This window comes from Cannabis sativa, chromosome 4 (assembly GCF_029168945.1).
Source record: "Cannabis sativa cultivar Pink pepper isolate KNU-18-1 chromosome 4, ASM2916894v1, whole genome shotgun sequence".
NCBI lineage: Eukaryota > Viridiplantae > Streptophyta > Magnoliopsida > Rosales > Cannabaceae > Cannabis > Cannabis sativa.
In genome coordinates this window covers 27242687-27314775 of record NC_083604.1, presented here as the reverse complement: position 1 = coordinate 27314775, position 72089 = coordinate 27242687, and the positions used below count along the sequence as shown (strand labels likewise).

General features: G+C 33.3%; 1 protein-coding gene across 1 annotated transcript; it reads left to right on the top strand.

The window, feature by feature from the left end:
• Window positions 1–48109: 48109 nt before the first annotated feature.
• Window positions 48110–50266, top strand: LOC115714286 (uncharacterized). Its single transcript, XM_030642932.2, has 2 exons — window positions 48110–48959; window positions 49456–50266. Exons 1-2 carry the CDS (start codon window positions 48427–48429, stop codon window positions 49889–49891), a joined length of 969 nt encoding a protein of 322 aa, XP_030498792.2. The 5' UTR covers window positions 48110–48426; the 3' UTR covers window positions 49892–50266.
• Window positions 50267–72089: the final 21823 nt, after the last annotated feature.

The following is a 72089-nucleotide window of genomic DNA, read 5'->3' as shown; positions in this document are numbered from 1 at the left end:
GTGATAGAGTACCCACACATAGAAAGTCAAGTACTCAATCATAGTGCGAAAGATGGTGGTCAACCAAATCGAAGGAGAGAAGGAGATCCAGGGTCAAATCTTGTTATTAGTCTACAACAAAAAGAAACAAGGGTTAGAGATCTGAGTGGAAGGAGTCATATTATTCTGCTGCCATCAATGTAAGGTTCTCTAAACTTTATATGTGTTTATTTCATCGTATTAGAGAATTCATATTTAGGGTGTTAATCAACATACATGTTAGTAAATCTAAATCTTGATAAAATAAGTTCCAACAAGAATTACCCAAATATTTATTATAAATTTTTCATTTATATGTTTCTTTACTCAAAAAAATAATAAATAAATAAAAAATGAGGGTTTCTATAAATATTTTATATCGTCAATGGGAGTTTGTCGTTCCTAAATCCTTAGCCACCAAAGGTTGTCTTTTTCTCTAGCCAGGCCCGCTAGCCCACCCTGGGCTTAGGCGTGGCTTAGTCAGGCTCTGTGGTTTTTCTACAGTGATTAGGTTATTGCAATTATATTTTTACTATTTTGATTAGTCTTGTCTCTGCAATATGGTTTTGAGTATCTTTTGTTTATGTTACGGTGTTTAGTCTTGTCTCAATGACATAGTTTTGTTTTGTTTTGTTTCGTTGTTGGTTCGTCATTTTTGTTCTTCGGCAGCTCACCATCAAATCAGTGTTAATTGTTGGGAATAATAACTTCTATGTGACTGGAGGAATTATTAGTGGTGCAGTTGTTGGAATATGTTTTACCAGGATCTAGATTTACTACTCCTGTATGTTATTTAACATCCTAAATATGAATTTCTAAAACAATGTATATGAACACATATAAAGTTACAGAAAACCTTACAGTGGGTGCAGCAGAATATTAATGGCTCCTTCCACTCAGATCTCTAACCCTTGTATCCTGTCTGTAGCAGAGTATCACAAAGATCTAAGCCCGAATGTCCTTCTCCTGATTCTGGATTCTTCACAGCCTTACACACTATAATTGACATACCACTTGATGTGTATGGCCACTCACTCTATCACTCAAGGTATGAAAAATATGAAGAAGGAAGAGAGAATGGTGTTTCGAAAATAGAAGTAAGGATGGCTCACGAAAATTTTAACTGAAGGTGAATTTTCATCATCTTTTTAAGTGTGAGCCATCACTATCTATTTATAGGCTACCACCTAGGTTTAGGTTAGGATTTATTAGGCATTTAAATAATAGAAAAATTAAGTGAAAATTACCATAGAAGTGGCCGACCATAGTAATGGGCCCCACTTTGGAATTTTTACCATTTTACAACAATCTTTTCTTATTTTCTCAAAAATACCATTTTTCCAATTCTAAAAACTTAAATGCTAAAATTATTTATTTAATAATTAAAATTAATTAACAAATAAATTTTTCATTTTATATATTTATTAATTAGACTTAATAAAGTCTCTTGATTAATAAATAAGACCTAGAATCTATTTTCTTCACAATTAAGCCCTTGCTAAGTGAAAATTCATAAACTAGACATAGTCTAATTTTAAAATTATAATTAATTAATTAAAATCAATTATCTAAGTCTTACAAGCAGTATGGTCTCAACTAGTATGGGGACCATGGGCCTATACAACCGAGCTTCCAATAAGCGGAACTAGAATTTTCCAAGTAAATTTCCTAACTTACTAATTCCTTATTGCATCCACCATAGAACTTGGAATTTCACTCTCAGTCATATAGGACGCTCTATATGTTCCACGATATAGATACGCTATAAACATTTTGTTGGGTTTTATGCCCTAAATAAAACTCCATTTCAATGTAATTTATTTTATTCGACATCAATAAAGAAACAGAAGTATTTTTCATTCATTTGTGTATGTTTTGGTTCACTTTATCAATTGCTTGTCTATTTGATTTATAAATTCATCTTAAACCCTTTTCACATACTTGATCCTGTTTATTGTGTTGTCACCACATTGGAAAGTAAACATGACTATGTGAATAAAGTTTCCTAGATTTATCAGACACAGGGTTTTACTGATATGATAATCTACAACAAGAGTTTACTTGCATTTGGAGAAATGCTATGTTCTTTCCAGAACATTGGTTAAAGTAAAGCTCAGGTTGGATGCATGGAGTATGCATCGGAAGGGACCGATATTGAACTTTGACTTAGATTTAATTAAACTTACCGTAAAATCTATTCAAGTCAATATCGCCAAGTTGATCCTAGATCAAATGTTCTTGATCCTGTTATGATTAGGCTCAATCTTGAAAGGCTATTCGTGTTCTTTGATTTGTTAGTTAAGCCTACTTTTAGGTCAGGGTGATACGTACATTTTGGGAACACGGTAGTGCAATTGAGTGGGAGCGCTAACATAAACATGGAATCTATAGCTTCTATCTGGCGAATAGTAAGCAAAGGATGATCTCCTTTGAGCTTGACCAAACGAACATAAATGGTGGAGTACTCATTTCACATAAGCTGAAATATCATTTATACGGTGTCAAGTGTTTTAAGGATAAAATACATAGTAGGGTGTTACGGTAATCTAATCCCTTTACAGTGTAGATCATTCATATAGAGGATCATTGATCACATTAGGATTATAACAATGGATAACTAATGATGCGTCTATATGGTGGAACATATAGAGCATTCTATATACTGAGAGTGCAATTCTAAGTTCTATGCGTGGATTCAACGAAGAATTAATAAGTTAGTGACTTTTAGTGCTAAATTCTTGATCTACTTATTGGAAGCTCGGTTATATAGACCCATGGTCCTCGCACTAGTTGAGATAATATTGTTTGTAAGACTCATGTAATTAGTTTTGATTAATCAATTATAATTCTCAAATTAGACTATGTCTATTTGTGAAATTTTCACTAAGTAAGGGCGAAATTGTAAGGAAAGAGTTGTTAGGGGCATATTTGTTAATTATGATACTTTGTATGGTTCAATTAATAAATATGATAAATGACAATATTATTTAATAATTATTTATAGTTATTAAATAATTAGAATTGGCATTTAAATGGTTGAATTAGAAAATTGGCGTTTTTGAGAAAATCAGATACAAAAGTGTTAAAACTGCAAAATTGCAAAAAGCAAGGCCCAAACCCAATAAGCCATGGCCGACCACTTTTGTAGGTAATTTAAACTGATATTTTCATTATTTTAATGCCAAATAATTCAAACCTAACCCTAGTGGAATGCTATAAATAGGTAGTGAAGGCTTCAGGAAAATTACATTTCTGATTCAGAAAACCTGAGCCTTTCTCTCTCTACCCCTGCCGCCACCCTCTCTCTCTCTTCTTCCTTGATAATTTCGAAACCCCTTAGTGATTAGAGTAGTGCCCACACACAGCAAGCAATACCTCAATCATAGTGATGAAGATCGTGAAGAAAGATCATCAGCAAAGGAGTTTCAGCATCAAAGATTCACAGAAAGAGATCCAGGTTCAGATCTTGATAATACTCTGCGACAGAAAGGATACAAGAGTTAGATATCTGAACAGAAGGAGTCATTTAATTCCGCTGCACCCAATGTAAGGTTTCCTAAACTTTATACGTGTTTATTTCATCGTTTTAGAAAGTTCATATTTAGGGTGTTAATCAACATACTTGTGAGTAGATCTAAGATCCTGGTAAAATAAGTTCCAACAACTGGCCCCAGAGCCATGGGAATTTATTTGCTTGCAAGAAATTTGGACTTTAAAACGATTGTTTGATGTTTTGGATGGTATCATGTTGTATTGAGTGTTATTTGATGATTGATTGATGTTTGTGAATTTTCGTGAAAAATAATTGAATATCTGTTTCTGGAATTATTTTTATTGGATAGCATGGAAAAAATTAAGCAAGTTACTTTTGTACAGAACTCAATTTCGATTTAATTTGAATAAGTTATGATTTTTTGAAGTTTCGAAAAAATCGGGGTTGAGCTGAATCCCACCTGCGCGCGCGGAAATCATGCGTGACACGCATTCCGCCGAGCAAACTCGGCCCAGTACCCCCAGCACGCGCGCGGACAGGTATGCACAACATCCCGTCCGTACAGCTTGCAATTTTTTCGTTTTTGTTCATTTTTTCATGCTTTTTCATGGAATTAACTTCCGATTTTTTGTGTAGTTCTGTATTTATATATTTACTATTCCTAATTCAACTCTAATTGTCATAATGAATTAATTTAATATTTTTTTAAATTTAATTCATGATATTAGTGTAATTTGAATTTGAAATAGTCAATATCTATCTTTTTTGCTTAATTATCTATCTTATTTTTAAATTTGATTATATCTTATCTTATTTTTAAATTTAAGGTGAGATTTTTTTTTTTTAAAATTAATTTTTTTTTTAAATAATTTGACCTTATTTAAATTAAAAATAAGATAACTATAATCATGTAATTTTAAATAGATGTAAGATATTTTGCTAACTTTTAAATTTTGTTATTTTATTTATTTAAATTACATTTAAAATCTGAAAAAGATATTCATTTATCTTTTTTTAATTTTTTATTTATAAAATAAAATTTAATTTTTAAAAGTAGCTAGAAATTTTGAAATGATATTTAGGTTGGTTGAAACCTAATTTTTCAAAATTGTAGGTTTAATTTTAAATTTAATTTTTTTTTTAATTTCAAAATTTTTCAAATTTTTTTTAAAATTTTCGAAAATATTTTTTTAATTAATTATTTTTCGAAATTATTTAATTTAAAATTAAATAAATCCTACATCCAACTATCCAGCTAACCTTGTTGCAGGAGTATGTGTTTTAGCTTGTTTGTAAGTTTTTAAAACCTATTATTGCTTGATTGCAAATAGCCATGGTTAACTTGTTGACAGATCCAATGATCTGATTTTAACTCATGGCTCCCTTGGTTAAGTTAATAATTTGTAACAGGTACATTTACAATCTTCTTTCATCTTTGTGTGACCTAGAAACATGATAGGACCCATCCAAAGTGTGCCTGTGTGAGCCTATGTGTTTAATTTCATTATAGATGCATATAGGTTGTTGTTGCTAAATAAAATGTCATAATTCTTGATAGATTTTATTTAGGCCCATTTAGTTTTTGGGCCTATTCAATTAATAACAGCTGTTCATTTTAAATTCCTCTCTTTTGGGCCTTGTCTGAGAGTTGGGAGCCATAGTAGTGGGTACGACATACTGAACCCAGCACCCCCTCACATGAACCACCCCAATTTTGAAGGCCCATTTGCCTGATTTGAATAACTGTACTAGGTTAATTACATTAGTTTAACCTAATAAAATTGATTAGCAACATAATTAATTTCATTTATATTGAAATTAATTTAAGAAAACCATAGTTTAAAGAATTTTATATTCTAAGCTAAACTATATGTATTTTCTTGTATTTAATTAAATATAGAATTATAACCATCTAGATTCTTTCTGAAGCTTAATTTAAATTTTTCATTAAATATTCCTATTTAAGTTGATATTTAGTTATCTACAACTAACCAACTTAAGTCTGAATATCTTTTGGATTTAAAATTTTAAAATTAAGCTGAGGAATTTTAGGCATTAGTTATTAAGATTCTTTAGATATTTTTTTTAAGTTAATATCTTTTCGAATATTAACTTAAAATAAAATATTTTAGATATTTTTTAAGTTAATATCTTTTCGAATATTAACTTAAAATGAAATATTTTAGATATTTTTTTAAGTTAATATCTTTTCGAATATTAACTTAAAATGGAATATTTTCAAATTAAGTGGTTACAACTTAATTTTAATTTAATTAAATCTGATTTGAAAGATATTTAAGTTGATTTTTTAAGATTCTTCTAAAACAACTTAAACAAGATATTTTCAAATCTGTTCCATTTATCATTCGAATTTATTTTCGAATTTAGATAATACTTGAAATTTAATTAAAGTTGATTTTTTTATTTAACCAACTTTGATTTGTAATTTTTCATTATTATATTATGGAACTTGTTCGATATTTATTCGAATTTATTTTTCGAATTTAATGATAATTGAAAATTAATTAAAGTTGATTTTTTAATTAAACCAACTTTAATTTGTAATTTTTCATTATTATAATATTGAATAAAATGATTATACAAAATACATATTTTTTTTAAATAATGAGCTTTTAATCAAGAGACATTCGATCTCCATTGTTGGTTTTACACTGCGTTTGTTTTAGTGAGTAATCCTCCCTAATGGAGGAACGTTCATTAGCAATTTCGCATCGTTTAATCTCGAAAGATAAGTAGTTTGTAAGTGTTTTGTATGGTATAGATCACCCTAATGGTGGCGACCATACTTGACTTGCAAATTATGAAACAATGGTGGAAGCTCATAAGATAGAATTGCCTTGACTCTCGCCTAAACGGGACAACGCTGAATTCCAATCTTGATCGAATAAAAGGTTGCTAGAATGGTTATCATTTTAGATGAGCTGACAACTCTATTCAATGGATGATGCTTTGACTCTCGCCTAAACGGGACACTGTATCAGTTTGTTGAAAAACCTTGGAAAATAAACTATGTTAGATTTAGTATTTCTATAACATATGTGATTATTTGTTATTTTCTGAACTGTGTATGAATTTGTGAACCAAAACCTTACTTCTGTTTTATTGATGTGTTGTAGTGTCATTATGAATAACCCTCACCCCGATCCTCTCCTAGTTAATATCTTAGCAAAAGAACTCTATAATGTGAAAATGCATCCTGGTAGTTGCATAAACTAGCACCTGTTGATGATGAATATGAAGTTCCAAAAGGTAAATCTACTAGGAATTGATTTATCAAGAGGACAATGGGTCCAACTCATCCTTAATAGTCTTCCTCCGGAGTATAATGAATTTTTTATCTCTTACATGATCAACAATTCCAACTCCTCCGACATGGATAAGCTCGAAGCAGAATTATGAGCCCATGAACGGAATCTGATTGCAATAGGTCCCCCTGGGTTTGCAATTCATAATCAGAGGAAAAGGACTAGGTATGAAGGATCTAGCAAAGCTGCTTCTTCAAGTACAATTATCAGACATAATCTTCTATGTTCGAATTGTAATGAAAAGGGACATCATGAAGAACGATGTCCCAGGCTTCTAAACAATTCAAACGAAGGTAATGCTTTTGTCTTTGAATCATGTGTTTTAGAGAACGACAAATCCGTCTGGATTGTTGATTCTGGGTCTACTAACCATGTATGTTCTTCACTGCAGTTGCTTGAAACTTGGGAAAATCTTCTTCCAGGAGAGTTAAAGCTTAAAGTTGGCAATGGCGAATTAGTATCGGTCAAAGCTAGAGGAAAAGCCCGCATCAAGTTTCAACAAAGATTTTCAATTTTAGAAAATGTTTTCTTTATTCCAAACTTTAGTAGAAACTTGATTAGTGTCTCATGTTTGCAAACAGAATCTTATATATTGAATTTTTCGAGTACAAATTGTTCAATTTCTCGTAATGGATTTCAAATATGTGTTGCTACCATGGAACAAGGGCTTTATGTTTTAAGACCGAATACTCAAATCTCACTAAATAGTGAACTTTTCAATGTAGCTAAACCTAGAAACCTCAAAAGAAAAGAGATTGATAATGATGATCAAACTTATCTATGGCATTTACGTTTAGGTCATATAGGCTTTGATAGACTCAATAGGCTAACCAAAGGCAGTCCATTGAAAAATGTCGTCTTAGGTGAACTGCCAGTATGCGAGTCCTGCCTAGAAGGAAAAATGACTAAATGTTCTTTCTCTGCAAAGGGAGAGCTTGCCAAAATCCCTCTAGGGTTAGTGTACTCCGATGTCTGCAGACCTTTGAATGTCAAAGCCCGAGGTGGTTATGAGTATTTTGTCACTTTCATTGACGATTTCTCTAGATACAGTTTTCTTTACCTAATGCAAAAGAAATCTGAAACGTTTGAAAAGTTTCAGGAGTTTCATGCTTTGGCCCGAAACCAATTAGGTAAATCATTAAAGATCTTGCGAACTAATAGGGGTGGAGAATATATGGATATGCAGTTAAAATATCATTTAATTGAACTTGGAATTGAATCCCAATACACTGCCCCAAGCACTCCACAACAAAATGAAGTTGTAGAAAGAAGAAATCGCACTCTTTTGGAAATGGTTAGGTCTATGCTGAGTTATTCAACTCTGTCTACGTCCTTATGGGGATATGATATACAGATGGCAAATGACATTTTAAATGTTGTTCCATCTAAAGCAGTCCCTAAGACACCCGTCGAACTTTGGAATGGTCGTACACCTAGTTTACGCCATTACAGAATTTGGGGGTGCCCTGCTCATGTCTTAAGTAAGAAAGAAAGCAAACTTGAATCACGTACCGAAGTATGCATGTTTGTCGAAAATTCTAAAGAGACTAGGGGTGGACTATTTTATAGTCACAAGGATAACAAAGTGTTTGTTTCTACAAATGCTACTTTCCTTGAAGAGAACTATATTAAAGACTACAAACCGAAAAGTAAAGTTGTTCTAGAGGAATTGCTATCAGATATAAGTCCTTCCAATGTTCCGTCCTCTTCCACTCGTGAAGAAGACAATCCCACTCCCTCAGTTGAACAAACTGAGAAATCTACTACTAAAGTTTCTGTTCAGAAGATCACCGCACCTCGTCTTAGTGGGAGAGTTTCAACAAAACCAGCTCGTTATGGCTTGGATGGTGAAATCAATATGGTCGTAGGTGACGGTATTGAAGACGATCCATTAACCTATAAACAGGCAATGGCTAGTCCGCAACGGAAACGATGGTCGGCCGGCATGGATTCAGAAATGGATTCCATGAAAAAGAACAGAGTCTGGGAATATGTAGACTCACCTGACGACTATCATCCGATAGGATGCAAGTGGGTTTACAAGAAGAAAAGAGGAGCTGGAGGCGAAGTCGAAACTTTTAAAGCTAGACTTGTAGCCAAGGGTTATACCCAAAGAGAAGGCGTGGACTATGAGGAAACTTTTAGTCCTGTTGCCATGCTCAAATCCATCCGAATTCTTCTCTCCATAGCTGCTGCTTTCGATTATGAAATCTGGCAAATGGATGTCAAGACTGCCTTCCTTAATGGGGTACTTGAAGAAACCATCTATATGGAGCAACCAAAAGGTTATGTTCTTCCTGGGCAGGAAAAGAAAGTTTGCAAATTAAATAGGTCTATCTATGGACTTAAGCAAGCTTCTCGCTCATGGAACAAAAGGTTTGATGAAATTATCAAGACATACGGCTTTCATCAGAATGAAGATGAACCTTGTGTTTGCCAACTCAAGGAAGACCAAGTAGTAGTATTCCTGGTCCTTTATGTTAATGACATTTTGATTATTGGAAACAATGTCAAGAAAATGACTCACATCAAGGAATGGATTAACACTCAATTCGATATGAAAGATTTGGATGAAGCAGCCTATGTTCTTGGTATTCAGATTATCAGAAACCGGAAGAACAGATCTCTCGCTCTCTCTCAAACAACCTACATAGACAAAGTCTTAGAGAGATTCTCCATGAACAACACCAATGGGGCAAACATGCCTTCTAGATATGGTATTCGTCTATCTAAGGAACAGTCTCCGACTGATCCTCAAGAGATAGAGGACATGGCGAAAATTCTCTATGCCTCTGCAGTTGGAAGTCTAATGTATGCAATGCTATGCACTAGACCTGACATCTGCTATGCAGTTGGAATCGTGAGCAGGTATCAGTCTAATCCAGGACATGAACATTGGAATGCAGTTAAGTATATTCTGAAATACTTAAAGAGTACAAGGAATCTTGTGTTAGTCTACAAGGGTGGTGCTTTAAATCCCATAGGCTACACTGATTCAGATTTCCAAGCAAGTCTTGAAGACAGGAAATCTACATCTGGGATGGTGTTTACTCTTGGGGGTGGAGCAGTGGTTTGGATAAGTGCAAAACAAACCGCGATATCGGACTCGACTATGGAAGCTGAATACATAGCTGCAGCCGAAGCTGCTAAAGAACTTGTCTGGCTAAGAAAGTTCTTCACCAGTATAGGTGTCATTCCTGGAATGGAAAAGCCTCTGGTCTTACTTTGTGATAACAATGGAGCAATAGCAAACAGTAAAGAACCTCGAAGCCACAAGAGAAGAAAACACATTGAAAGGAAGTATTATATTATCAGAGAATACGTGGCAAGAGGGGATGTACTACTTGAGAAAGTTGACACAGAGGACAAACTAGCTGATCCATTTACCAAAGTCTTGGCCATGACAACATTAGAAAAGCACCGTCAGAATTTAGGATTAATTGATATGTACTAATTAGTTTTATATTAGTGCAAGTGGGAGTTTGTTGGGTTTTATGCCCTAAATAAATCTCTGTTTTAATGTAATCTATTCTATTCAACATCAATAAAGAAACAGAAGTATTTTTCATTCATTTGTGTATGTTTTGGTTCACTTTATCAATTGGTTGTCTATTTGATTTATAAATTTATCTTAAACCCTCTTCACATACTTGATCCTGTTTATTGTGTTGTCATCACATTGGAAAGTAAACATGACTATGTGAATAAAGTTTCCTAGATTTATCAAACACAGGGTTTTACTGATATAATAATCTACAACAAGAGTTTACTTGCATTTGGAGAAATGCTATGTTCTTTCCAGAACATTGGTTAAAGTAAAGCTCAGGTTGGATGCATGGAGTATGCATCGGAAGGGACCGATATTGAACTTTGACTTAGATTTAATTAAACTTACCGTAAAATCTATTCAAGTCAATATCGCCAAGTTGATCCTAGATCAAATGTTCTTAATCCTGTTATGATTAGGCTCAATCTTGAAAGGCTATTCGTGTTCTTTGATTTGTTAGTTAAGCCTACTTTTAGGTCAGGGTGATACGTACATTTTGGGAACACGGTAGTGCAATTGAGTGGGAGCGCTAACATAAACATGGAATCTATAGCTTCTATCTGGCGAATAGTAAGCAAAGGATGATCTCCTTCGAGCTTGACCAAACGAACATAAATGGTTGAGTACTCATTTCACATAAGCTGAAATATCATTTATACGGGGTCAAGTGTTTTAAGGATAAAATACATAGTAGGGTGTTACGGTAATCTAATCCCTTTACAGTGTAGATCATTCATATAGAGGATCATTGATCACATTAGGATTATAACAATGGATAACTAATGATGCGTCTATATGGTGGAACATATAGAGCATTCTATATACTGAGAGTGCAATTCTAAGTTCTATGCGTGGATTCAACGAAGAATTAATAAGTTAGTAAATTTTAGTGCTAAATTCTTGATCTACTTATTGGAAGCTCGGTTATATAGACCCATGGTCCTCGCACTAGTTGAGATAATATTGTTTGTAAGACTCATGTAATTGGTTTTGATTAATCAATTATAATTCTCAAATTAGACTATGTCTATTTGTGAAATTTTCACTGAGTAAGGGCGAAATTGTAAAGAAAGAGTTGTTAGGTGCATATTTGTTAATTATGATACTTTGTATGGTTCAATTAATAAATATGATAAATGACAATATTATTTAATAATTATTTATAGTTATTATATAATTAGAATTGGCATTTAAATGGTTGAATTAGAAAATTGGCGTTTTTGAGAAAATCAGATACAAAAGTGTTAAAACTACAAAATTGTAAAAAGCAAGGCCCAAACCCAATAAGCCATGGCCGGCCACTTTTGTAGGTAATTTAAACTGATATTTTCATTATTTTAATGCCAAATAATTCAAACCTAACCCTACTGGAATGCTATAAATAGGTAGTGAAGGCTTCAGGAAAATTACACTTCTGATTCAGAAAACTTGAGCCTTTCTCTCTCTACCTTGGCCGCCACCCTCTCTCTCTCTTTTTCCTTGATAATTTCAAAACCCCTTAGTGATTAGAGTAGTGCCCACACACAGCAAGCAATACCTTAATCATAGTGAGGAAGATCGTGAAGAAAGATCATCAGCAAAGGAGTTTCAGCATCAAAGATTCAGAGAAAGAGATCCAGGTTAAGATCTTGATAATACTCTGTGACAGAAAGGATACAAGGGTTAGATATCTGAACGGAAGGAGTCATTTAATTCCGCTGCACCCAATGTAAGGTTTCCTAAACTTTATACGTGTTTATTTCATCGTTTTAGAAAGTTCATATTTAGGGTGTTAATCAACATACTTGTTAGTAGATCTAAGATCCTGGTAAAATAATTTCCAACACATTTAACCATCGTTCTAATCTCAATAATCAAAGATCCTCTATAGATGATTTACACCGAGTAGGGATAAATTTACCGTTTCACCCCTCAATGTATTTTATCCTTAAAACACTTAGCTTCCTATAAATGATATTTCAGTGAACTAATATATAATCATTGAAACAAGAGCTCTTCCATTTACCTCTATTAAGCCAAGCTCGAAGGAAATCATCGTTTCACTTCTATGTCCTGATATAAGCTATAGATTTCATATCTATGTTTAGCGCTCCCACTCAATTGCACTATCATGTTCCCAAAATGTACGTATTGTTGGGTTTTGTGCCCTAAATAAAACTCATTTCAATAGAATCAGATTTACTAGTTAATAAATATCAGAAATAACATTTTATGTTGCATGGTTCACATGATTTATTTCATGATTATATTGTTTAATGTATAAATTCTATTAAGTCCAGAACATATGTATTTGTTAATGATTATAGTGTTGTCAGCACAATGGAATATAATCTTGATTATGTGTTCGAAAGTTTAATTCCCTGATTTGTCAGTTCACTGGATTTAGACTGGCATGATAATCAGCGATAGGTATGCTTACACCTTGGATAAGTTTTATGTCCTTTCCAGGGCATTGGCAAAGTATACCAGTATCAGATGTATGGAGTATACATTGGAAGAGACCGATATTGAAATTTAATTAGATATGATAAATTTACCGTATTATCTATTCAATTCAATATCACCTAGTTGATCCTAGATCAAATGATCTTAATCCTATTATGGTTAGGTTCGATCTCAAGAGTATTATACATGTTCTTTGATTTGTTAGTTAAGCCTACTTTTGGGTCAGGATGATACGTACATTTTGGGAACATGATAGTGCAATTGAGTGGGAGTGCTAATCATAGATAGGAATCTATAACTTCTATAGGTATTTAGAAGTAAACGATGATTTCCTTCGAGCTTGCTAAATAGAGATAAAATGATAGAATGTTCATTTTAGTGACTATATTAGTTCACTAAAATATCATTTATAGGTGCAAGTGTTTTAAGGATAAAACACATTGAAAGGGTGTAACGGTAATTTTATCCCTATAAAATGTAGATCATCTATAGAGGATCATTGATTATTGAGATTATAACAATGGATAATTTATAGCGTATCTATATCGTGGAACATATATAGCGTTCTATATGACTGAGAGTGCAATTTCAAGTTCTATGCGTGGATGCAACTAGGAATTAATAAGTCAGTGGATTTACTTGGTAACTTCCTTGTCTGCTTATTGGAAGCTTGGTTATATAGGCCCATGGTCCCCATACTAGTTGAGACCATACTGCTTGTAACACTCAGATAATTGATTTTAATTAATCAATTATAATTCTAAAATTAGACTATGTCTAGTTTATGAATTTTTACTAAGAGCAAAATTGTGAAGAAAAGATTTTCTAGGTCTTATTTGTTAATTAAGAGACTTTATAAGTCTAATTAATAAATATATTAAAGGACAATATTATTTGATAATTAATTTTTAGTTATTAAATAATTAGAATTGGCATTTAAGTGGTTAAATTGGAAATTTGGCGTTTTTGAGAAAATGGAATGGAAAAATGACAAAATGGTCAAATTACAAAGTGGGGCCCAATCCACATCCTATGGCCGGCCACTTAGTGTGAATTTTACTATTTATTTTTTTATTATTTTAACGCCAAATAATTCTAACCTAAACCTAGGTGGCTACCTATAAATAGATAGTGATGGTTCACACTTAACAGTTTGATAAAATTTCACTTTCAGAAATTTTCCTAAGCCTTCTTTCTCTATAGGCCGAAACCACCTTCCCTCTCTTTTCTTCTTCTAAATTTTCGAACCTTGAGTGATAGAGTGAGTGCCCACACACATCAAGTGGTATCTCAATCATAGTGTGTAAGACTGTGAAGAATCCAATCAACAAGAAGGAGAATCAGACTCAAGAAGGAGAGAAAGAGATCCAGGTTCAGATCTTGATAATGCTCTGCTACAGAAAGGAATCAAGGGCTAGAGATCTAAACGGAAGGAGTCATTATATTCCGCTGCACCCAATGTAAGGTTTTCTTAAACTCTTATGTGTTTATTTCATTGTTTTAGAATTCATATTAGGATATTAATGAAACATACTTGGTAGTAAATCTAGATCCTGGTAAAATATTTCCATCAACTGGCCTCAGAGCCATGGTAATGATTTACTTTCATGAAATATGAATTAAAGCGATGATGTGTGTTGATTTGGATAGTTTCATGTTGGTTTATGTGCTTATTTGATGAATGTATGTGTTGTACGAAATTTTTTCAATTAAAATATTTTTTCTGTTTCTGAAAATATTTTATTTGGATTCCTTGTGAAAAATTAAGCAATTTTTTTTTTACGGAACTCGATTTCGATAAAAATTGTAAAAGATATGAAAGTTTGAAATTCGTGGTTGAATGGGTGTCAAAGCTTGGTGCACACACGCACCAGAGGCTTCAGAATACCTCATTCGCGCGCGTCCTTCAAACAAAATTTTGTCTGAATCCTCGCTCACGCTCGGACACCAGCGCCCAGGACCCTACAATCCCGCCCGTGAGCACCCTGTAAACGTCGAGTTTCCACGGCTGCCCTTCCTTCGTGCGCGCGCGTCTGGCTCATTTGCAGCCTCCAGGGGCTGAAGCTGCAGCCTGTCCTGGGCACAATGATTTTTTCACCCAATTTCTGAATTTTGTGGGATTTTTCCCCAAAATTTGATTTTTCCAATTTTCAAACCCTAATATCTAAATAAAATATTATTTTTAAATATATTTAAACTTAAATTTCATTTTTTTTAATTAATAATATTTATTTTCTTAATAGATTATTATTAATTTTGATATTTTGAGGTTTAAATTTAAAAATTGATTATTTTATTTTTTAAATTATGGTCAGATTTAAAAATTTGTTAATTTTTTTAATATTTATATACTATTTAATTATAAGATCAGATATTTTGATATTTAACATATTTTAAATTAAAAGATAACTTTATCTTTTTTATTTGAAATATTATATTAAAATTATCTTATATGACAAATTAAATAATTAATAAATTTGAAATTAACTTAGATATTTTTATAGATATTCTAACCATAATATTTTCAAATTCAAAAAATTTGTTATTTTGTTAAATATTTAATTATTTATAAATTATAAGTTTAAAAATGATATTTTACTATTTTATTTCATTTTACTTATTAGAAATTTATAAAATATATTTTAAATATTTAAATAACTTAGATATTTTTGTAGAAATTTGAATATTTCTTAATTTAAGATATTTTGACATATAATTAGGATAATTATTATTTATTTATTATTTTATTCTTAAAATAATAATTATCTAACTACACCTATTTTAAAATTGGTTTATTTTATTATTTTAATTTTATTAAATTATAAGATTAGAAGATGATATTGAAGATATTTTTTTTCTTTCAAATCATTTATCTTCTTTGATATTTAATTTAATAAAAATAATTCAAATAAACATAGATATTTTAAATTAGTTTTCAATTTTAAATTTTAAATTTTGAGATTTTTAAGGGTTATTTTAACAAGCCTAAATTTTTCAAAATTTAGTTGGTTAGTTTAAAATAATAATTTAATTGTATTAATATCTTATATCACATTTGTTACATGGAAAATGTTTGTTTATTTATATTGTTTTATTCAAAACTTTTTTTTAACAAACCTATTATTTATTTGATCTAAATTGCTATGATTAACTTGTTGACAGATCTAATGATCTGATTATAATCATAGTCCAATTGTAAATAAATCTTATAAATAATTTGTAACAGGTAAATTTGTACTTATTTCATCTGTGTAAACCTAGTAACATGATAGGGCCCATCCAAATCATTTGACCTGTGTGAGCCTATATGTTTGGTATTGGGCTTAGATGCATATAGGAAGACCATTTAAGTTTTACTAAGTAAATAGACTAGGTTGCTAAAATAAATTTTGACATAAGTAAATTTATTTAGGCCCAATTAGAATTGGGCTTATTCAATGAAGAACAATTGTTTACTTAAAGGTTAAATTCCTCTCCTTTGGGCCTTGTGTGAGAGTTAGAGGCCAATAGCAGCGGGTACGACATACTGAACCGAGCCCTCCCTCACATGAACAATCCCGATTGTGAATGCCCCTTTGCCTTATTTAAATAATTGTATTAAGTTAATTATATTAGTCTAACCTAATTAAAATTGAATTAGCAACAAAATTAACTTTTAAAATATATAAATTTTATTTTTCATTTCATATTTTAAAGTTAATTTTAGAAAAACACTTAGCTAATGATATATATTCTAGATAGTTATTTCTAGTACTAGTTATTTTTTTTTCTAATATTTAATTAGTAAAATATTTTAAGTTGAAAATTAATTATTTATTTTAATTAATTTTGGACCAACTTAATTATAGAATATTTTTCCTAGAATTAAATTAGAATTAATAATTAAGTTTCTTTTATACTTGATTATTTAATTCTTATATTTAATACATTTAATTAAATTTAAATTAAATATTTACGTTGATTTTATTCTTAATACTTAAATATTATTATTTTCATGACATTTAATTAAATAAAAAATTATTTTAAGTTGGATTTTTTTTTTAATTTCGAAACAGCTTAAATTTGAATAATTTTCAATATATATTTTATTTTTATTTTATTAATCATTTTTATATATAAAATTTCGAAATTGAATTTCTTTTAAATGTAGAAAATTTCGAATTTTATTTGAAAAATAATTTAAAGTTGAAAATTATTTATTTTAATTTTGGACCAACTTAAATTAATGATTTTTTTTATTTAATGATTAGTTAAAATAAATGAAATAAAATATATTATAATTAGAAAATGAATTAATTAGTCAATGAAAGTCTAGATAGATATTATCTGTTTTGCTTGAACTATTTTTCTAGTGTATTTAATTAAATAGAAAATTAATATTTAAGTTGATTTTCATCTCGATACTTAAATATTTGAAATTTTCTTAATATTTAATTAAATAGGAAAATTATATTTTTTTGTTGAAAATTAATTTTATTAATTAATTTTGGACCAACATAAAATTAGAATAATTTTTCAGGGTTTATTTTATTTTATTTTATTTTAAAGCATTATTTTTCGAAAATTGTATTTTTATATACTTTAATTTTTCGAAATACAATATGTATTTATAGAAAATTAAATTTTGAGTTGTAAATTAATGTAAATTAATTTTGATACAACTTAAATTGATTAATTTTCTAAATATTTATTGAGAAATTATTACTAAGATGGAAATAATTTATTTTATTTTTCATATCCATCCAAGTATAATTTTATAAATATTAAATTAAAATTTATATTTAGAATTTTATTCTAATTGGAAATTTTAAATAAATAAATATATATTTAAAATAAATTGATTAAAATAAATATTAGAAGAAAATAAATTTTAAATAATGAGCTTTATTATTATTAGGACATTCGATCTCCATTGTTGGTTCTACATAGTTATTGTTTTAGCGAGTAATCCTCCTTAATGGAGGAACGTTCATTAGCAATTTAACGCCGTAGAATCTCGAAAGATAAGTACTATTTGTAAGTGTTTATTTTAGTATGGATCACCCTAATGGTGGCGACTTTAATAAGGCTTACAAAAGTATGAAACAATGGTGGAAGCTCATAAGATAGAATGACCTTGACTCTCGCCTAAACGGGACAACGCCGGATTCTAATTTTGATCGAATAAAAGGTTGCTAGAATGTTTATCATTTTAGATGAGCTGAAAACTCTATTCAATGGATGGTATCTTTGACTCTTGCCTAAACGGGACACTGATATCAGTTTGTTGAAGACCTTGAAAATTATTTAGGATTGTATGTTTTAGTATTTTCGCTTGTCATTCCTACTTGCTATATGTTTAATAATTTTTGAATTGTGTGTGAATTTATATTGAACCATGTTTTTTTGTTATTAGTTGTTGTTGACTTCGCTTTTAGCCAACGACAATGAGTCTTTTTGATAAGCGATAAACGATATGTCGTAATAAGAATATGTAGTAAAGCAATAATAAGACACATAAATTTTATAGAGGTTCAACCCCGAGCAGTTCGGTAATAGGCTAATCCTCGTTAGTTGTATTGACTTAAGAATAAGGAAGAAGATTCCTTTTTTTATAGCTCTTACAATAATATCTCTGAATATATAATTCTTAGATAGCCTTAGCTTATAGCGTTTCGGCGTACAATTTCTCCGTCCTTTGCCCAGTGAACATTCCTCACTATTTATAGGGCAGGAAACTTGAGGAGGAAGAGTTTCCTCTCTCGTTACAATGCGCATAAATAGAAAGATCGTGTGATCAATCCTGAATACAAGGAACGTGGGATTGAGGCTGAATACACTGATAGTGGGATCGTGTGTATGCCACATCCACGTAAGTTGATCCCTGAGTTATAGGGATTGAGCTGGTGACTCACGATGCGTTTGGTTGAATTCGCTAAGTGTTGCTCATTCTGCACGGCTCGTTGAGTACTCCATTATGGACATGCCAGCGAGGCATCCTGCTCGGCATGTTGATCCGATCAGATGCTCTAAGTAGAGTCCACGTGTCACCATTCTCGTGATGCCACGTCAGAGTGCCAATTTTGGGATAACATTTGCCCCCAAGTCTGTACGGGACCTCCAAGGTTGCGTGTAGACTTATTCCGAGCTGGCTCTGCCTTTGTATGGGGACACATGTCGAGCATGACCGTTCGAGACTCGATGTGAAGCTGACTGGGCGTCCCTTCGGTTTTTGGCTAATTAATGCTCTGACAATTAATATTTTGAAAATCTGAATTTCTCTCTCCACGGCTAACGGTTGCACTCGATTATTTTGATTTCCCATATTCACTTTCAAGGCGGGAAGTCGAGGCGTCTAAGGTTCCTTTACGTACAGTCTCCCTTTTGCCTATAAATACTTGGAGTACTGACACATTGCCTCATTTCATCACCCTTCGTTGTTAAGCAAACTTCAGAGCGAAAAGAGAGAATTTTCTGGTTTCAAAGTTGCTGAAGAGCTTACAGACGATTTCTGGCTTGTTTGAACCCGGACACTCGAATCTTTGAGTAAGTTTCTGATTCCCTTTATGCTTTTCCTTTGCATGCTTATGCTTTGAATGTAACTTCGTTGTAGAAAGAACACTTTAGGAAACCCTAGGGTTTGAAACTTCTGCGACTCTTCTTTTCCATGTCCTTGTGTTAGCTTTCAGCCGTAAGGCATATTTTAGAACTGGATTGTGTCTGTTTTCCATTCTGCTTTTTCCAAGCTTCATGAACTTTTTTGCCCTAACTCAAGAAAAACTTTCTAACTTCTTGAGTTTAGACTTTTCTTTGAACATGGTCGTTCTTTAATCTGTTGGGTATTCCTGGTCGACATATTTGCTTGTTTTCCGTTTGATGCTCCGTCCAACACTCATCTTGCGTGTTGTCTTTTGTAGATGAACCCAGGTGAGTCTTGGGAGCCCGAGCATCAAATTGACCAGGAGCTACTTCAACTTCTGCACGAAGTCCACCCTCGTCTTCGTGCTAACTCTCCTTCTGATTCTGTACCCAGCCATAGGATGATGGCTCGTATGAAGAAAACTACGCGTCTGGCTGGCGCTTCTGATCCCCAGGTGGCTCGGCTCGCCACTCTGCCCGACGCCGAACAGGATTTGGCGGTCCCAATGGAGGAGGACCGTGAGGGGGACGCCAAAGTTCAGGAGGTTGAGGAGCTGGACGAGGCGCGTCCGGGCAACCCTCCCGCTGCTTAGGGAGAGGAAGAGATTGAACCCCCTAACTATGGGGAGTACTGTTGGGTTTTGTGCCCTAAATAAAACCCATTTCAATATAATCAGATTTACTTATTAATAAAGATCAGAAATAACATTTTATGTATATAATGTTGGGTTTTGTGCCCTAAATAAAACCCTCCCGTTGCATGGTTCACATGATTTATTTCATGATTATATGTATATAATGTATAAATTCTTTTTAAGTCCAGAACATATGAATTTGTTAAAGATTATAGTATTGTCAGCACAGTGGAATATAATCTTAATTATATGTTCAAAAGTTTATTCCCTGATTTGTTAGAACACTGGATTTAGACTGACATGGTATAATCAGCGATATGTATTCTTACACCTTGGAAAAGTGTTATGTCCTTTCCAGGACATTGGCAAAGTTTACCAGTATCGGATGTATGGAGTATGCATCGGAAGGGACCGATATTGAACTTTGATTAGATATATTAAAACTTACCGTAATATCTATTCAATTCAATATCACCTGTTGATCCTAGATCAAATGACCTTAATCCTGATATGGTTAGGTTCGATCTTAAGAGTACTATAAATGTTCTTTGATTTGTTAGTTAAGCCTACTTTTGGGTCAGGGTGATATGTACATTTTGGGAACATGATAGTATAATTGAGTGGGAGCGCTACCATAAACATGGAATCTATAACTTCTAAAGGAACTTAGAAGTGAAACGATGATATCCTTCGAGCTTGGCTAAACAGAGATAAATGGTGGAGATCTCATTTCACTTTGCTGAAATATCATTTATACGGAGCTAAGTGTTTTAAGGATAAAATACATTGAAGGTGTAACGGTAACTTAGTGCCTTTTCAATGTAGATCATATCTATTAGAGGGTCATTGATCACATTAGGGTTATCAGAATGGATAACTAATGACGTGTCTACATCATGGAACATATAGAGCGTTCTATATGACTGAGAGTGCAATTCCAAGTTCTAAGTGTGGATTCAATGAGGAATTAATAAGTTAGGGCATTTACTTGGTAAATTCAGTTCGACTTATTGGAAGCTCGGTTATATAGACCCATGGTCCCCATACTAGTTGAGACCATACTGCTTGTAAGACTCAGTTAATTGATTTTAATTAATCAATTATAATTCTAAAGTTAGACTACGTCTACTTTATGAATTTTCACTAAGCAAGGGCGAAATTGTAAAGAAAAGAGATTCTAGGTTTATTTATTGATTTAGAGACTTTATATGTCTAAATTAATAAATATATTAAATGGAAATATTATTTAATAATTATTTTTATGTTATTAAATAATTAGAATTGCATATAAAAGGTTAAATTGGAAAATTGGCAATTTTGAGAAAGTGGGAATGAAAAATAACAAAATGGGAAAGTTGCAAAGTGAGGCCCAATTCCCTTTGTATGGCCGGCCACCTGCACAAGAAATTACCATTTATAGTTTTCATTATTTTAATGCCATACAATTCTAACCTAAACCTAGAGGGTATTCTATAAATAGAAAGTGTTGGCTTCAGGAAACACACAACTTTGAACATTGGTTTCTTTCAGAAAAGCCACACGCCCTTCTCTCTCTTTTCTTCTCTCTAAATTTCGAAACACTTGAGTGAATGAGTAGTGCCCACACACATCATGTGGTACCTCAATCATAGTATGTAAGACTATGGAAAATCAACACCAACAAGAAGGAGAGAAAGAGATCTGAATGGAAGGAGTCATAATATTCCGCTGCACCCACTGTAAGGTTTTCTAAACTTTATATGTGTTTATTTCATTGTTTTAGAATTCATATTAGGATGTTAATAAAACATACTTGGTAGTAAATCTAGATCCTGGTAAAATAATTCCAACAAGTACAATGAGGCTGGGCAACCAGTCGATGCTGACGGGGACGTCCTGGTTGAAGGCGTTGACTACGTCAGTGACGAGCTTGCTGAGGCAGTTCCTCACAGGAGGCAGGGTGCCTTGGGCGCCAGGTGGGTAAGTCCTCTGTCCAAGATTTCAGAGGCACGCCTCCGTACTCTTGACTAGGACGGATACCTGGGCGAGCTTGACTGCTACATTCCCGCCCACGACAATCGTGCCACAAACCCTGATAAGGGGATGTGCGCCTGGTCGGGGGCTCACAGCCAGCAAGGGGCGTTGATGCCCTTGCATAAGTACTTGCAGGATGTGGTGGACTTCCTCGACCTCTGCCCGGCTCAGATTACTCCCAAGGGCATTTAGTATTTGTCTGCTCTCTTCGTCCTTTACGCTTCGTAGGGATGGGATGCTCCTTCTCCCCACGAGGTCGCTTGGTTCTTCGACCTGAAGTCTACCCCCAAGCAAGGCAGGTCGGGGTATTTTTACTTCTCTCAGACAGGCTTCAAGTGGTTGAGCGGGTCGGACCCCAAGGCCATCAGCAAAATAGGGCGTTTTGTTGATGAGTACTTCATGGTGAAGGATCCGAACATCACCCGGACTCGGTTTCAGCAGATCTTGACATATCACCGTCCTCCCCTCACCCTTGCTCTTAGGGATAGGGCTCAAAAACTTGCCCGGTTGCCGGCGGAAGACAGGGATATCATCCAGTTGACGTCCGATGAAAATCTTGTGCAGTACGGGCTTTACCCAGAGGACTTTTATTCTAAGTCTGTGACGGGGAAGAAGGGGAAATCTGCTGCTGCCCGGACCGAACGAGCTAATAAGGAGGATGAGCTCATTCAACTTAAGCATGAAGCTAAGTTGAAGGGAGGTGCCAAGGCCAAGTAGTATGCTCAGGAGTTTATGAATCCTGAAGATGAAGATGGGGCTAAGGCTGAGGCTGAGCAGGTGACTCCTTTGAGGAGGAAGAAGAAACTCCCGACCACGCCCAGGCTTGTTGAACATGCCATTCGCATAAGGGAGCCCATTTCACCTGTTCGGCCATCTCATCCCTATGCTGGAAAAGGGAAGGTCGTTATGTCTGAGATAAAGTCGATGTCAGGTGATGATGGACTTCTGACTTTCTGGGCGGGCAGTCACTCTGCGCTTTGCTTCTTTTTTAGCTTCTTGACTTTCATGCTTTGTATTTTTTGCTGGTTTGTGCTAACCACGCTGTTTTTATTCTGTGCAGACATGTCTCGGCAGATGATTGGCGCTTTAAGGAAGAGGATGGGCGAAAGTTCTAGCGCCTCCCCTCCGGCCAAGAAGTCTAAGGGCGGAGAGGGGGCTTCAGAGAAGAGGCCTTCTGGAGAGGTTATTGACCTTTCTGAGGAGCTGCCTACTACGAATCCTTCCACTCCCAAATCTTCCCAGTCTAAGGAGTCTGGGCCACCAATGACTAGGTCCGAACTGGTCAAGAGGATCCCTTAGCGGGTGCAGGCACCAACTCCACCCGTGCCCGTGCTGCCTGAGGCCAAGAAGGGCAAGGAGGTGATGGCTCACTACATGAACCGACTGGTTCCTGAGGTCGGTGAGCAACTGGCTGGTGCTGACGACTCATCTCTGGATGTGTTGGTGGGCGGAGTCTTGAAGGAGCTCACCAGGGTTAGTCTTTTCTTTTCGATACTTCCCTTTTAGCTCTTCATACTTAGCTCCATATGCTGACTTTTTCCTTTATGCAAGCCGGTTTGAAGGTTGCTTACACCTACTCCCAGGCTAAATCTGCTACTTCCAAGAGTGCGGCTCTGTCCGATACCTTGAGGGCGGAGGTGGACTTGGCCAAGAAGGAAGCTGAGGAGGCCAGGGCGGAGACTGCAGCTGTTCGTCATGAGTTGGGTGAGGCCAACAAGAAGTTGTTTGCCGCTGAGAAGAAGATCACCGTGCTGACAAAGGACCTCAAGGCTGCTGATCGTTTTGAGGAAACCATCGAGACCTTATCTGCTGAAGTTGATCGTCTTCAGGATGAGAGGATTTCTCTGCGGCAGGTCCTTCTTCAGCTGAAGGAAGATAAGGACTCTCAGGTGGCCGAGGCGGACCGTTTGAAGGAGAAGGTCAATGCTTTGGAGACTGCCGCCCTCGAGCTCTTCTTTGATTTTTGGAAGGCTAATCCCCAGGACAACTTCGACTACTTGGGCGACGCCAAGGACATGTACCTCGAGTATTGCGCGGCCCAAGTTGCCTATGGTGGGAAAGAGGTGGCTGCTTCAACTTTCGGCCAAGCTTCTGACCAGGCTGCTGATGCTTCTCCAGCTCGAACAACAGATCCTCCTGCTCTAGTTGGCTCAGAAGAACCGAACCCAGAGCCTGGGACTCCAGCTGTTTGAACACTGATCTTTTTATCTCTCCTGTATATATATATATATATATATATTATATGGCCTCAAGGCCTTTAAGACATCATGACCGGCCAAGCGGTCTTTAAACTTGGAATTATTTTTCAGTTTTTGGACAACGGGCTGACCGGGCAGCTTTTAATCCCAGTACTATATGCTTTTGTTATCCTTAATGAATTTCATTCTCTGTTTATAATTTCAGTGCAATTGTAATTGTTTTATGTTTACCAAATGCTTTGTACAAGTATAGGTGCCCCCCAAGTGACCGAGCAGACGTATGACTCTTGGTCACTTGTCTTTCGCAAATATATAACTTTTCTATTCGGTGTTTTGGGTTCGACCAAACCTTTTGTACGCACTTTAGGTAAATGTATTTGTTACCGTAGTAACTTACATCAGAGCTAGTGATCTAATATGATCTTTTTAGCTTAACATGACATAAAACAAATAAGAAACTGTACTTTAAAGTGGTCTACCTGACCTGAGTACTTTGTTTCTGAAGCCTTTGCGCGTAGTCCGCCCAAGAGGCCATTCACTTAGAAGCGAATGTTCAATAGTACTTTAATGTGGTCTACCCGACCTGAGTACTTTGAAATGGTCTATTTGACCTGAGTACTTTGAAGTGGTCTACCCGACCTGAGTACTCATTGGTAGTATTTCCTTAAATGTTCTCCATTCCAATATTGTGGTACTAGAATGAGTTGCATTTTTTCGTCATACTTACCCAGTTTGTATGCTCTAGAGTCGAGAACTTCGACCACCTGATATGGTCCTTCCCAGTTGGGTCCTAGTACACCTGACGTGCTGTCTTTGGTGTTTAGGAATACCCTTCTTAGGACCATATCTCCCACAAAGAATTTATGAGCTTTCACTTGTTTGTTGAAATACCGAGCTACTTTTTGTTGATGAGCTATCAACTTTAAGTTTGCAGTTGCTCGTTTTTCTTCGATTTCATCAAGTGATTCTGCAAGGAGTATGTGATTGGTACCTTGATCGTACGTCAACCTTCTGTGGGATGGTGGCTCGAGTTCGACGGGCAGCATAGCTTCATAACCGTACGCCATTGAGAATGGTGTCTGACCGGTTGCTGTTTTTTCCGTTGTAAGGTATGACCATAGAACTTCGGGGAGTTCTTCCGGCCAATTTCCTTTAGCATCTTCAAGTTTCTTCTTTAGTGTATCCTTCAAGGCCTTGTTGACTGCTTCAACTTGACCGTTTGCTTGGGGATGTGCCACTGCAGAGAAGCTTTTGATGATGCCATGGTTCGCACAGAAATCAGTGAAAGATTGACTGTTGAACTGCTTGTCATTGTTCGAAACTATTTTGTACGGTAGTCCAAACCGGCATATAATGTTCTTCACTATAAAGTCTTGAACCTTCTTTGATGTGATAGTCGCGAGTGGTTCGGCTTCAGTCCACTTAGTAAAGTAGTCGACTGCTACCACTGCGTACTGCACTCCGCCTTTACCTTTAGGTAACTATCCGATTAGGTCAATTCCCTAGATGGCAAAGGGCCACCGACTTCGCATTTGTGTCAGCTCGTTGGGCGGAGCTCTTGGTATCTTTGAAAATCTCTGGCATTTGTCGCACTTCTTGACATAAGCTTTTGAATCTTCAATCCTCGTTCGCCAGAAGTAGCGTTGCCTTAGAATTTTCTTTGATAAGCTCTGTCCGGCTGCATGATTTCCACAGAATCCGTCGTGAACTTCATATAGAAGCCGTGCAGCTTCATTTGGTGTGACGCATCTAAGTAATGGCATTGAGAATCCTCTTCTGTACATGATCCCGTCTACGATGATGTACCGTGCTGCCTTTCTTCTCATTTTCCGAGCTTCATTTCGGTTATCTGGGAGTTCCCCAGAGTTAAGATAGGCTGCTATTGGCGTCATCCAGTTCGGAGATGTATCGATCATTTCAATTTCTTCCGTGCCGGTGATGCTAGGCTCTTCAAGAAACTGGATCGGGACCAGGTTTGCCTTGTCACTTGTATTGCTTCTCGCCAATCGGGCTAGCGCATCTGCTGTTGTATTTTCCTCTCTTGGAATTTGCTTGAGGCTATAGCTTTTGAATTGTGCGAGCAGATCATGTATTTTGCTCAGATTTGCTATCATTTTTTCTCCCCGAGCCTCGTATTCGCCAGATACATTATTTACCACCAGCTGTGAGTCACTGCAGATCTCGATGTGCTCGGCCTTCATCTCCTTCGCTAGTTTGAGTCCAGCGATTAGGGCTTCGTATTCGGCTTCGTTGTTAGAGGCTTTGAATCCGAATTTGATCGCTGCGTGCAGGTGTTTCCCCCCAGGTGTGACAAGGGCAACTCCTGCGTTGGATAGCTGATCTGTGGCCGACCCATCCACATGCAGCTTCCAGGTCAGTTTGTTTACAGTGTTGCTCTGTTGTGGTGTTGACTCGAGATCACCTTCTGGGATGCTTTCAGTTTTTCCTATGCATTCCACCACAAAGTCGGCCAAGGCTTGGCCTTTGATAGTTGTTCGGGGTTGAAAGTTGATTTCGTACTGCTCCAATTCCACCGCCCACTTGAGTAATCGTCCAGAGACATCTGGCTTTTGCAGTATTTGTCGTAGTGGTTGGTCGGTGTACACCCGAATAGGATGAGCTTGAAAGTAAGGTCTTAGCTTTCTTGTTGCTAAGATGAGGCAGTAGGCGAGCTTTTCTATCAACGGATATCGGCCTTCGGCCTCGATGAGTCTTTAACTGATGTAATAGACTGGATACTGCACGTCATTTTCTTCTCAGATTAGTACGGTGCTTATGGCATGCTCCGTTACTGCTAGGTATATCCCCAGTTCCTTACCGTCCAGAGGTTTAGAGAGGATGGGAGGTTTTGCGAGTTGTGCCTTTAGGTCTTGAAAAGCTCTTTCACATTATTTTGTCCATTCGAACTTTTTGTTTCCTCGCAGGATGTTGAAGAATGGGACACATTTATCCGTTGATTTTGACACGAATCTGCTAAGTGCGGCGATTCGACCAGTTAGGCTTTGTACCCTCTTTGGTTTTTGTTGGCGAGTTCATATCCAGGAGGGCTTGGATTTTTTCCGGATTGGCTTCAATTCCTCGAGCATTGACGATGAAGCCTAGAAACTTTCCTGAGCTGACTCCGAATGAGCATTTTAGGGGATTTAGTTTCATGTTGTATTTCCTGAGGACTTTGAAACTTTCCTCCAGGTTGTCTATGTGCCCCCCAGCCCTTCTGGATTTGACGAGCATATCATCCACGTACACTTCGATATTTCTACCGATCTGATCTTTAAACATCTTGTTGACCAATCTTTGGTATGTAGCTCCGGCGTTTTTAAGACCAAATGGCATGACTTTGTAGCAGTAAAGACCCATATATGTCCGGAACCTTGTATGTTCTTGGTTTGGTGGATGCATCTTGATTTGATTGTAGCCCGAATAAGCATCCATGAAGCTTAATATTTCGTGCCCGACTGTTGCATCGACGAGCTGATCGATTCTTGGAAGTGGGAAACAGTCTTTAGGGCATGCTTTGTTGAGGTCTGTGAAGTCAATACAGACTCGCCATTTCTTGTTTGGCTTAGGCACGAGTATGGGGTTCGCAACCCAAGCCGAGTAAAAGGCTTCAATGATGAAGTTCTTGTTGCGCAGCTTTTCAACTTCGTCTTTCAGGGCTACTGCTCGTTCTTTATCCACCAATCTTCGTTTTTGCTGAACTAGCCGGATGTTAGGATCGATATTCAGGACGTGCGAAATAATAGAAGGATCGATTCCGACCATATCCGCATGTGACCAGGCGAAAACATCTAGGTTTGCTCTCAGAAATTTTATCAATTTCAATTTTACTTCGAGCAACAAACCCTTTCCGATTTTCAGTTTTCTGGCCGGGATAGCTGGATCGATCTCGATCTCTTCTAATTCTTCCACAGGTCCAACATTGCTGCTTCAGTCCCCAAGTCGAGGATCCACATCTTCATCCTCGCCTTGGGAAGTTTCCTACTTGGGAATATTTATTCCTTTGTCCGGGCTCTGGGTGGAGGATACTTCCTTCTTAGCCTTGGCCACTGCAAGGTTGTAACATTCTCGAGCAGATTGCTGATTCCCTCTAAGACACCCTACCCCGTTTTTGGTTGGAAACTTCAGGCACGAGTGGAATATTGATGTGACAGCTTTTAAGTCATACAAGGCTGGTCGGCCTAGCATTACGTTAAAGGCTGAAGGAACATCCAATATCAGGAATTGTGCCATGATAGTTATGCTCATTGGAGCTTGTCCAACTGTGAGGGGTAGCCGGATTTGTCCTAGAGGTGCAACTCCTTGGCCGGAGAAACCATAGACGGGCTGAAGGCATGGAGTTAAATCCTTGAGTTGGAGCCCCATCTTCTCGTAAGCAGTCTTAAACAGAATATTTGAAGAAGCCCCATTATCGATCATGGTTCTGGACACCATTTTGTTTGCTATCTGGACCTCCACGACTAGCTGGTCGTTGTGCGGAAATCTTATTTGGACAGCATCTTCGTCGTTGAATGTTATGGTTGGCTCTCCTGCGCATGGAACTTTGGGCTTCCTTTCTTCCACGACCAGGATGACTTCTTCTTGCTCGTATTGAGCTGTGCGGGCATATCGTTCTTGAGCTTTGCCCGTGTCTCCAGCGATGTCCGGGCCTACAATGATGACTTGCAAGTGTCCATCTATTGGCGGAGGCATCAGATCCTGGTTATTCTGACCTTGGTTGGCCTTGACGTACTTCTGTAAGTGCTGGTTGTTTTTCTTGATTAGAAGTTCTATTTCCTGCTTCAAGTTGTAGCATTCATTGGTGTCGTGGCCGTAGTCTCCATGGAACCGACAAAACTTTGTCATGTCCCTTTTGTTGGTATCTTTCTTCATGGGCCCGGGCTTCTTATACGGAATTAGCGACTGAGTCGCTATATACAAACTTTCTATATCTTCAGTTAAGATAATAAATGCAGTGTGTTTGGCGCGATCACGAGGAGTCTGTCCGGGTTTTTCGGTGAACTTTCCCCTCTTCCCGTTTCCTTGTTTGTGGTTGTTGCCTGAACGCTTGCCACTTGAATTGCTGGAATATTAGGGAAGCTTGGCGGACGTTCCAGTAGAAGGAGCCTTTGTTTTGTTCAGCTTTTGCTCACCTTCTGCTCGCTGAATGGCTTCTTCGAGCTTGATGAAACCTTCGGCCCGGTCAAGGAAATCACTCATTGAGTCGACCGGTCTGTTTTTCCTTATGTCCTTCCACAGTTTTCCATGGACTTCAATGGCCCCCAGTATCGCGGATAACTTTCCATCCTCGGTTACCCGTGATACCTTGGTCGCTTCCGTCATGAATCTGCTAATGTATGCCCGGAGTGGCTCGCCTGGTCGCTGTTTTACTTCGACCAAATCTCCTAGATGCAATGGGAGTTGGCGTGAGGAAGAGAATTGTGTATGGAATTCCGAAGAGAAGGTTTTCCATGAACTAAACTTTCTAGGAGTCAACTTGAAATACCATTGCTGTGCGGCCTCTGACAGAGTAGCGGGGAAGATTCTGCAACATACGTCTCCTCGTACCCCTTGTAAATCCATTTGCATCCAAAATACTTGAGATGGGAGAGAGGATCTTCTCTCCCAGTGTACATCTTCCACGTTGGCATCTTGAACTTGTGAGGTAGTGGCAGGAGATGGATCTCTGGTGATAAGGGAGTTCCGCGTGCATGGTCTAACTCAAGATCGTTGTTACGCTGCCCGGCCATGCCATGAAACATATTCTTCAGTTCTTCGAGCTGGGCCTGTACGGCTGGCTGACTTGATTGGCATTCTGGTCGGGTTGGATTACGTCAGCGTCTTTCTGAGCGGGGATTTGAGTATGGGCTCCGGATTGCACCTTCGTTGTAATATTCTGCTTGTCTGTTCCCCTTCTTCTGTTTAGGTCGTCCCTTAGGTCACGGGGTGTTCCCAACCTATCGAACACAGAAGAACCTGACTGTCTTAGCGATTGGTTCACTTGGTTGGCAGGTGGAATGGCTCCATTATTTTGCGTGGATCCATCGAGCATGACTCCTCCTGATGAATTCCCGGACATGGTCTGTCTGCCTACCTCTTGGCCCACAAGTGGAGATTGTGACCGGGGATTGGACGGCTGACCGTTGGTTGTCTGGGCGTTGATGCCTGGTGGAACAATCATCTTATGAACGTCCTGGCTGTGTGCGGAACCGTTGTTTCCGGTCTCTTGCACACCAGGCGCAGTTTCAGTAACACGAGTTGTCTCACCATTCACCACGCTTCCCGTCTGTCCGGGATTGACAGCGGGTGGAACCCTTGAACTCCCTGGGTCCTGCAACGTCAGATCTAGCGTCTGTGAGTTTGCTGGGTCGAACAGGCCTCTACGAGTTTGCACCATCGTGTCGAAAGAGCGATCTGTGATTCTTCTCTCAATGAAAGCACCAAAATGTTGACTTCACTTTTAGCCAATGACAATGAGTCTTTTTGATAAGCGATAAACGATATGTCGTAATAAGAATATGTAGTAAAGCAATAATAAGACACATAAATTTTATAGAGGTTCAACCCCGAGCAGTTCGGTAATAGCCTAATCCTCGTTAGTTGTATTGACTTAAGAATAAGGAAGAAGATTCCTTTTCTTATAGCTCTTACAATAATATCTCTGAATATATAATTCTTAGATAGCCTTAGCTTATAGCGTTTCGGCGTACAATTTCTCCGTCCTTTGCCCAGTGAACATTCCTCACTATTTATAGGGCAGGAAACTTGAGGAGGAAGAGTTTCCTCTCTCGTTACAATGCGCATAAACAGAAAGATCGTGTGATCAATGCTGAATGCAAGGATCGTGGGATTGAGGCTGAATACACTGATAGTGGGATCGTGTGTATGCCACATCCACGTAAGTTGATCCCTGAGTTATAGGGATTGAGCTGGTGACTCACGATGCGTTTGGTTGAATTCGCTAAGTGTTGCTCATTCTGCACGGCTCGTTGAGTATTCCATTATGGACATGCTAGCGAGGCATCCTGCTCGGCATGTTGATTTGATCAGATGCTCTAAGTAGAGTCCACGTGTCACCATTCTCGTGATGCCACGTCAGAGTGCCAATTTTGGGATAACAGTTGTAGTTTAATTTCGAATCTTTATTGTTGGTCTAACTTGGCTTGTTATTTTAATGGGACAAATCCCTAATGGATTGTCATCCATTAGATAAACATAATAGTGTTAGATCTCGATAGATAAATATTGTAAATGTATCATCTAGCTGTTCATCAATAGATGACACCTTAGACAAGTATTTACAATATGAAACAAGAAGTTTATAAAAGTAGGAATAACTTTGCTCTCGCTAATGGGAACATCGTTGGATTCTTATTTTAAATTTAAAATTATCCTTTATTCCTCTTAGCTTATTTATTTCGACGCTTAAATAATATATCATTGGATGAATGGTTTATAAATCATACAATGTCATTCTATTTTCTCTTAAGAAATTGAATGGCGCACATGATTATATTCCCGACATTCTATCCGAAATGATATAATTCTCAATCTTAGAATCTCCTATTTATATATATGCTTACTTTTGGCAAATTAAACTTAGAGTTAGTTTAGTAGTGGTGGTCCAAGAAAGAACACTCATGTATATTTGGTATAAATTTAAGTCTTTGACTTTAAATTTTAGATTCCAAATAGAAATTTTTTATTTCTATTCCCAGAATACAATACAGTTCAAACTTTCACAAGTTATTAATATCCATTTTTTCTATCACTGGATTCAAACTGTATGTTAAAGTATGGAATATGAGTTTAGTATTCTGTGACCAGGGTCCACTTGGACTATTCTAAGAGCTCTTTGATGTAACTAAACCAAAGTCATCAAAAGACACAACCACATTTTATAAATCTATGGCATTTGTATCTTGTTCATAGTGGTTTTGACAAGATCGTTTTCTGCAAAGAGTCAATATGCCTATATCCACTGAAAGTTAGTTCATCTCATTCGCAGATGGATGTACATTCAGGGGTGGATATGAGTTTTTGTTATATTCTTAAGACGATCACTCTAGATTTTACCTTAAGCACAGAAATTTGAAATGTTTGAAAAATTTCATGAATTTCTAGCAATGGTGAAAAACCATTAAGGTAAGTGGTTAGAGATCTTGCGAACTGATAGGGGTGGAGAAATATTTGGTACATATGTAGTTCAAAGATCATTAAGTTGATTTTTTGAATTATATCCAAACTTACCTCCCCAGAAATTTGATTTGCATATTGATGATTAGTTACTAGTCGTTGCCTAAGTCCTTCTAAGGAAATACCCTAGTGAAAGGAAAATTTCCGAATGATGAAATGGTTGTGTACTTAGTATAAACCATTACTAGATTCATGGATGACCTAATCGTAATCTTAAGAAAAGCTAGAACTGTTAACCAACGTTTGCATGTTTGTTAGCTATTCTAAGTGATTAGGGGTGGACCATCCCATAGTCATTAGATAAGAAAATGTTTGTTTTAACAAATACTACTTTTTTAAGAAAATGACTATATCTGAAAACAAAGTAGCAAAGTAGAGGAGATAATTTTCTTGGTTCCATAAGTGTTCTATCATCTTATTTTGCATAAAATGATCCCACTGCCTCTGTTGTTCTTAACACAACCGAAGAGGACAATACCATTTAGTATTCTTAGACAAAATTTACGGTATCTTGTCGTAGTGGGAGAGTCTCAAGGAACTCCCCCTATTATGACTTGGAAGACACCAGTGATTAAAATCCATTGTTAGTTTAAACGAGTAATGGATTGTCAGAATAAGAAACTAAGAAGTAAAGCCAAGAGAACTATGGTTAAAACCATTCATATGGAACAACCAAAAGTTTTCTATTACAAGGACAAGAAAGAAATTTTTTGTTTGTAAGTCTATTCAATGGACTTAACAAAACTTCCTATTCCTAGTATTATAGGTTTGAGTTTATCTAAACCTATGGCTTGTGGTATGCCTGGTAATTTACTTACTCCAATGGAAGTAACTTACTTTAGTAAGATGCTGAAGCATTTTCTTTTCTAATGGAAATCTATAGAAGCTTCTCGACTTCTAGACATAGATTTTATTTATCTAAGGAAAAGTCTCAACTATTTCAGAAAAGATAAAGCCATAAAAGAATGCCTTAAATCAACAGTGAGAGGTCTCAGATATGCTTTAGTATACCTTAGACTAGACACCTGCTATTGAGTGGGAGTAATGAGTAGGTATCAGATTAATCCAGGAAAAGAACATTGGAAGACAATCAAGTAAATATTAAGATTAAGAAGAGGAACTATATGTTAGTCGATAAGGGTGTATTTAATACTCTTAGACTACACCAAATCAGATTTCTAGACTTGCCTTAGTGCTAGAAAGTCTGCTGATGAGACGATGATTACTCTGGGGGTAGACTAATGATTTTGGAGAAGTGTAAAAACCTATCTGAAGTCTCTAAGTCTACCAGTGAGAGACTAAACGTTAAAGTTGCAGGAAAGATGCTTATTCAATCTAAGGAAAGTTCTATACATTTTTGGCATTTGTTCCAACATTTATTAACTACTAGTGTTACTTCCTGACTAACACAAAAGTAGTAGCCAAAAGTAAAGAATCCAGTATCCCTAGAGGAGTAGACATATAGAGAGGAATTTCACAATATCAAGAATTTTGTAATTAAGGAAATGTAATGGTGGAGAAAAAGTTGTGTTGAATACAACCTGTCAGATCCTATTACGGAGAGTACACTACATACTACACTTGATTTGTATATCAAGGTGTTGAGATTATTTAAAATGCACTTTTTGTTTTATATTAGTGCAAGTGGGAGTTTGTTGGATTTTGTGCCCTAAATAAAACTCATTCAATATAATAAGATTTACTAGTTAACAAAGATCAGAAATAATATTTTATGTTGCATGGTTCACATGATTTATTTCATGATTATATTGTTCAATGTATAAATTCTATTAAGTCCAGAACATATGTATTTGTTAATGATTATAGTGTTGTCAGCACACTAGAATATAATCTTGATTATGTTGGAAATTATTTTACCAGGATCTTAGATCTACTCACAAGTATGTTTATTAACACCCTAAATATGAACTTTCTAAAACGATAAAATAAACACATATAAAGTTAAGAAAACCTTACATTGATGCAGCGGAATTAATGTCTCCTTCCACTCAGATCTCTAACCCTTGATTCCTTTCTGTAGCAGAGTATAATCAAGATCTGAGCCCGAATGTCCTTCTTCTTCAAGTTTTGATCCTTCACAGTCTTCCAATCTATGATTGAGTTACTGCTTGCTGTGTGTGGGCACTTACTCTTTCACTAGGGTCACGAAAAAGATGAAGGGAAAAGAGAGAGAGGTATTTCGGACAAGGATAGAAAGTGGGAAGGCTCAGTTTTCTGAAGAGAGAAATTTCTGTCAGAAAGGCTTGTTGAAAACTTGTGTTTTGACTGAGCCATCACTTTCTATTTATAGGCAACTACTAGGTCTAGGTTTAGAATTATTTGGCATTAAAATAATGAAAATATTAATTTGAAAAATCAACATTAAGTGGCCGGCCTAGGTGTTGTAATGGGCCTCACTTAATTTTGCAATTTTATCAAATTTTATCTCTATTTTCTCAAAAACGCCAATTTTCCAATTCTAACCTTTTAAATGCCAAAACTAATTATTTAATAACTAAAATAGATTATTAAATAATATTGTCATTTAATTTAATTATTAATTAGACATATAAAGTCCATTAATAAATAAATAAACCTAGAAAACTCTTTTCTTTACAATTTCACCCCTGCTTAGTGAAAATTCATAAAATTAGACATAGTCTAACTTTAGAATTATAATTGATCAATCACGAATCAATTAATGAGTCTTACAAGCAGAATGTTCTCAACTAGAATGGGGACCATGGATCTATATGCTGAGCTTCCAATAAGTGAACCAAATTTACCAAGTAAATTTCTACTTATTAATTCTTCGTTGAATCCACTCTTAGAACTTAGAATTGCACTCTCAGACTTATATAGAGCATATTGTATGTTCCACGATATCAATATACTATCTCATTTAACCATTGTTATAATCTTATTGTGATTTAAAGATCCTCTATATAGATGATCTACATCGAGATGGGATTTCTTTACCGTTCTCACCCCTCAATGTATTTTGCCCCTTAAAACACTTAGCTACCTGTAAATGGTGTTTAGTGATCTAATGATTAGTCAGTTAAACAAGAGCTCATCCATTTACTTCTATTTGCTAAGCTCGAAGGGAATCATCACTTAACTTCTATACACCAGTAGAAGCTATAGATTCCATATTTATGTTCAGCACTCCAACTCAATCATACTATCATGTTCCCAAAATATACGTATCACCCTAACCCAAAAGTAGGCTTAACTAATAAATCAAAGAACATGAATAGTACTCCTGAGTTGAGCCCAAGCATATCAGGATTTAGATTCTTTTAATCTTAAGATCAACTACTGATATTGACTTGGAAAGATATGTATAACGGTAAGTTTGTAATATCTTAACTTAGTTGCAATATCGGTCCAGTCCAATGTATACTCCATACATTCGAAACTAGTATACTTTACTAATGTCCTGGAAAGAACATAACACTTACTCCAAGTGTAAGTACACATCATCGCTGATTATCACATTAGTGTAAATCCAATAACACTGATGAAACAGGGACCAAAACTTTTGATTCATATGATCACAATCACATTCCACTGTGTTGACGATACTGTAATTGTGAATAAACATATGATCTGGATTTAACTGATTTTGTGTGTATGAATGTAATAAACATATTTAACATATTAAACCATTAGCATGTAAAATTCATGCAAACATCAATCACTTCAAATTTCTTATATTGATAACTAATCAGATTGTAAAGAGTTTTATTTAGGGCATAAAACCCAACAAACTCCCACTTGCACTAATATAAAACAAACTGTGCAAATAGGTCAATCTGATGTCTTGATCTTCAGATCAAGTGTAGTATATTTGAATCCACCCAAACTTCTGGAAACTAGTTCATAAAAACTCTTATGAAACATCCTTTACTATATGCTTTACTTATCAAGGGATACTGAAATCTTTACTGTTTTAAAAGTACATCTGAATTAACAGAAGACATATCTCTCATATTTTAAAATATGTAATTGAGATAATACAGTGTAGACTTTTCTTCAGTGATATAACTTTCTGGTATTTTCGAATAGACCAAGTTATAGTTCTTCTCTGGTAGAGCTTGAATTATTATACAATAATTCCTCCACCCCCAAAGTAAGCACCATCTCATATAAATCGAAATTAGATGGTGAGATACAAAGACAACTGATACACAGTTCCTTAATATCTGACATATAGATCACTTTCATAAATCCTTCTTGAATATCTTCTAATGTTCCCTATTTGATTACATCTCAGATAGCTCCCACTCAATAGCAGATGTCTGGTTAAATAATACCTTTAACCTCTGATTGTTTAGAGAGTTACCTAGTTGTGACTTTTGTGTTAGTCTGAAACTTTAAGTTAAGACTAAGTCATCAACATAGCAGGCTAGTATTTGAAGTGAAAAATACATGCCAGAGATAAAGTAATCAAAATTAAGATACCATCAAATTTTATGAGGATTAAGAATTCTTGGTTCAAGTCATTCGAATGGACTGAACTAGAGTTCTTTATCTTATTCTCATAATTCTGATAAGCTATACCTATCCATGTGAATGGTTAGATTTGCTTTTCAGTAGTGTTCTTAAGTACCTATCACAATTATCAACCTAATGAAGATGGGTATAGAACTTTAAAATTCTCCCACTCAATTAAGGTAGTGTGAAACTTTAACAAAGAACTTTCAAAGGTATCAAACTTTTACTTACAATAGTAAAATCGAAATGGAACATACAATCAAGATCAAGAATTTATATTGACAATAGCTGACTCATTATATTACTTCCATGTTTAAACAAGATATGTGTTTCATAGGGAATTGTGGAATAGACTCCACCCCTAAGAATATACATATAGGGTACTATGGATAACCTCCACCCCTAAGTATATAGAGATTATGATCCACCCCTAAAGGTTGTAAAGATCATGATTTTCTTAGTGTGATAGTGTTTATGTGGAGTTGAATACTATCCAGAGTTCATTAGATGTAAAAGATCGTTGAACTGCATAGTTTTCTTAACTTTTCTCCACCCCTATCAGATCATAAGATTCTTTTATTAAACAAATTCTTAATAATTGTATGAGAATGAACAATTATTGATAAACATAGAAATAATTTCTAGTGTTTATTTAATATAACTCTATGAAGAGTTGTAAATATTATAGAATTTGCATCAATAATAAAAACACTTACACATACAAACATACAAATATAATGTGGTAATTGTTGATGAAGATAAAATAAATGAAGCTCAATCTCATAATTTGCAATAGGGAATTTCGTAAAAAAATTTTATTAATATTAAAAAATGTATTGCAACAATATGAGAGAAACAGGGATAAATATCCCTAACTAAAATTTGAAATCCAAATTGTCTTTAAACTAAAACAATTAATTCAAAAAATTGAAGAGCTTCATCTTCATCTGGACGATTTCACCCTTGGTCCAGCTTTCTGATCCAACTCAATTGAGTTCAAGTAGCTTGGCCTATAAGAAGAAGAAAACAAATAAACAAAGTTAGTCCAGAATCATAAATCCAATTGGATAATAATTCACTAAAACTCTTAAAGTTTATAAATGGAAATACTTTGTTTCTTTGCAAGAAGTTTAGGACACTGGGGTTTCCAATGACCTTTTTCATTGCAGTGGAAACATTTTCCTTTAAGTGTAGCATCACCAGAAGGAGCAGCCTTTTTCATGGCTTTTGTTCGCTTCTTGGTGTTCTTCCACTTCTTCTTCGATTTGGGCTTTGAAGCAGAGGCAACATTTGCTTCAGGTTTCATCGTCCCATTACCATTACCAGGATTATGAGGTTTACTCCCTTTCTTCTTGGGTCCTCCAATCAAATTTTCATAAGTTTGAAGGTCATTGACTAATTCATGAAAGTCAATTTCCTTCTTATTCATGACATAATTTGATGTGTATGGTAGAAATGCTGGAGTCAGGCTATTCAAGATTAGACTAACTTGAATAGCACTGTCCATTTCAGCACCATGATCCTGGGCTTCTTGGAAATAACTAGACATGAGGAGAACATGGTCACGCACGTTTTGATGAGGTTCCATCTGTGCGTTATTGTACTTCTTAGTCGCGTCAAAGCGTGACTGAAGTGATGCCTTACCGAATAGCTCATTTAACTTCGTCATAACTTCAGCAGCCTTCTCGGTTTTAGAAAACCGAGTCTTGAGGGTGCCAACCATGCTAGAAAGCATAAAGTATAGAGCTTTGTCATTTGCTTTCTGCCAACACTCATACTTTTCTTTCACAGCTTTGGAAGCATTGTCCCCAGGCACTTCAGGTGACGGCTCAGTTAAAACAAACAAGGCACTTTCTCCTATGAGAGCAATATTAATGTTCTCATTCCATTTATTAAAGTTAGATCCATTCAGCTTATTTTCAGTCAACAGTGATAACATGGGATTCATTTTGACAAAACAGGATACTACAAAATAATAGAAATCAACAAATAGAAATTAATAATGGTTTAACACACAAAATCAATTCAGAAATTATAAGCACATAGCAAGTAGGAATGATATGAGAAAATACTTAAAATATTCAATCCTAAATAATTTCCAAGGTTTTCAACAAACTGATATCAGTGTCCCGTTTAGGCGAGAGTCAAAGCTACCATCCATTGAATAGAGTTGTCAGCTCATCTAAAATGTTAAACATTCTAGCAACCTTTTATTCGATCAAGATCAGAATCCAGCGTTGTCCCGTTTAGGCGAGAGTCAAGGCTATTCTATCTCATGAGCTTCTACCATTGTTTCGCAATTTGCAAGTCAAATATGGTCGCCACCATTAGGGTGATCTATACCATATAAAACACTTACAAACCACTTATCATGCGAGATTAAACGGTGCGAAATTGCTAATGAACGTTCCTCCATTAGGGAGGATTACTCACTAAAACAAACGCGGTGTAAAACCCACAATGGAGATCGAATATCTTAATAATAATAAAGCTCATTATTTAAAATGTATTTTCTTTATTATTCTAATAAATAAATCTCATTAAATTCTATTTAAGAATTAAAATTCAAAAATAAGAATTTAATATAATATTTATAAAATTATACTTAGATGGTGATTGAAATAAAATTAATTATTTCCATCTTAGTAATAATCTTAAATATAAATATTAAGGAAATTAATTTAAGTTGAATTAAATTAAATAATTAGCAACTTAAAAATTTCCTTTGAGAATATATTTATTGGGTTCGAAAATTTAAAGTATATAAAAAATACAATTTTCGAAAATAATAAAAAATAGAAAAGAAATACTTCAAGCAAAAATATCATCTATCTAGATTTTCTTTTGATTAGTTAATTCAATTTTTAATAATATATATATATATTTTAAATTCATTTATTTTAAATTAATCAATTAAATGAAAAAATCATTGACTTGAGTTGGTCCAAGAATTAATTAAAATAAATAATTAATTTACAACTCAATCTCTTTTTCAAAAAAAATTCGAAAATATTGCATAATTAAAATGCAAATTTCAAATTGATTAATAAAATAAAGAAAAATATATATATTGAAAATTATTTAAATTTAAGTTGAAAAATTAAATTTCAACCTAAAAATAATTTTCTATTTAATTAAGTGTCATGAAAAATCAATAAATATTTAAGTATCATGATGAAAATCAACTTAGATATTTAGATTTTTTAAACTTAATTAAATGTATTAAATTCAAGAAATAATAATTAAGTGTAGAGAAGGCTTAATTATTAATTTCTATTTAATACTAGGAAAAATATACTTAATAAAATTGTACCAAAATTAATTATTTAAATAATTAATTTCACAAAGTATAATTTTCCTATTAAATATTAGAAATAATAAGTAGTCTAGAAATTATTATCTAGAAAATATCTTATTTGACTAAGTATCTTTTCAAAATTTGAAAAATATCTAATTTAAGTTATATAGAAAAAATCAAAAACTTAAATAATTTCAAATTTAGATTTAATTAAATATCAAAAATCAAGTTGTAACCACTTAATTTGAAGATATCTTTTTAAAGTTAATATTTGAAAAGATATTAACCAAAAAATATCTAAAATATTCCATTTTAAGTTAATATCTTAAAAAATATCTTAAGAATCTTTAATAACTAATGCCTAGGATTCCTCAACTTGATTTAAAATTTAAATCAAATATTCAAATTTAAGTTAGATAAGAAAAATCAGTTGATACAACTAATTTATAACTTAAATAGGAATATTTAATTAAATAAGCTCCAGAAAGAATCTTAGTTAGTTAAAATTCTATATTTAATTAAATACAAGAAAAATACAAATAGTTTGTCTAGAAAAAATATCTAAACTAAAAGTGTTTTTCTTAAAATTAACTTTAAAATATTAAAATGAAAATAAATTTCATATATTTTAAAAGTTAATTATGTTGCTAATTCAATTTTATTAGGTCAAACTAATATAATTAACCTAGTACAGTTATTCAAATCAGGCAAATGGGCCTTCACAATTGGGGTAGTTCATGTGAGGGGGTGTTGGGTTCAGTATGTCGTACCCACTTCTATGGCTCCCAACTCTCACACAAGGCCCAAAAGAGAGGAATTTAACCTTAAAATGAATAACTGTTATTAATTGAATAGGTCCAATAACTAAATGGACCTAAATAAAATCTATCATGGTGTGACATTTTATTTAGCAACAACCTATATGCATCTATATAATACAATAAACATATAGGCTCACACAGGCACACTTTGGATGGATCCTATCATGTTGCTAGGTCATACACAGATGAAAGAAGATTGTAAAATTTACCTGTTACAAATTATTAACTTGACCAAGGGAGCCATCAGATCATTAGATCTGGCAAAAAGTAACCATGGCTATTTGCAATCAAGTAATAATAGGTTTTTAAAAACTTACACACAAGCTAAAAACATATACTCCTGCAACAAGGTTAGCTGGATAGTTGGAAGTAGGATTTATTTAATTTTAAATAAATAATTTCAAAAAATAAATAATTAAAAAAAATTTAGAAAAATAAAATAAAATTTAAAAAAATTTAAATTTCGGAAATAAAATTTAAATTTCGAAATTTAAAAAAAATATTTAAAATTAAACCTACTATTTTAAAAAATTAGGTTTCAACAAACCTAAATATCATTTCAAAAAAAATTTGCTAACTACTTTTAAAAATTAAATGTTATTTTAAAAATAAAATTAAATAAAAAATAGAAAAGATAAATGAAATATCTTTTCAGATTTTTAAATTTAATTTAAATAAATAAAATAACAAAATTTAAAAGTTAGCAAAATATCTTATATCTATTTAAAATTACATGATTATTAATATCTTATTTTAAATTTAAATAAGGTCAAAATATCTAAAAAGATTTAATTAAAAAAAATCTTAAAAGATGAGATATAATTTAAAAAATATCTTAAAAGATAAGATATTTTAAAATATCTTAAAAGATTTTATAAATATCTTATAAAATCTGACCTTAAATTTAAAAAAAAAAAAAAAAGATATAATCAAATTTAAAAATAAGATAGATTTTTAAGCAAGAAGATAGATACTAATTCTATTCAAATTCAAATTACACTAATATCTTGAATTAAATTTAAAAAATATTAAATTAATTCAAAATGATAATTAGAATTGAATTAGGAATAGTAATAGTATATATACAAAACCATACAAAAAATCGGAAGTTAATTATATGAAAAAGCATGAAAAATCGAAGAAAAACGAAAAAATTCGAAACTGTACGGACAGATTTGCGATCGCAGGAAAATATCAGCACAGCCCCGATTTTTTTCAAATCTTCAAAAAATCATAACTAATTCAAATAAAATCCAAATTAAGTTCTGTAAAAGGCTAACTTGCTTAATTTTTTCCATACTATCCAATAAAAATAATTCCAGAGATGAAATCGCAATTATTTTTCACGAAAATTTAACAAACATCAATCAATCATCAAATAACACTCAATACAACATGATACCATCCAAAGAACATACAAACAATCGTTTTAAAGTCCAAATTTCATGTAAGTAAATCAATTACCATGGCTCTGAGGCCAGTTGTTGGAAATTATTTTACCAGGATCTTAGATCTACTCACAAGTATGTTTATTAACATCCTAAATATGAACTTTCTAAAACGATAAAATAAACACATATAAAGTTAAGAAAACCTTACATTGATGCAGCGGAATTAATGTCTCCTTCCACTCAGATCTCTAACCCTTGATTCCTTTCTGTAGCAGAGTATAATCAAGATCTGAGCCCGAATGTCCTTCTTCTTCAAGTTTTGATCCTTCACAGTCTTCCAATCTATGATTGAGTTACTGCTTGCTGTGTGTGGGCACTTACTCTTTCACTAGGGTCACGAAAAAGATGAAGGGAAAAGAGAGAGAGGTATTTCGGCCAAGGATAGAAAGTGGGAAGGCTCAGTTTTCTGAAGAGAGAAATTTCTGTCAGAAAGGCTTGTTGAAAACTTGTGATTTGACTGAGCCATCACTTTCTATTTATAGGCAACTACTAGGTCTAGGTTTAGAATTATTTGGCATTAAAATAATGAAAATATTAATTTGAAAAATCAACATTAAGTGGCCGGCCTAGGTGTTGTAATGGGCCTCACTTAATTTTGCAATTTTATCAAATTTTATCTCTATTTTCTCAAAAACGCCAATTTTCCAATTCTAACCTTTTAAATGCCAAAACTAATTATTTAATAACTAAAATAGATTATTAAATAATATTGTCATTTAATTTAATTATTAATTAGACATATAAAGTCCATTAATAAATAAATAAACCTAGAAAACTCTTTTCTTTACAATTTCACCCCTGCTTAGTGAAAATTCATAAAATTAGACATAGTCTAACTTTAGAATTATAATTGATCAATCACGAATCAATTAATGAGTCTTACAAGCAGAATGTTCTCAACTAGAATGGGGACCATGGATCTATATGCTGAGCTTCCAATAAGTGAACCAAATTTACCAAGTAAATTTCTACTTATTAATTCTTCGTTGAATCCACTCTTAGAACTTAGAATTGCACTCTCAGACTTATATAGAGCATATTGTATGTTCCACGATATCAATATACTATCTCATTTAACCATTGTTATAATCTTATTGTGATTTAAAGATCCTCTATATAGATGATCTACATCGAGATGGGATTTCTTTACCGTTCTCACCCCTCAATGTATTTTGCCCCTTAAAACACTTAGCTACCTGTAAATGGTGTTTAGTGATCTAATGATTAGTCAGTTAAACAAGAGCTCATCCATTTACTTCTATTTGCTAAGCTCGAAGGGAATCATCACTTAACTTCTATACACCAGTAAGAAGCTATAGATTCCATATTTATGTTCAGCACTACCACTCAATCATACTATCATGTTCCCAAAATATACGTATCACCCTGACCCAATAGTAGGCTTAACTAATAAATCAAAGAACATGAATAGTACTCCTGAGTTGAGCCCAAGCATATCAGGATTTCGATTCTTTTAATCTTAAGATCAACTACTGATATTGACTTGGAAAGATATGTATAACGGTAAGTTTGTAATATCTTAACTTAGTTGCAATATCGGTCCAGTCCAATGTATACTCCATACATTCGAAACTAGTATACTTTACTAATGTCCTGGAAAGAACATAACACTTACTCCAAGTGTAAGTACACATCATCGCTGATTATCACATTAGTGTAAATCCAATAACACTGATGAAACAGGGACCAAAACTTTTGATTCATATGATCACAATCACATTCCACTGTGTTGACGATACTGTAATTGTGAATAAACATATGATCTGGATTTAACTGATGTTGTGTGTATGAATGTAATAAACATATTTAACATATTAAACCATTAGCATGTAAAATTCATGCAAACATCAATCACTTCAAATTTCTTATATTGATAACTAATCAGATTGTAAAGAGTTTTATTTAGGGCATAAAACCCAACAGATTATGTGTTCGAAAGTTTAATTCCTTGATTTGTCAGTTCACTGGATTTAGACTGGCATGATAATCAGCGATAGGTATGCTTACACCTTGGATAAGTGTTATGTCCTTTCCAGGGTATTGGCAAAGTATACCAGTATCGGATGTATGGAGTATACATTGGAAGGGACTGATATTGAACTTTGATTAGATATGATAAATTTACCGTATTATCTATTCAATTCAATATCACCTAGTTGATCCTAGATCAAATGATCTTTATCCTATTATGGCTAGGTTCGATCTCAAGAGTATTATACATGTTCTTTGATTTGTTAGTTAAGCCTACTTTTGGGTTAGGGTGATACATACATTTTGGGAACATGATAGTGCAATTGAGTGGGAGCGCTAATCATAGATAGGAATCTATAACTTCTATAGGTATTTAGAAGTGAAACGATAATTTCCTTCGAGCTTGCTAAATAGAGATAAAATAATAGAACGTTCATTTTAGTGACTATATTAGTTCACTAAAATATCATTTATAGGTGGCAAGTGTTTTAAGGATAAAATACATTGAAAGGGTGTAACGGTAATTTTATCCATATGCAATGTAGATCATCTATAAAAGATCATTGATTATTGAGATTATAACAATGGATAATTTATAGCGTATCTATATCGTGGAACATATAGAGCGTACTATATGACTGAGAGTGCAATTCCAAGTTCTATGCGTGGATGCAACAAGGAATTAATAAGTCAGTGGATTTACTTGGTAAATCCTTGGTCTGCTTATTGGAAGCTCGGTTATATAGGCCCATGGTCCCCATACTAGTTGAGACCATACTGCTTGTAAGACTCAGATAATTGATTTTAATTAATCAATTATAATTCTAAAATTAGACTATATCTAGTTTATGAATTTTTACTAAGCAAGGGCAAAATTGTGAAGAAAAGATTTTTTAGGTCTTATTTGTTAATTAAGAGACTTTATTAGTCTAATTAATAAATATATTAAGTGACAATATTATTTAATAATTAATTTTTAGTTATTAAATAATTGGAATTGGCATTTACGTGGTTAAATTGGAAATTTGGCGTTTATGAGAAAATGGAATGGAAAAATGACAAAATGGCAAAATTGTAAAGTGGTGCCCAATTCACATCCTATGGCCGGCCATTTAGTGTGAATTTTACTATTTATTTTTCTATTATTTTAATTCCAAATAATTCTAACCATAAACATAGGTGGTTACCTATAAATAGATAGTGATGGCTCACACTTAACAGTTTGATGAAATTTCACTTTCAGAAATTTTCCAGAGCCTTCTTTCTCTATAGGCCGAAACCACCTTCCCTCTCTTTTCTTCTTCTAAATTTTTGAACTTTGAGTGATAGAGTGAGTGCCCACACACATCAAGTGCTATCTCAATCATAGTGTGTAAGACTGTGAAGAATCCAATCAACAAGAAGGAGAATCGGACTCAAGAAGGAAAGAAAGAGATCCAGGTTCAGATCTTGATAATGCTCTGCTACAGAAATGAATCAAGGGCTAGAGATCTGAACGGAAGGAGTCATTATATTCTGCTGCACCCAATGTAAGGTTTTCTTAAACTCTTATGTGTTTATTTCATTGTTTTAGAATTCATATTAGGATGTTAATGAAACATACTTGGTAGTAAATCTAGATCCTGGTAAAATATTTCCATCACATATCACCCTGACCAAAAAGTAGGCTTAACTAACAAATCAAAGAACATGAATAGCACTCCTGAGATTGAACCTAAGCATGTCAGGATTTAGATCTTTTGATCTAAGATCAACTAGTGATATTGACTTAGAAAGATACAACGATAAGATTATAATATCTTTACCAAGATCAATAGCGGTCCCAGTCCAATGTATACTCCATACATCCGAAACTAGCATACCTTACCAATGTTCTGGAAAGAACATAACACTTATCCAAGGTGTAAGTATACTTCATCGCTGATTATCGCATTAGTGTAAATCCAGTGCACTGATGAATCAGGGACTTTGTCTTTTGAAGCATATAATAACAATTTACATTCCACTGTGTTGACATCACTGTAATTGTGAATGACTATATGTTCTGGACGTACCATATTTGTATATATTAAACCATAAACATGAAAACTAAATGTAAACATCAATGACTTCTAATCTTTCATTGATAACAAATCAGATTAGATTGAAATGGGTTTTATTTAAAGCATAAAATCCCAACAGCAGTTATATATCTTGCACAATAGTTGAGTGCTCATGCTAAGGGTTTGAATGAACCTACTGCAACTATTACTACTATTGTGTATTCTGAGCGGTGGTGGAAACTAAATATAAGTGTTCTTAAAATTAACTGTGATACCGAATCTTTTTCTCCTGATTTTATTTTAGTTTCTTTTGTCAAACAATTTGGGAATCAGATGTCTAATTGGTTGGCTCATTTTTCTAATTCTACTCTTAATCGTATTTCCAATGAAGGAGAAGTCCAATATTAAATTGTAGGGGTGTTCAATAAATTTTACAAACTGCTCAACTCGAATAAACCGCCCAAACTAAACTGAATAAATCGACAAAAAATACAACCCGAAATAATACGATGAAAATCCAAACAACCCAATGAATATATTAGGTGGTTTACAAATTATTCTAAATCGCCTAATTAATCCGAATAAATCGAATTAAACCGATTAATATATTTTTTAATAAAAGTGAATATAATGTATGACATAAATTATATTTATTAGTCAAACTTTTTGTATTTAAAGTTTAGACATTTTAGTGTTTACTTTAAAATCTAGTCTTTTTAATTAATAATTTTTATTGTACTTGGATATTGAAGTTAAAGTTTAAAATCTATACAATAGTATTATTTTTATAATTATTTTAATTAATTATTTGATGTTTATTCAATTATATTTATCTTATATTAAATTTTTTAAAATTAATTTAGACTATAGAATTTTTTAACTTAATATAAATAATGTATTTTTATTTTTTCAAATATAATTTTTTGAATAAAAAACTAAGAATAATAATTATAAAAAAAAAAAAGTAAAGAACAGTTTGGATGGGTTAACTCGACTAAACCGACAAAACCATTGGGCGGGTTGAACTTTTTTGTAATTTTTATTTGGGCGGGTTACACTTGAATATTTGCAACCTGATATTTATATTGGGTTAGTAAAAATATAATATAACCCGACTAAACCGACAGACGTACACCCCTATTAAATTGTATGCTATTAATATTATTTTAGTTGATTGTTATTAATAATTAATAAAACTACATGACACTTCAAAAAAAAGGGGACTTTTTCATTTTTATATTTCAAATCAGTTTTTTTTTTTTTTTTTTTTTTTTTGTATTTTTAGAGAATTACCTAAATCCTTATCGCAACTAACATGCAGAAAGTTAAATGTAAAATCATATAAAAATCCTATTGCAACTAGCGGTGCAACCAATTTAAAAATCTAAACTGTAAATTAAAAAAAAAAAATTAAAAAAACACTATATTGGATAATTCTTTAAAAAAAAAACATAAAAATAAATAAAAATAAAGAAATCAAGTACTTCTCTCTGATTTTTATATGTTTTATTTAGAAAATAAAGTGTAATTTTGCCATTGGACTTTTGTAACCTCAAGGAAATATAGCTGTCACTGAAGTCTTCCTTCGACCCGTTTGGAAATATCCGAAATAAACGCGCACAACTTACATTTTTATTTATTATTTTATTAAAATTCATTCATAATAATTCATATAAGCTTCTTGTGAACTAACCGCTCCACTCGCCGGAGCTCTCTCCCACCGAATTCATCAACCCCTTCACATGCTTTTCTAATTGCGAAATCCTACTCTACCGTCGAATCAAAAGGAAGAATAGAAGAAGGTTACTGCCTGCTTCGATCGATAGTCTGCCCATCACAGAATTTAGAGAAGCTGATATGGGAATTGATTACTATGACGTTTTGAAGGTGAAGCGGAACGCAACGGAGGAGGAACTGAAAAAGGCTTATCGGAGGTCGGCTATGAAGTGGCATCCTGACAAGAACCAGGTGAACAATAAGGAAGCGGAGGCCAAGTTCAAGCTCATCTCCGAAGCCTATGACGTCCTTGCTGATCCTCAAAGACGTCAGATCTATGATGTCTATGGCGCCGAAGCTCTTAAATCAGTTGACTTCAATTCTTCATCATCACCTTCTTCTTCTCCTAGCTCTTTCGGTCACGGAATGAGAATTAATAGCAATGGTGGCTCTCGGTTCCGGTTCGATCCTCGTGATCCGGATGATATTTTTGCAGAATTTTTTGGCGGATCTGATGATGGTAATGGACATAGTCGGGAGCAGAAGATTAATAGTACTAACTCTACCAGAAAAGCACAACCGGTTGAGGAAAAGTTGCCGTGTAGCTTGGAGGATCTCTTTAAAGGAACTAGAAAGAAAATGACAATTTCTAGAACTGTTATCGATGATTTTGGGTAACTCAATGTCATTTTTCTCTTTATTAATTTATTTAATTTCTCTGTCCACTGATTTTATTAACTTGGTGAGCTTGAAAATTCGTGCAAATTACTATATTTCTTAAATAACTAATTTATTTGTTCCAGACAGCCCATCATAGAAATTTTTATTGTCTTTGAATACATCCAACCTCTTGGAAGTACTAGCTAGTCATAATCTTTTCAAGACTTTTCCCAGGAAATGATAACACAGATACCCAAAACTCTGTTTTAAATTGATTAAAGCTGCACATTGTGCAGGCTTTAAATGGCATTACACAGAAGAAATAAAAAACCAGTGCTAATTTAGATCTTGAGCAGCTAACTGACTATGACATATTTTAACCACAATAAATTATGAATCATTTTTATATACATTATAATGGGTATTTCATCTTAAGCTTGAAGCATTGCATTTTTATTGTTCATATTCAATTTTGGCCTTATTATGTATCAACGATTATTTTTGTTGCAGTAAGTCAAAGACCATTGATGAAATTTTAAAGATTGACATTAAACCTGGCTGGAAAAAGGGTACCAAAATCACTTTCCCAGAGAAAGGTAACCAAGAACCTGGAATCACTGCGTCAGATCTTATCTTCGTAATTGAAGAGAAACCTCATGGTATTTTCCGGAGAGATGGGAATGATCTTGTGGTTAAGCAACGAATATCTTTATTAGAGGCTCTAACAGGGAAAACTCTGAATGTAACAAGCTTGGACGGGAGGGTACTTAGTATCTCAGTCACAGATATAGTTAAGCCTGGTCATGAAGTAGTAATTCAGAACGAGGGAATGCCCATTTCAAAAGATCCCAGCAAAAGAGGTAATCTCAGAATCAAATTCGATGTGATGTTTCCATCGAAGCTTAATTCTGAACAGAAATCTGATTTGAGAAGGGTTCTGGGTTGAGCTGATAACTAGTCAAGACTGAATTGGGTGTTGATGACACTGATTGATAACATTAAGATCAGTAAACATGTAAATACATAACACTTTCCCATGTTTAAGAGAAAGTATTGATGTGCATATAGTAGGAAAAGAGTTTGAACGAGTGAAGTCAAGGGTGTTAATTTATGTAACGTAACTGGCAGGTCACAACTTTGGTATCTTTTCTTTTCAGAGGAGTAGCGACTTTTTTTTTTCTTTATCTTTTTTTAATTTTTTTTTTTCAATGTAGATATTTAATGCATGTTCTGTGTGGAATAACCATAATCTCGTTCTTCAATTTGGTAAAGATCAAATTTATTTAGTGTAATGACTGATCACAGCTACATTTGCTTTTAATTTTAATTTTAATTTTTTTTTTTTTTTTTTTTTTTGCGTTATTGGTTCACGGAAATGTATAATGAACATTGTAATCAATTTTTTATTTAGTTTGGTATAAAAATAAAATTAAATAATAAATATATTGACTAAAATATCTTTACATTTGGTAAAAAGATAAGATAGAGAAGAGTAGAAAAATCTTTTTGTAATATATTGGTAATTATAATTCTCATATTAAAATTATAAAAGTTAAAAAACTCCATCAAATATTGTAATTGTATTATTCATTCCATTTAATCTTAATTACACCAAAGCAGACATGCAGGGGCGGACCCACATTGTAGCGACTGCCCCCCTGAAAAAAAAATCGAGAAAAAAATGTATATGTATTTTAATTAGTTACAACATATATTTGTATTAAAAGATGATATTTATAGACATAATAGTAACCTTGGTGTAATGGTTAAGGTAGTTGGTAAATAGATTAGAGGGTAAAGGTTCAAACCCCACTAACTACACTTTATATTTTCTTTTTAAATTTATTTACGCCCCCCCTCACTTTAAATTCTGGGTCCGCCACTGCAGACATGTTTGTTTTTTTTATCCAAATTTTACAGATGTTGAGTTGTCTCTTGAGCTTATACATTTTCTGTTTTTTTGTTGCTCAGAGAACTTAAAAGTTGGGATGGAGTGTTTCTCGTCTGCCTTGAGTGTTGGATTTGATTGGTTTTCTTTGTTCTCAACTAAATGTTTGTAACAATGTCGGCAACCAATTGACTAATTTTGCGCTATTTCTTAGTAGCGAAAAGAATAGAAAAAGTGATTTTACTATATTTTTAACTAAGAATGGGACTTATCACAAGATTATTACTTTTAGTAGGGTGATAGCTTTGAAAAGACAAATTTCCCACAATGAAAATGGCTCATTCTTTAGTGAGATTATATGAACAAATGTCGCAACCAAAATATGTTATTGGTGTGGGAGCCTATACAATAACAAGGGAGGATGTTTAGTACCAACATTTGCTTTAGTCTCTGTTTGTGGTGACATAAGTCCCTCCCTATAACTCATGAATTAAGAATTCTCGCAATAACAAAGTCTACTCAACATGAATTAGGAGTTAATAAAACCTTATCGCAAGAATCCTTCACAAAATTATCAACTAATATTATCATCTGATCATAACGAATCCACATGTGATGTGTGAACAATAAAAGTTGTGTGCCATAGTTAGTGGCTAGATCTGGATAAGGGGCATCAAATACATATGATGAGCTACAACAATGGTTAAAGTGCCCAACATAGCTAAGTTAAGAGATGATTGAGCATGCCATGATGTTGTTTAGGGTTTAGGGTGTAAGGTTTAGGATTTCGCCTATTGAACTCTCGCCATCTAGGGTGCATCACCCCACCGCTTCGCCTAGTAGCACGACGCTTGTATTGCTCTCCCACAATCCCGTTTTTACAGTTTAGACTGCTCCCAAATAAGATATGTATCCAGTATTCTGATATTCAAATAAATATTCAAATTCTACGTTGGAACAGTGGGACTTTTTTTCATATTTCTTTTGACTACGCGGGAATCAGTTGATATTGCCGATTAAATCTTCTTTTTCCTAGATATTTTTTAGGAATAAATTACTATTCCCCTCCTTTTCAAGATTCTATATATCTACTAAAATCTCATTTCTATTCTATTTACTTCGATTTTATTTTGATTTAATATTGATATAAAATTAAAAGAAAATAAATAGAATAAATCGAAGTATATTATACAAATTCGTTGCTTTTTATATTATCTCTAAAGAATTATAGGATTTACAAATTATTTTTTTTTTTTTGCTAATTTTAGCTTATTTAGATAAGATAGAATAGATTCAAGATTATCTCGAGATAAAATAATTGTATATATTACAAATATGCTATTTTATAGGGCTATACGAACTCGAACCGTAGGCCTTCTCGGTAAATAGATCAAACATTTTATTATTTCTTTTTTGATCCTATTTTTTAATTACACATGAGTTGCTTGTTCGATAAAAAGTCCCTTTATATATAATAACGAGATTGTAGCAGGTATAATTTAGAGGTAAAAGTATGATTCGTTCTATTAACCCCTTATATAGATTCATCCATTATCTCATTATTAATTATCAATTTTTTTTCTTTTTTTTTATTCAATTCATATATTTCAACTGTTGGAAATTATTTTACCAGGATCTTAGATCTACTCACAAGTATGTTTATTAACATCCTAAATATGAACTTTCTAAAACGATGAAATAAACACATATAAAGTTTAGGAAACCTTACATTGGGTGCAGCGGAATAATATGACTCCTTCCGTTCAGATATCTAGCCCTTGATTCCTTTCTGTAGCAGAGCATTATCAATATCTGAACCTGGATCTCTTTCTCTGAATCTTTGATGCTGAACCTCCTTTGCTGATGATCTTTCTTCACGATCTTCCTCACTATGATTGAGGTATTGCTTGATGTGTGTGGGCACTACTCTAATCACTAAGGATTTCGAAATTATCAAGAGGGAAGAGAAGAAGTGGCAGCTAAAGATAGGGAGAGAGAAGGCTCAGTTTTTCTGAATCAGAAGAAGTCAGAAGAAAAGTCTTATTTTTCTGAAGCCTTCACTATCTATTTATAGCATTCCACTAGGGTTAGATTTGAATTATATGGCATTAAAATAATGAAAAAATCAACTTAAAATGCTACAATAGGTGGCCGGCCATGCCTTTAATAGATTGGGCCTTGGGCTTTGCAATTTTGCAATTTTAACACCTTTTGTATATGATTTTCTCAAAAATGCCAATTTCCTAATTCAATCATTTAAATGCCAATTCTAACTATTTAATAACTATAAATAATTATTAAATAATATTGTCATTTATCATATTTATTAATTGAACCATACAAAGTATCATAATTAACAAATATGCCCCTATAAACTCTTTCTTTACAATTTCGCCCTTACTTAGTGAAAATTTCACAAATAGACATAGTCTAATTCGTGAATTATAATTGATTAATCAAAACCAATTACATGAGTCTTACAAGCAATATTATCTCAACTAGTGGGGGGATCATGGGTCTATATAACCGAGCTTCCAATAAGTAGATCAAGAATTTAGCACTAAAATTCACTAACTTATTAATTCTTCGTTGAATCCACGCATAGAACTTTGAATTGCACTCTCAGTATATAGAATGCTCTATATGTTCCACCATATAGACACATCATTAGTTATCCATTGTTATAATCATAATGTGATCAATGATCCTCTATATGAATGATCTACACTGTAAAGGGATTAAATTACCGTTACACCCTACAATGTATTTATTCCTTAAAACACTTGACCCCGTATAAATGATATTTCAGCTAATGTGAAATGAGTACTCCACCATTTATGTTCGTTTGGTCAAGCTCGAAGGAGATCATCCTTTGCTTACTATTCGCCAGATAGAAGCTATAGATTCCATGTTTATGATAGCGCTCCCACTCAATTGCACTACCGTGTTCCCAAAATGTACGTATCACCCTGACCTAAAAGTAGGCTTAACTAACAAATCAAAGAACACGAATAGCCTTTCAAGATTGAGCCTAATCATATCAGGATTAAGAACATTTGATCTAGGATCAACTAGGCGATATTGACTTGAATAGATATTACGGTAAGTTTAATAAATCTAAGTCAAAGTTCAATATCGGTCCCTTCCGATGCATACTCCATGCATCCAACCTGAGCTTTACTTTAACCAATGTTCTGGAAAGATCATAGTATTTCTCCAAATACAAGTAAACTCTTGTTGTAGATTATCATATCAGTGAAACCCTGTGTCTGATAAATCTAGGAAACTTTATTCACATAGCCATGTTTACTTTCCAATGTGTTGACGGCACAATAAACAGGATCAAGTATGTGAAAAGGGTTTCAGATGAATCTATACATTATGTACATATAATCATGAAATAAATCATGTGAACCATGCAACATTAAATGTTATTTCTGATCTATATTAATAAGTAAATTTGATTATATTGAAATGAGTTTTATTTAGGGCATAAAACCCAACAAACTCCCACTTGCACTAATATAAAACAAAAAGTGCGTTTCAAATAATCTCAACACCTTGATATACAAATCAAGTGTAGTAGTAGTAAACTCCTCGTAATAGGATCTGAAAGGTTGAATTAACCACAACCTTTTCTCCACTATTACTCTTCCTTTAATCACAAAATCATTGATAATGTGAAATTCCTCTCTATATGTCTACTCTCTTGGGATACTGGATTCTATACCTTTGGCAACTACTTTTGGTTAATCAGAAAATTAACACTAGTAGTTTAAGGCAGTTTGGAATGATGCCAAAATGTATAGAACTGTCCTTAGACTGAATAAGTACCTTTCCTGCAGCTTTAACATTCAGTCTCTCTCTGGTAGACCTAGAGACTTCAGATAGGTTTTTACACTTCTCCAAAATCACTATTCCACCCCCAGAGTAACCACCATCTTATCAGAAAGATTTACTAGCACAAAGGCAAATTTCGAAATCTGATATGGTGTAGTCTAAGAGTTTTAAACACACCCTTATAGACTAACATATAGTTCCTCTTCTTAATCTTAGGATTTACTTGATTGTCTTCCAATGTTCTTCTCCTGGATTAATCTGATACCTACTCATTACTCCCACTCAACAGCAGGTGTCTGGTCTAAGGCATACAAAAGCATATCTAAGACCTCTCACTGTTGATATAAGAAATTCTTTCATGGCTTTATCTTTTCTGGAATAGTTGAGACTTTTCCTTAGATAAATAAAATCTATGCCTAAGAAGTTGTGAAGCTTCTATAGATTGCCATTAGAAAGAAAATGCTTCAACATCTTACTAAAGTAAGTTGCTTGCATTAGAGTAAGTAATTACCAGGTATACCACAAGCCATAGGTTTAGATAAACTCAAACCTATAATACTAGGAACAGGAAGTTCGTTAAGTCCATTGAATAGACTTATTAACTAAAATTTCCTTTTATGTCCTTGTAATAGAAAACTTTAGGTTATTCCATGTGAATGGATTAAACCATAGTTCTATTGGCTTTCTTCTTAGTTTCTTATCTTGACAATCCATTACTTGTTTAAACTCACAATGGATTTTAATCACTAGTGTCTCCCAAGTCATAAGAAGGTGAGTTCCTAGAAACTCTCCCACTACGACAAGGTACCGTGAATTATGTCTAAGAAAACTAAATGGTATTGATCTCTTCGGTTGTGCCAAGACAACAGAGGCAGTGGGATCATCATATATTATATAAGACGATAGAACACTTTTGGAATCAAGAATTAAATATCTCTTTTATTTGCTACTTGTTTTTCAGACTTAGTCATTTTCTTAGAAAAGTAGTATTTGTTTGAACAAACACTTTCTTATCTATTGACAATGGGATGGTCCACCCCTAATCACTTAGAATAGCTAAGAAACCATGGTTAACAGTTCTAGCCTTTCTTAAGATTTTGATTAGGTCATCCATGAATCTAGTAATGATTTACATTAAGTATACAACCATTACATCATTCTGAAATTGTATTACCATAGAAGGAATTAGACAACGACTAGTAACTAATCATCAACATGCAACTCGAAATTTCTGGGGAGGTAAGTTTGGATATAATTCAAAAATCAATTTAATGATCTTTGAACTGCATATCTACTAACTATTTCTCCACCCCTATCAGTTCGCAAGATCTTTAACCACTTACCTTAATGGTTTTAACCATTGCTAGAAATTAATGAAATTTTTCAAACATTTCAAATTTCTTGCTAAAAGGTATAATCTAGAGTTATCGTTTTAAGAATACAACGAAAAACTCATATCCACCCCTGAATGTACATCCATCTGCGAATGAGATGAACTACTTTCAGTGGATATAGGCATATTAACTCTTTGCAGAGATTGATCTTGTCAAATCCACTATGAACAAGATACAAATGCCATAGATTAAAAAAATGTGGTAGTATCTTTTGATGACATAGGTTTAGTTACATCAAAGAGTTCTTAGAATACTACAAGTGGATCCCCGGTCACGAATCACCTAACTCATATTCCATACGGTTTGAATCCATTAATAAAAGATGGATATTAAACACTTGAGAAAGTGTAACTGTATTGTATCTGGAATTAGAAATATAAGAAAATTTCTGTTTGGATTCTAAAATTAAAGTCAAAGACTTAAATTCAACCAAATATAATGAGTAATTCTTTCTTGGACCACCACTAATAATACAAACTCTAAGTCAGATTTGCCCATACAAGTAGGAGATTTCTAAGATTGAGGTTTTATATAAATTGGGAATAGAATTTCGGGATTATAATCATATGCGTCATTTAATTTCTTAAGAGAAAATATAATGACATGAAATGATTTATAGACCATTCATCCAATGATATGTTTTGAAGCTAATTCGAAATGAATAAGCTAAGAGGAATTAGGATAATTTCGTTTATAAATAAGAATCCAACGATGCTTCGATTAGCGAAAGACAAAGTAATCTTATTTATGTAATCTTCTTGTTTCATATTGTAAAAATACTAGTCTAAGGTGTCATCAATTGATGAACAGTTAGATGTCGCATATACAATACTTATCTTTCGAGATCTTACACTATTATGTATGTCTAATGGTGAAAATCCATTAGGGATTTATCTCATTAGAAAAACAAACATGTTAGACCAACAATGAAGATTCGAAATTAAACTACAACTTAATAACAGAAAATAACATGGTTCAATATAAATTCATACACAATTCAGAAATTATAAACATATAACAAGTAGGAATGACTAGTGAAAATACTAAAACATACAATCCTAAATAATTTCCAAGGTTTTCAACAAACTGATACAAAGGTCCCGTAGGCGAGAGTCAAAGCATCATTTATTGAATAGAGTTGTCAGCTCATCTAAAATAGAAACCATTCTAGCAACCTTTTATTCGATCAAAATAAGAATCCAACGTTGTCCCGGTAGGCGAGAGTCAAGGTTATTCTCATTTCATGAGCCTCTACCATTGTTTCATGTTTCATAAGTTTATCTCTAAGTAGTCACCGTAGGGGAGAGTCTAATAGAGACGAAAACTTACAAAACACTTATCAAATGAAATCTTACGGTGTTAAATGCGTTCAACGAATAACCATCCATAGGGGACGAAGTCTAGCGTCTCGAGGTTATATTGAAAACATTTAACTTTTGTAAGACCAACAATGGAGATCGAATATCTTAATAATAATCAAGCTCATTATTTAAAGTGAGTTGTATTTTCTTTGATTCTCTTTATTTAATTTATTTATTTTAAATATATATTTATTTAAAATTTCTAATTTAGAATGAAAAATTCTAAATATAAATTTTAATTTAATATTTATAAATTTTACTTAGATGGATATAAAAATAACATGAATTATTTCCATCTTAGTAATAATTTCCAATAAATATTTAGAAAAATATTCAATTTAAGTTGTTACAAAATTAATATAAATTAATTTACAACTCAAATTTAATTTTCTATAAATATATATTGCATTTTGAAAAATTAAAGTATTTAAGAATATAATTTTCGAAAATGCATGTTAAAATAAAAAATTAATCCTGGAAAAATTATTCTAATTTAATGTTGGCCCAAAATTAATTAATAAAATTAATTTACAACAAAAAATATAATTTTCCTATTTAATTAAATATATAAGAAAAATTTCAAATATTTAAGTATGATGATGAAAATCAACTTAAATATTAATTTTCTATTTAATTAAATACACTAGAAAAATACTTCAAGCAAAAATATCACCTATCTAGATTTTCCTATGACTAATTAATTCAATTTCTAATAATATACTTTAATTCAATTTATTTTAAATTAATCAATAAATGAAAAAATCATTGATTTAAGTTGATCCAAGAATTAATTAAAATAATTAATTTACAACTTAATCTATTTTTCAAGATAAAATTCGAAATTCTAGCATTTAAGAAATGCAATTTCGAAAATTGATTAATAAAATAAAGAAAAAATATATATTTTGAAAATTATTTAAATTTAGTTGAAAAAATAAATTTCAACTAAAAATAATTTTCTATTTAATTAAATGTCATGAAAAAGAAATATTTAAGTATGAAGATAAAAATCAACTTAGATATTTAATTTTCAAATTAATTAAATGTATTAAATTCAAGAAATAAATAATTAAGTGTAGAGAAGGCTTAATTATTAATCTCTAGTTTAATACTAGGAAAAATATACTTAAAATAAATTGTACCAAAATTAATTAAATAATTAATTTCACAATTTATAATATTTTCCTATTTAATATTAGAAATAATAAGTAGTCTAGTTAACTATCTAGAAAATATCTTATTTGACTAAGTATCTTTTCCACAAAATTTGAAAAAATATCTAATTTAGGTTGTATTAGAAAAAATCTAGAACCTAAATATTTTTCAAATTTAAATTTAATTAAATATCAAAAATTAAGTTGTAACCACTTAATTTGAAAATATTCCATTTTAAGTTAATATTTGAAAAGATATTAACTTAAAAAATATCTAAAGAATCTTAATAACCAATGCCTAAAATTCTTCAACTTAATTTTGAAATTTTAAATCCAAAAGATATTCAGATTTAAGTTGGTTAGTTGAAGATAACTAAATATCAACTTAAATAGGAATATTTAATGAAAAATTTAAATTAAGCTCCAGAAAGAATCTAGATGGTTATAATTCTATATTTAATTAAATACAAGAAAATACATATAGTTTAGCTTAGAATAAAAAATTCTTTAAACTATATTTTTCTTAAATTAATTTCAAAATAAATGAAATTAATTATGTTGCTAATCAATTTTATTAGGTTAAACTAGTGTAATTAACCTAGCACAGTTGTTCAAATCAGGCAAATGGGCCTTCACAATTGGGGTGGTTTGTGTGAGGGGGTGCTGGGTTCAGTATGTCGTACCCACTTCTATGGCTCCCAACTCTCACACAAGGCCCAAAAGAGAGGAATTTAACCTTAATAAGAACAACTATTATTAATTGAATAGGCCCAAAAACTAAATGGGCCTAAATAAATTCTATCAATAACTATGATAATTTATTTTAGCAACATTAACCTATATGCATCTATAATAAAATTAAACACATAGGCTCACACAGGCACACTTTGGATGGGTCCTATCATGTTGCTCGGTCATACACAGATGAAAGAAGATTGTAAATATACCTGTTACAAATTATTATCTTGACCAAGGGAGCCATCAGATCATTAGATCTGGCAAAAGGTAACCATGGCTATTTGCAATCAAGTAATAATAGGTTTTAAAAACTTACATACAAGCTAAAACACATACTCCTGCAACAAGGTTAGCTGGATAGTTGGATGTAGGATTTATTTAATTTTAAATATTTAATTTCGAAAATAATTAATTAAATAAAAAAAAATTTCGAAAATTTTAAAAGAATTTGAAAAAATTCGAAAATAAAAAAAATAAATTTAAAATTAAACCTACAATTTTGAAAAATTAGGTTTCAACCAACCTAAATATCATTTCAAAAATTTGCTAACTACTTTTAAAAATTAAATGTTATTTTAAAAATAGAAATTACAAAAAATTAGAAAAGATAAATGAAATATCTTTTCAGATTTTAAATTTAATTTAAATAAATAAAATAACAAAATTTAAAAGTTAGCAAAATATCTTACATCTATTTAAAATTACATGATTATAAATATCTTATTTTAAATTTAAATAAGGTCAAAATATCTAAAAAGATTTAAAAAAAAATCTTAAAAGATAAGATATAATTAAAAATATCTTAAAAGATAAGATATTTTAAAAAATATCTTAAAAGATTTTATAAATATCTTATAAAATCTGACCTTAAATTTAAAAAAAAGATATAATCAAATTTAAAAATAAGATAGATTTTTAAGCAAGAAGATAGATACTAATTCTATTCAAATTCAAATTACACTAATATCTTGAATTAAATTTAAAAAATATTAAATTAATTCAAAATGATAATTAGAATTGAATTAGGAATAGTAATAGTATAAATACAAAACTATACAAAAAATTGGAAGTTAATTCCATGAAAAAGCATGAAAAATTGAAGAAAAATAAAAAATTTCGAAACTGTACGGACAGATTTGCGATCGCAGGAAAATATCAAGACAAATTCTCGATTTTTTCAAATCTTCAAAAAATCATAACTAATTCAAATAAAATCCAAATTAAGTTCTGTAAAAGGCTAACTTGCTTAATTTTTTCCATACTATCCAATAAAAATAATTCCAGAGATAAAATCGCAATTATTTTTCACGAAAATTTCACAAACATCAATCAATCATCAAATAACACTCAATACAACATGATACCATCCAAAGAACATACAAGTAATCGTTTTAAAGTCCAAATTTCTTGCAAGTAAATCAATTACCATGGCTGTGAGGCCAGTTTTTGGAAATTATTTTACCAGGATCTTAGATCTACTCACAAGTATGTTTATTAACATCCTAAATATAAACTTTCTAAAACGATGAAATAAACACATATAAAGTTTAAGAAACCTTACATTGGGTGCAGCGGAATAATATGACTCCTTCCGTTCAGATATCTAGCCCTTGATTCCTTTCTGTAGCAGAGCATTATCAATATCTGAACCTTGATCTCTTTCTCTGAATCTTTGATGCTGAACCTCCTTTGCTGATGATCTTTCTTCACGATCTTCCTCACTATGATTGAGGTATTGCTTGATGTGTGTGGGCACTACTCTAATCACTAAGGATTTCGAAATTATCAAGAGGGAAGAGAAGAAGTGGCAGCTAAAGATAGGGAGAGAGAAGGCTCAGTTTTTCTGAATCAGAAGAAGTCAGAAGAAAAGTCTTATTTTTCTGAAGCCTTCACTATCTATTTATAGCATTCCACTAGGGTTAGATTTGAATTATATGGCATTAAAATAATGAAAAAATCAACTTAAAATGCTACAATAGGTGGCCGGCCATGCCTTTAATAGGTTGGGCCTTGGGCTTTGCAATTTTGCAATTTTAACACCTTTTGTATCTGATTTTCTCAGAAATGCCAATTTCCTAATTCAATCATTTAAATGCCAATTCTAACTATTTAATAACTATAAATAATTATTAAATAATATTGTCATTTATCATATTTATTAATTGAACCATACAAAGTATCATAATTAACAAAGATGCCCCTATAAACTCTTTCTTTACAATTTCGCCCTTACTTAGTGAAAATTTCACAAATAGACATAGTCTAATTCGTGAATTATAATTGATTAATCAAAACCAATTACATGAGTCTTACAAGCAATATTATCTCAACTAGTGGGGGGACCATGGGTCTATATAACCGAGCTTCCAATAAGTAGATCAAGAATTTAGCACTAAAATTCACTAACTTATTAATTCTTCGTTGAATCCACGCATAGAACTTAGAATTGCACTGTCAGTATATAGAATGCTCTATATGTTCCACCATATAGACACATCATTAGTTATCCATTGTTATAATCCTAATGTGATCAATGATCCTCTATATGAATGATCTACACTGTAAAGGGATTAAATTACCGTTACACCCTACAATGTATTTATTCCTTAAAACACTTGACCCCGTATAAATGATATTTCAGCTAATGTGAAATGAGTACTCCACCATTTATGTTCGTTTGGTCAAGCTCGAAGGAGATCATCCTTTGCTTACTATTCGCCAGATAGAAGCTATAGATTCCATGTTTATGATAGCGCTCCCACTCAATTGCACTACCGTGTTCCCAAAATGTACGTATCACCCTGACCTAAAAGTAGGCTTAACTAACAAATCAAAGAACACGAATAGCCTTTCAAGATTGAGCCTAATCATATCAGGATTAAGAACATTTGATCTAGGATCAACTAGGCGATATTGACTTGAATAGATATTACGGTAAGTTTAATAAATCTAAGTCAAAGTTCAATATCGGTCCCTTCCGATGCATACTCCATGCATCCAACCTGAGCTTTACTTTAACCAATGTTCTGGAAAGAACATAGTATTTCTCCAAATACAAGTAAACTCTTGTTGTAGATTATCATATCAGTAAAACCCTGTGTCTGATAAATCTAGGAAACTTTATTCACATAGCCATGTTTACTTTCCAATGTGTTGACGGCACAATAAACAGGATCAAGTATGTGAAAAGGGTTTCAGATGAATCTATACATTATGTACATATAATCATGAAATAAATCATGTGAACCATGCAACATTAAATGTTATTTCTGATCTATATTAATAAGTAAATTTGATTATATTGAAATGAGTTTTATTTAGGGCATAAAACCCAACATCAAGTTCTTTCCCTTTCAAGAAAATTAGGTTTATTTTTTAGAGTTCTTTTATTATTTTTTTTAAAAAAGGAATGCTTTGATTTTGAATAACCTAGTGATGGAAGTGAAGTTGTAACAAGGTAGCCATACTGGAAGGTGTGGCTGGATCATCTCCTTTGCTGGGAGAGCTAATGCTTGTTGAGTATTTTGGTTTGACACTGCTTCACACTCAAAAAGAAGCGAGCTACATCTGAGTTAAACTTGGATATGGAAGTCTTCTTTCGTTTCTCGATGGTGAAGTAAGATAACTGACTACAAGACTGCAACCTAAACCCAAATTTGCCTAACGGTTAGCTAAATGAATCACTTCCCTCTTCACATGATGAATTTTAACTCATCATATATCGAGAAATGTTTTCTCAGAATAAAGCACGCCAAGGTTCTTTATTCTTACCATTTGCCCATCTAATCATGTTAAGAGAGCCCCTTTTTGTTTGATATGGTGACTATTTTATTTCAACAAATATAATTTAAATTATTTATTATATTTAAAAACACAAATGCTTATTACTTATTAAAAAATGCTTATTACTCAATATTAATATTAAATAATATTAAAATAATCTATTGACGGTGAAAACTCGTCAACCAACTGGTGGCTGGAAAATTAACTTATGCTTCAAGCTCAAAAATGAGAGAAAGAGGAAGATGAAATATGAACTCAAATTGCTCTCTTGGAACTATTGCTCTCAATATGGCTTTACAAGTATAATTTTCCAACCCCCTCACATCTGAGATGGGGGAGGGGGTATTTATAGGCTTTAATGGCATTGTGTACAAAGTGGTCCCATGAGGACAAAATGTTGTTTTCCTGCTGCAGGCTGCAGGTATTGAAGGTAGTCCAGCACCTCGCATCCTTGTCTGGTGTGAGGTGGTCCCTAGTTGCAGGTTGCAGGAGGGTGGTTGTAGTGTGTGGCCTTTGGATACACTCGTGTGGTCCCCAGTTGCATGCGGGGTGGTCCCCGAGTACATGCGTGTGGTCCTTGGTTACATGCAGGGGGTCCCCGAGTATAGGCTCTAGGAAGGTGGTTGCAGCGTACCCTTGGTCGGGTCTTCAGCCCTCGTAGGTCTGTTGTCGCCGCTACTTGTACCTCCTTGCTCTCAGTCTACAGAAGGTGTGGTTGTATGCTCTTCCTTTGCACGCCTTGTCCTTTGCTTCCTCTCCTAATGTTATTCTTGTCATCATGCATTCACCTCTCTCCTTATCTTCACACCCCCCTAAAACACACTCACACAATGCACACATAACTCGTGATCGAGCCCCCTATCCCCTCACAACATGCCAAGCTCACCCCTTCCCCCTCACACAGCTCGCACACACGGCTCGAGTGCGAGGCCCCCATGGGATCGCATGTGAACCCCTTATCCCCTCGCTCCATGCCAAGCTGACCCCTTCCCCTTCACACGGCTCGCACACCCTACAACACTCACCCACGGCTCCTATGCGAGCCCCCATGCACTCGCTTCGATACTTCCCCGCACACCCAGGCACATGGCACCCATCCATACATGTATGGCCTCTCCTTTTACCCGCACTCTTGTCATTGGATCACTAAGGGACTAAACAACAAATAGCATTGGTGCTCCACCGTGGGTCGAACGGATGCTCCACCACTTGTATAAAGGCTCCATGTCTCACCCAAATTCCCTCCAGCTCACCCGACGACTCATTAGCTCGCATAATAGCCATGGGCTCGCACAACAGCCCATGGGCTCGCACAATAGCCATGGCTCACATACCAAGTTGTCACAATTAACCATTCTTAGTATTTTGGCCACAACTCTCTTGATATATATTGAAATTGGACGATTCAAGATGTGTTGGAGAGATGAGAAAGAGACCTTTGAATCTTATGCTTATAGCAAGATTCAATTCTAAACATATTACTACGAAAATCCTATTGTAACTTAGTAAGTTGATCTTACTAACTCTACTCATGAGTTGTTACAGGGTTGACTTTCGAGTTGTATGGATATAATCCGAGACTTGCAAGCATGGATTTCCAAGATTAGTGATCCTTAGGCCATATGCATTGACTTAGTCATTCTTCGACCGACTCTTACAGTTGATGTCTCTCGACCACTGGGACTAATTGTTGATTAATCTCAAAAATCAACTCTGTCAATTTTTTGGGTTAACACAATCGTAAGATCATAAGAAAGACTATTTTGATTATATATCACCCAGGTTTGAGTCCATATGCAGTGACAATTGCCCTATGAAGACTCACTTTTGCTACAGCTCTGGTGGGTTCCTTTAACCAAGCCACTGAATATGAGTTGTCAGCTCATTCTTCAACAGGCACATGGTCAGAGCCCTGGGCTCCTCCCACTGCTTGGGAGCTTATGGTTTCATGTTCTATTTCACTCCCCGGTGGGGTTTTTTACCCATCCCTCATAATACAACTTCAATATCAGTCACCGAAGAGTATTTATGTAATACCCTAAGGTTTAATAAGCAGATTAGCAACCCTAACTAGGTTAATTATGTATTAATGAGAAATTATATTATTATATGATTTAATATGTGAAACTATCATGATTTATTGCATTTTAAGACCCCGTTCATATGTCAGTGGCATTTTTGTAATTTTAACTCGAGATGGGTAAAATCGTAATTTTATGGTATAATATGTTTATGGACTATATTATTATATAGTATGTTTATTCTGTATTTCTGCAGGTATTTTCTAAAAAGTCAAAGCGTAATAGTCAGAATCAAGTATTTTAGGTCAAACCAATTTCGGGGCCCAAAATATATTTTCGGGATCTATTTATGGCATTTATGGGATAATGAGAAAATGTGAATTATGTTATATGTGTGTGTGAGTGAAATGACATGATTACCCCTTTTATGTGTATATGGTATTATGTGTGCCTTAGGGGCATTTTGGTCTTTTTGACCAATTAATCTACTTTCAACAAAATAGTTTTTTAGCCAAAATAAACCAACTTTCTAGGTTTTACCATCCTCAACTGCTCTCTCTCTCTCCCTCTCTCTATTTTGTTAGTTCAAACATAGTTTTAAAGGAAAAGGGCTTGAAATTGGCGTGGATTTTTCTTGCTTGGTGCTTGAGGACTTTGGGCAACTTGTTCTAAGTTCTAACCTATTTTACTTGTTTTAAATTCAGATTTTCAAGCTTCATAATTGAGTTTCTGAGAGTTCTTGGTATTCCTTGTTTATGGATGCATGTTGATGAGGTTCAAGGGAAATCTTGGTGATTATTGTGTGATTAATGTATTAGGGTTGTAGTTGATGCATTTAGATTAAATTGGAAGCTTTGGAGTGAGTTCTTGAGATTAAATTTTTGGGTATTGCTGTGAATATTTGAGTTGTGCTTTGAATGTTTGAAGGTTGGAATTTCAAGTTTGATGACATATGTAAAATAGTGATTGTGGGTGGTTGTGTAACATGCTTTAGATATGTTTTGCCTTTAATTTTGAGTTTTGTTTTTGGCTTAAAATTGTTGTTGATGTTAGATTAGGTTAGTTTCGATCAGAATTTTGGTTTATGCATGAGTATTGGATGTATTTTGGTGTATAAATGCTTGGAAAACACCTTAAATTGTTTGGGAAACTTGTTCGCAAGTAATGGTATTTTTGGGTAGAGTTTGGTGCATTTTTTGGTGCCTAAAGGTGAGTTTTTTTTGGGTTTTTAACCCAGGAGCCGCGGCATGGTCTTTGAGTGTCGCGGCCCGCTAGCGGTTTTTCAGGACAAAAAGTGTTAAAACTTGTTTTGACCATAACTTTTGACTCAAAACTCCATTTTAGACGTTCTTAGTATCGTTAGAAAGCTCATTTTGGGCTCTATATGTTAACCTATAAATCGAATTCAAATTACACTACTACAAGCCAAGCCTTTAGAGGCACTTTTTTTCAACATAATATTAAAGAACAGACGACATAGGGTGGGGAAGTTTTGGAAGGGATTTTGACACCATGTATGGTGTCGATCATTTTGAAATAACCGACGCCATAGGGTGTGATGGAAATAACCGACGCCAAAAGGGTTTATAATCCTATCCCAGCCCATCGTGTTCCTCATTCGACCAACCAACCCAGAAACCCCAAACCCTCTCTGCCAACCACCACGAAAAATTACCCCCTTTTTACCATTTTCTCACCATTTTAGCTCATTTTTGTTTCTAAATCTTCTATTTTTCATATCTAAATATACCTGAAAAGATCACATTTTTCTCATTTTTTAGGGTAAACCAAAGGTAGAGGTAGTGGTCGTGGTGGTTATACCTCTGGCCACCGTTTTTAGTGGAGAAAACATTGTATCTCAAGGTCTATTAAGGTATAAATCTAATTTCTACTAATTTTAGTAATGTACATTGCTTTATTTTTATTTTATAATTTTTTTTAGGGTTTTTCTATATTATTAAATATGTATTGTGTTGTATTAAATATGTATTGTGTGTGTATATATATTGTGAATGAGAAATGTGATATGTAGAAGAGTATTTTATATATTGTATATGTATATATTGAGTATTTTAAACTAATAGTTTTGTTAAATATTGTGAATGAGAATGAGATAAGAGAGTATTAAAATAAAAGTTTGGAAATTATTTTCTAAAAAATTAGTTTAGAAACAAAAGTTTAGAAATTAACTCTATTTTGTGTCAATTTTTTTCTATTTTCAATTTCTATTCATGTGTTTTTATTTTTTAGTAGCTTTTTATTTTTTTTTTATTTAAGCGTTTATATAATACAACCATGTTTTACCTGGGACTCGAACCTAGGACCTCCAACACACACACACACCCACCTATGGCCACTTGAGCTAGCCTCAAGTTGTTTTATTTTTTAGTAGCTAATAGATAATTACTTACAACTACTTAGCAAGTTACTAATTTTTATTCTATTCGTGTATTTTTATTAACTAGTTACTCATTAGTAACTAGTTAGTAATAAATTAACTAGTTAACTAGTTACTCATAAATTATATAACTAGTAAGTAGCCAAATAAAAAAAATTGTAATTTTGTAGTATTTCTTTATGTTGTAGGTTGTGAGGTCAATTTGCAAGGATATGACTTATTTGGTGTTAATCGGTTTCTAGCTAGCTCGAGGTATACATTCACTAAATTTTATTATAAATTAATTATGAATGTTTAGTAGAGTTTGAATATCTTAAATATTCATCCGTAGTGAAGTAGGTTCTGTAATATATTGTACTGCGCCGGATCAATGGGTGGAATAATATGCATGTTAGATGAGTTTGAATATCTTAAATATTCATCCGTAGTGAAGTAGGTTCTGTGAATACATGTACTGCAGTCAAATGGGTAGTAAATTTTTATATTGCTAAACGTTGTTGTGATTATTTTATATTGGTTTGAAATGTGTTTTGTTGTTATTAATAGGTTTGAATTTTTTGGAAACGTTCAATTAGAGCTGTTATGCTGCTGAAATTTTGGTAGAATTAAGATAATATTTGATTTTAATTTCTCTTAAACTTGGTTGTTATGATTTTATCGAAAGACAAGTACATAATTTTTGGTATAAGGTATGCTTTCTTTAACCTAGTACTTTTATAAGAATGTTTTTTTATATATTTAGATAATCCTTAAATACTTAGAGTAATTTTAGAATAATATTGATGTCATACATAGGATAGATATTGTTGAGTGCTAAGGATAGATATAATAAGCTATAAAAAAAAATACAAAAAAGGGTCTATTGGGATTTGAACTTGTAACCGAAAGGATAAATTAATAAGTCTTTACCAATATACCAAAATACAATATTTGTATAAATTTGCTACTATAAATTTTATTTAAATATTAGAAGAGATATAAAAGGAAATTAGTATTGCAATTTTTATTGTGGTAGAATTAACAAATACATTATAAACATTGATTCTAATACTTAAAATAAGAATTCTAGTTTATTTTAAGTAAAATAGCAAAATAAAACACAAAAAATTAAGTGAAAGGGGTGCATAACATGAATTTAGTATACAAAACAATATTTTTTTGAAAAATTGGTTGGCCAAACCGCTGTGGGTTGCGTAGAACGCAAAAATATACCCAAGTTCAAAAAAAAAAAAAATTGCCTCAAACGGACAACCGGATAAGAAATTATTAATGTTCAAAGTTTTCAAAAAATTTCATGCAAAGTTTAGCCCTTTCCTTACAAAAATATAATATACTACAAAAAGGATACTAGTATACTAAAAAAAAAAATTATAAAAATGATACTAATATACTACAAAAATAGAAACACATAATATAAAATATAAAATATTAATAAAAAGATAGCTAATATACAAACACTTAGAGTAACGTAGATGTGTATTTATTCAACTTTTCAATTAAATTTTTATTTATGGTTATTATATATAATTTATACTTAAGTTAATTATATTAATAATAAAATAATATATATAAATTATGCTAAAATACAAAATTGTAAAGCTGAAAAAAAACCATAAGAAGACCCTATGGCGTCGGTTATATGAAACAACCGACGCCATAGGGGTCCTTTGGCGTCGGTTGTTTTTAACCCTTTAGCGTCACCCGAAACAGCGTCGGTAGCGAATTTCGCCAATACCGACGCTAAAAGCCCTAAAAAACTGTTGGAAATTATTTTACCAGGATCTAGATTTACTAACAAGTATGTTGGATTAACAACCTAATATGAATTCTAAAACAATGAAAATAAACACATATAAAGTTAGAAAACCTTACAGTGGGTGCAGCGGAATATTATGACTCCTTCCGTTCAGATCTCTAGCCCTTGATTCCTTTCTGTAGCAGAGCATCACCAAGATTTGAACCTGGATCTTCTTTTCTCCTTCTTTGATGCAGAAATTCCATAGTCTTCCATATTATGATTGAGATACCACTTGATGTGTGTGGGCACTACTCATCTCACAAGGATTTCGAAATTTCTCTCTATTTTTCTCTCTTAATTTCGTGGCTTTTCATCCATATAATGATATGCAAGAGAAGAGAACAAGGGCTGCTATATATAGGGAGAAGGGAGAGCACAACTTTCCAAATAAACAGTTTCCTCTTTTACTGTGTAATTGATTAACTGCCTTATTTAGTGTGATTCACCACTTTCCTATTATAGCTAGGCTTTGATTAGCAATTACATGACAATTAAAAAATAAAAATAATAATTGGGAAACACAAAGGGAGTGCTCGGCCATGGAGGGAATATGGGCCTCACTTTGATTTTGCCGTTTCCTCAATTTTATTTTAATTTCTCCAAAAATGCCATTTTTCCAATTCTAATCATTTAAATGCCAAAACTAATTATTTAATAACTAAAATAGATTATTAAATAATATTGTCATTTAAAATAATTATTAATTAGACATACAAAGTCTCTCAATTAATAATTAAACCTAGAAACCCTTTTCTTTACGATTTCATCCTTAAACTGTGAGAATTCATAAAGTAGACATAGTCTAACTTTTAGAATTATAATTGATTAATTAAAATCAATTAACTGAGTCTTACAAGCAGTATGGCTTCAACTAGTATGGGGACCATGGGTCTATATAATCGAGCTTCCAATAAGTCGAACCGAATTTACCAAGTAAATTCCCTAACTTATTAATTCCTCATTGAATTCACACTTAGAACTTGGAATTGCACTCTCAGTCATATAGAAACGCTCTATATGTTCCACGATATAGACACGTCATTAGTTATCCATTGTTATAACCCTAATGTGATCAATGATCCTCTATATAGATGATTTACACTGTACAGGGATTAAATTACCGTAACACCCTACAATGTATTTTATCCTTAAAACACTTAACCTTGTATAAATGATATTTCACCTAAGTGAAATGAGATCTCCACCATTTATCTTCGTTTGGTTAAGCTCGAAGGAAATCATCCTTTACTTCTATTTGCCAAATAGAAGCTATAGATTCCATATTTACGTTAGCGCTCCCCCACTTTCTTATCTATTGACAATGGGATGGTCCAGCCCTAATCACTTAGAATAGCTAAGAAACCATGGTTAACAGTTCTAGCCTTTCTTAAGATTTTGATTAGGTCATCCATGAATCTAGTAATGATTTACATTAAGTATACAACCATTACATCATTCTGAAATTGTATTACCATAGAAAGAATTAGGCAACGACTAGTAACTAATCATCAACATGCAACTCGAAATTTCTGGGGAGGTAAGTTTGGATATAATTCAAAAATCAATTTAATGATCTTTGAACTGCATATCTACTAACTGTTTCTCCACCCCTATCAGTTCGCAAGATCTTTAACTATTTACCTTCACTATTGCTAGAAATTCATGAAATTTTTCAAACATTTCAAATTTCTTTTGCATAAGGTAAAATCTAGAGTGATCGTTTTAAGAATACAACGAAAACTCATATCCACCCCTGAATGTACATCCATCTGCGAATGAGATGAAATTACTTTCAGTGGATATAGGCATATTAACTCTTTGCAGAGAATGATCTTGTCAAAACCACTATGAACAAGATACAAATGCCTTAGATTTATAAAATATGTGGTTGTATCTTTTGATGACTTAAGTTTAGTTACATCAAAGAGTTCTTAGAATAGTGCAAGTGGATTCTGGTCACAGAATACTAAACTCATACAGTTTAAATCCATTGATAGAAAATGGTTATGAAACACTTGTGAAAGTGTAACTGTATAATTAGTAATTCTTTCTTGGACCACCACTACTAATCTAACTCTATGATTTGCCTATACAAGTAGGAGATATCTAAGATTGAGGATTTATATCATTTAGGGATAGAATTCCGGGAATATAATCATATGCGTCATCTAATTTCTTAAGAGAAAATAAGACTTTATATGATTTATAGACCATTCATCCAATGATATGTCATTAAGCTAATTCGAAATGAATAAGCTAAGAGGAATTAGGATAATTTCGTTTTAAATAAGAATCCAACGATGCTCCGATTAGCGAGAGTCAAAGTAATCTTATTTGTACAATCTTCTTGTTTCATATTGTAAAATACTAGTCTAAGGTGTCATCAATTGATGAACAGTTAGATGTTGCATATACAATATTTATCTTTCGAGATCTAACACTATTATGTTAGTCTAATGGTGAAAATCCATTAGGGATTTATCTCATTAGAAAAACAAATCAAGTTAGTCCAACAATGAAGATTCGAAATTAAACTACAATTTAATAACAGAAAATAACATGGTTCAATACAAATTCATACACAATTCAGAAATTATGAAGCACATAGCAAGTAGGAATGACAAGTGAAAATACTAAAACATACAATCCTAAATAATTTCCAAGGTTTTCAACAAACTGATATCAGTGTCCCGTTTAGGCGAGAGTCAAAGCTACCATCCATTGAATAGAGTTGTCAGCTCATCTAAAATGTCAAACATTCTAGCAACC

What these genes read in the sequence shown, in the direction of transcription:
- LOC115714286 (XM_030642932.2), top strand. Translation starts at nt 48,427, where the DNA reads ATGGGAATTGATTACTATGACGTTTTGAAGGTGAAGCGGAACGCAACG. An exon ending in ACTGTTATCGATGATTTTGG is followed by an intron (nt 48,960 to 49,455) that starts GTAACTCAATGT and finishes TTTTTGTTGCAG; the next exon opens with TAAGTCAAAGACCATTGATG.